The sequence below is a fragment of the Leptosomus discolor genome, chromosome 5, assembly GCF_034619465.1.
Source record: "Leptosomus discolor isolate bLepDis1 chromosome 5, bLepDis1.hap2, whole genome shotgun sequence".
Lineage (NCBI taxonomy): Eukaryota > Metazoa > Chordata > Aves > Leptosomiformes > Leptosomidae > Leptosomus > Leptosomus discolor.
In genome coordinates, this window is record NC_141395.1 from 50,146,693 (window position 1) to 50,218,781 (window position 72,089).

The following is a 72,089-nucleotide window of genomic DNA, read 5'->3' on the forward strand; positions in this document are numbered from 1 at the left end:
CAGTCCAGAGAAAACATGAGGCTCGTGTTATTCTTTCTGCCACTGAAAAATATTTGTATGAAAATTATTTGCACACCTGTAAATTTTTCACCTTTATACTCATGGTACAGCTGTTTTTGTCTGGGATGCTAAAATATCCTTCCCAAAGACAGAAGTCAATTAGTATCCAGGAAAGGCCTAACTGTGCTCCCACTCCAGTCTGTAATAAGGCTTGCAACTCAGCTTCACAACAGCAGAATCCATCCCTGCAAATGGAGCGATAGAAAATAGAGGGGTTAACAAGTTTATTTTAGAATTAACTTTTACTTTGGTGAAGATGAATATGTCAAGCTGAACACTAAATAGAGGTCAGTGCTAAAAGACCACCACACTAATCACAGGAATGTGTTGGTGCAAACACTGATGTGTTGCAGCAAATCTTTCTGGAGGAGCGCAGAGAGCAGTTTCTCCCCAGCTGTTGGCCTGGGGCAGCTCCTGAGCCCTGCAGCTGCACCACAGGCACTTCTTCTCCCAGGATTTCCCTCTCCACCACAGCTTACTCCCAGGCTGTCTTCCTCCCCGTGAAAGCACCCTGGATTTCACCAGCACCAAAATCCCAACATCATCCTCATGAGAGGGGAGGTTCCCACTCTCCATTAAAAAAAAGATGCAGCTTCCACATGTCTTTAGGAATCAGAAGATAATAGTGTCAAAAAAAGGAGATGATGTCTTTTCTGGAGCTCTAATCCTCAGCATTTTACTTAAGCAGGCAAGATCATACAATTTTTCATTCCATTAAGTCCTCGGCATCATCATTTTCAGAGACTGAGGAGCACTTACTGAGTGCAGGATATGTGACAGCAGGACCCAAATGAGCAACATCTTCAGAAGGAGAAAGAGGAGGATTCCCTAAGAAGACAGACAGCTCTGTTGCAAGGCAAACACTTCTACTTTTGCTTTAAAGAGACATTGCTATGTCACAGCCCTTAAAGCTACATTTGTAAGGGACACGCTGTACTTTTTGTTATAGGAATTCTTATTTTTCTGTTACTTACATAAGGCAGCAATCCTGAATTTTCCACAGCAGACCAGCACATTGCTGCTTCCACAGGGTTTAGCCAGCTGTAACACACAGTCCATTCACTGATCACTGGTTTCCCAACTAAAGCTGCATGTAAGGGGAAAAGCTTGGATGGGTGATGCTGCTGACTCCAAAAAGTTTGGAAGGTATGGCATTATTCACAGCCAAAGCAGACTCCTGCACCTCAGACCTCTTCAGCTCAGGTGACAGAAATCTATTCCACAGTTGAACAGCCCTGTTCAGTCATATCCCTTTGGCATTTGAAACTTTCTCTCAAGCAGAAAGAAAGTGAGGGGAGAAATATTTGAGTCAAAAAGGGCCAGAAGGATCTGCAGAGCTACAGGCCTGTCAGTCTGACCTCAGTGCTGGGGAAGGTCATGGAATGGAGAAGATCATTCTGAGTGCCATCACACAGCACATACATGGCAACCAGGTGATCAGGCCCAGTCAGCATGGGTTTGTGAAAGGCAGGTCCTGCTTGACTAACCTGATCTCCTTCTATGACAAGGTGACCCACTTAGTGGATGAGGGAAAGGCTGTGGATGGCTTTTACCTGGAATTTAGTAAAGTCCTTGACACTGTTTCCCACAGCATTCTCCTGGAGAAAATGGCTGCTCATGGCTTGGATGGAAATAGTCTTCATTGGCTAAAAAACTGGCTGGATGGCTGGGCCTAAAGAGTGATTGTGCATGGGGTTCAATCCAGTGGGCCGCCGGTCACAAGTTGTGTCCCCCAGGACTCAGTATTGGGGCCAGCTCTGTTTAATATCTTTATCAACGATCTGAATGAGGGGATAGAGTGCACCCTCAGTAAGTTTGTAGACAACACAAAGTTGGGCAGGAGTGTTGATTTGCTTGAGGGTAGGAAGGCTCTACAGAGGGACCTGGACAGGCTGGATTGATGGGCCAAGGCCTGTTGTATGAGGTTCAACAAGGCCAAGTGCTGGGTCCTGCACTTGGGTCACAACAACCCCAGGCAGTGCTACAGGCTGGGGGAAGAGTGGCTGGAAAGCTGCCCAGCAGAAAAGGACCTGGGGGTGCTGGTCGACAGCCAGCTGAACATGAGCCAGCAGTGTGCCCAGGTGGCCAAGGCGGCCAACAGTGTCCTGGCCTGTATCAGAAATAGCGTGGCCAGCAGGAGTAGGGGAGTGATCGTGCCCCTCTACTCGGCACTGGTGAGGCCACATCTCAAACGCTGTGTGCAGTTTTGGGCCCCTCACTGCAAGAAAAACGCTGAGGTGGTGGAGCAACCTCGAACCAACGAAGATGGTGAAGGGTCTGGAGAACAGGTCTTGTGAGGAGCAGCTGAGGGAACTGGGGCTGTTCAGTCTGGAGAAAAGGAGAATGAGGGGAGACCTTATCACTCTCTACAACTACCTGAGAGGAGGTTGTAGTGAGGTGGGAGTCGGTCTCTTCTCCCAAGTGACAAGTGATAGGCCAAGAGGAAATGGCCTCAAGTTGTGCCAGGAGAGGTTTAGATTGGACATTAGGAAAAATTTCTTTACCAAAATGGTTATCAAGCATTGGAACAGGCTGCCCAGGGCAGTGGTGGAGTCACCATCCCTGGAGGTACTTAAAAGAAGTGTAGATGTGGCACTTAGGGACAGGGTTTAGTGGTGGACTTGGCAGTGTTAGGTTAATGGTTGGACTCAATGATCTTAAAGGCCCTTTCCAACCTAAATGATTTTGATTCAATGATTCCAAGTGGAGCAATAAACTTGAAATACATACAAACCTGTAAATTACCCACACAGAGGTGTGATATCAAAAATACCTAATGTTTCCCCTGACACACAAACTGCCTGCTCTAAGTTGGCTGTGTCATTGTAAGGTATTTATTGTTGTAAAACCCTACAGAACATTTTCACCTTCATAAATATACACACTTATTCTGATGTGCCTTAAAACTGCAAAAGGGAAAAAAGATATATTCTTTTACTATCACACCAGTTCATTTTCATCTTAAAAAATCAGTAAGATTACAAGTCATCACTTTATCCCAGGATAACTTCTTGGTGTTATTTCCACCTCTGGATGGAATGCTGTATGCTACAAAACAGAAATGCATGATAAGGGTAAAAAAGCAGGACCACTGTAGGGTAGTCACTGTAATTGAGAACAGCAGCATATTCATTTAAAGAAATCTCTTTCCTCCACAATTTCCTAGTACACAGAGCAGACATTTGGAGGTTCTTTCGTGGGACCCTAAGCCTTAAATAGATTTACACAGTTTACACAGCTCACTAAGGCTTGGGGATCCTCCAAAGCTGCAGGTTTCTTTTGACTACTATAGACAGGTTTTAATGAAACCTGCTGAAAGACACAGATATGGAGGCTGACAACCACCAAGAGGCAAAAGGATAAAAAGCAGAACGTGCATCTGCAAACAAACAGTCACGCCTCCAGAAACACAGGCACATAACACAAGAGCAGCTATATTGATTATCAGATAGCATTTGACACTGTTAACAGATAAGCTTTTAGGCCAAAGTTGTCGGTTATCACGTATGTATCACTACACACTACTTTAGCTTAATAGTCACTCTGGCAGAGAGAGGGAGTGAGGCAGACAGATGATTTTTGAAGAGGGAGGGAAAGGCTCTAACCTCTAACACAATCAACAACTTTGTTCAAATCTTCCTTGACCAAAAAAAACCCCAAACAACTATGAAACCTAACAAGATGTCCTTCACAGAAAATTACTGAGCCCAAAAATAATACCCTTTTGAATGAGTAGTGGAGGTTACCACAGCATATACTAAGGGAAATAAGAAAGCAATTAAGATACCTTTGTTAAGGAATTTTTAACCTGTCAGCAATGCCTTTTGTTCTTCAATCTTTTAGGTTAATAAAATCAAGTTCCCTTAGAGATGCTGAAGCTATTAGATATCAGTAAAACTTAATGTACCACAGGGACCATATAAGAAAAAAATGCACTTAATTGAGTGTTCAGAGACAGAGTCACCCATTGTAAGTATATTCTGGCAATTGAGATGTTATTATTGCCAAGGCTCTGCCATATGATGATATAAATGCATCTTTTATGAATGAGAGCTCTGAATACATGGGTGAAAAGATGGCTGCATTTCTTAAAAAGAAGGGCTCTTCTTTTGCTTTTTGTCATCGCCATCCATAAGAAGCAGTAATGTCATTAATAGGATTACAAGTCTAACGAATTCATAAGTAAATCTGGTAAAAATTACTTTCCAAAATGAGAGATATTCAGTATTTCCTAGCCTGAATTTGCATTTCTAATAACATCTCTGTCTAAATGGTAACCTTATTATCAGTCTCTCAGTACTGTGTTCAGTCCTTGTGAACAAACAAAGACACTCCTTTCCTTCTTACTTCGTTTCTTCTCTCTGGATGAATGATGTATGAGCTTTTCCAAATGCTTTCAGCATATGAGGGCTCTATTTAGCTACGCAGTGGAAGTGTTAGGAGTGAATGAAGACAAAGAAACCCAAACAGCAGCACTAACGGTAATTCAGACTCTGATTACTGATCCAAATTACTGGACAAAACGAGAAAGGCAGGGGTTTGATACGGGTTCTTTCAAAAAAGAGTGAGCTACAGCAAAATCCATATTTATCTGATGTATCCAGTGCTCTCCCGTCAGATTCTTGAGTTTCAGTAGAAAGAACAAAACCTGATACAAAGCTGAACTGCTCAGTTTTAGTTTCAGGTTATTGATCTTCACTTGAAAACTTCTACCACTAAGTAGGGGTGCATGAACCGGAGGGAGTATTTCCCTCAGGGGACATTTGTCCAAAGCTGCAGTTCTCACATAACGGTTTTAATCAGGCGTATACACTTATTCCCTTAGGGACTGAAAGTACAGTCACAAATCTCTTCAGGCTGGAAGTCTCACCTTGCTAGAGCACAGGTTCTGGATAACTAGCAGGGCCCTGGAAGCCTGCCCCCACAAGCTGCATATAGACAAGAAAATATTCCCAAGCTTCCCAACGTGTATTTTCTTTGGGAAAAAACCAACCAACCAAACAAATAAACAAACAAAAAAAAAACCACCCAACTTTTTTAGAGCTTAGAGGCATTTTCAAAGAAAAAAATAAAGAAAGTTTTCTAGGCAGAAGATGTGAACAGGTTACTGTAATACTAGTCTTCTTCGAAGTCATGGAAATGCTGACGGAAAATGAAACTATCAAAGAATTAAGGGATGGCAGCACAATTAAAGTGAACACAGTTTCTTGGCAAACAGATCTTGTCAAACAGATCTTGTCAAATAAATGTTATTTTTTAACAGAATTTCCAGTGTTTCCTTTTTAATGAAGAAAAAATTACCTTTCGCCCTGCCATGCTACCTTAGCCTTGATTACAACATCTCCATTAACACTACACAGCATTTATAAGACTCCACAGGCTATTTCCATTCTTTCCAGTCATCCTATCCCTCGCAGTTGCATTTACATTTGTACAAAGTCCTTTCATCCAAAGTTCTCATCAGCTCTTCACTGTATTACTACTGGAAAGGCGGCTGTTCCAGCCTGAATACTTTACTACACCGTGTTGCCTAACTAATAACTTCCCCACCAGTCCCTAGGGGTAGACACACACACACACAAGCACATACACTGTCGCTATAGCCCAACCTTGTGCATATGAGCATAGGCTTCAGGGGCTTTTGAGCTTCCCTCTGAACAGCAAACATTATAACTCTATATAAAAAGTGTTGTACTAGGCCAGCTTCCAAACAGAAGAACTCCAGTTTTGGATATCGGAAAGCCTGATTTTGTTCCTAACATACAGTAAAAGCTTGGTCAAATCCTGTACCTTCTGTGTACCTCAAGATGCACCTATGAAGTGAGGACAATTGCAGATGCAAAAAGGCACCCAGTATTTTTTGAGGTACAGAAAAGCATGCAATAGGAAATAAAGCCTATAAACAAAAGCTATGAGAAAAGGCATATTAGGTTTTAAAATAAGGTATGTTGGAAGGGGTAGAGGTCAGGATGGAAATAAATTTGGCTGTAGGCATTTCAGTTTCAAGATAAGATACGTTGAGGTGGTTAAGGGAAACAGATTAGATTAGTCATTTATATTCATTAGTAGAGAACGTTAGCAAGAAGAAGGGATATCTAGAAAAGGGGATGCAGTTAGCTCATGTGTAACTATTAATGAAAAACATATCTGTCATTGGGAAGTCAAACTGGAGCCTGTATCAAGCTTCTTCTCTCTACCCTACCCAGTCTTTAAGAAGAAATCCCACCTCCCTGCGTTCATCACCTCCCCAGCCTGATTCCCACAGCCATGCACCTTAATTCCCACATGACAGAAAAAATCTTCAGATTTTGGGGAGCTGTGTATAAAAATAGAGGGCAAGATTTTACTCATTGAGACTGGTTGTATTTCAAAACAGAGCAGGATGACTGCATAAAGATTTCCTTGATGGTACCACAAAATGCCCATATGGCCTGAAAAATTCCTGTTTCAAGACATAACCAGTTGCTTAACCTAGACACCCTATGCAATTTTGTTAGCCACTGCAGAGAGAGGATCTGCAACTCCAGACATAGCAAAACCCTGTCTCGGTTCGGAGTGGAGTACAGTTGGGAGGGAACAGTGACTTTTTAAGTCTGGGAATATTACCGTCCTTGTGCTAGTTGGAAGTACCTGTGGTTTGCTGCAATGATAATCTAAGGTTTCTGCTCACGTGTGCTCAGGCCAAGAAGCAAGCTGCAAACTCACATGCCAGTGTCTGTGCACAGACCTTCCCCATCCCAGACTGCAGGCAGTGGCACAAGTGCCTCAGCAGCTGCTTGCCTGGCAGGTCCCAGAGGGTGAAATTAAAGACACTCTTTAAAGTTTCATTTTTTTTAAGCACAGGACTTAAAAGTCCTGCATTTTTGCAGAACATCTGACATCTGGGCTGTGGCACAGAGTGAGCTGAAGCCATGCATCCCTATGACTTAAGCCAGGCTTTTCAGATCAGGACAGACTCTGATGCCTATTTCTTCTATGGATCAAGCATGGATAATGACACATAAACCAAAAGCATTTGTAGACAGTTGTAAAACCGAGAAGTCGTATTATAGCAGTGTGCTTGCTGCTTGGTAAATTATGTACAGGGGCTCACATTGTTCACAGAAGGTCCAACAGCAGGGTTTAGCGGAAAGGAAGGAATATATATGGTTTTCACCTTTTCGGCCAAATGCAAGGAACCAAGGTACTGGCTTTGCTTAATTAGTAAAATCTTACCAGGCCAGAATAGAAAGGGATTTCCCACCCCCCTATTTTAATAGCTAGCTCCCAAATTCTGTCATTAATGTGTGTGCTGAAGCATCTTTGTAGTCAGAAGAGACATACAATAGAAGGAGCCTTCTGTTTTCTAGCAAGTAATTACTGAAACATAAAGATCTGCATTATTAAATTTCCACAGAATGAGTCTGTGGGTAATACAAAACTAAAGGAAGCTTAACGGGATCCAGGGACAGCATCCAAAGTTCCCTCCTGTGAGGCAGGCACATCTCTCAATAATTTTTTCCTCAACTTTCATCAAATGTACTTTTTGTTAATAACTGACTATTACCTGATGTCTAGGGTATTATTTTAAGCCTAGAATTTAGATATTTTCTCCGCTCTGCTGATGGTCACAGGCAGAACAGGCTAGTGCCATATAAGATCAGCAGAAAAAAAGGTGGAAAGTCCTCTGTATTCTTACCTACCTCTGAAGGCCTTGCTGTCTGTCTGTTTTATAACAAAGAGGGATAACTGGTCATAGCTATGTAGCTTGCTGAGGAGTGCCTTCATCAGGTCAAGTGGTGTGTCAAGCCTTTTTAGACCTGGAAATACAGTTCTGGTTTTTGGAGAAACACATGCTTTTCAGGGATATTACCTGCCTGCTGTTATATTGCCGCAGTCTCGAACAAAAAAACTGTGTATAGAATTTCAAAGACAGCAATGCTTTCCTAGGTCTTTATTGTATGGAGAGAGAATAAATATTTAAGTGAGTCAAACCTACCAGTTATTAATGAGAAATCCAGCAAGCATTCATTTGGCTGGCCACCTTGACAAGAGTTAATCACACATTTCCACAACCTGCTTACGTATCTCTTGCCTGTATACCACGGATGGCTCTGGAAGGTCAGGCTTACAGAATCCTCTATGTTCGGACTCTAAAGCCCTGCAAAACACATATGATTCACATCTAATTGTTAGCATTTATTATTTTTGTATTCTAAGCATATTCAATAAAATGGGATTTACTCTGTAGATGGGAGAATTGAAATATTTTTTGCGTAGATGTAAGCAAGACATTATGATTGCTCAGTTTGCTGATTGGTACAGGCATATTACAGCACCATGTTTCAAGTATAGAGATGTTACAAGGGAACAGATGATAGAAACCTTTTGAACAGTAACTTCATATGCATAATATACACAGTACTGTATACTCACACATGTGCCCTTTTGAATTCTGATATGAAAATGCAGTCACTTCCTACACAAATTTGCTCTAAAAATGAGGTGGAAAGACACTCGTCTAATGATGACTGTGTGAGAGAATCACAGGTTAAATTTGCTCACCAGTTTAACAAGACAAGAGACAGAAAGAGAGTGCAAACTAATGAGAGTTCCGTGGGCTAATTTTCTAACAAACCATCAGCTGATTATTTCTACTAATAGAGAATGAAAGCAAAAGAGATAGTGAATTATTACAATAAATATAAACTACCTTCAGCCAGGAGAAACTATATCAAAATTACTGGGGAAGTAGGAGAAAAGGGATATGATCTGTTGCATTAATTGCACTATAATGAGTTATATACCTCCTGCATCCCCTTCTCATAAATATATTCCACTTTTTATCAAGAAATGCTCAGCATTATATGCAGGAGCCATTGTCCAAACTCATATCCATTACATTCTGAGACGTGTTTCCCATACATTGCTGATATGCATTAGCTTTTAAAGATTAATTTGCATGAATTCTATAACAGTGTGGGCTGGAGTAGTTCACATTTTTTTTAAAAGACAGAAAAGGCACAGGTTTGTGTCTTGTGTGTCTTTACTCTGTCTTCTGTGGGTTGTTAAGACAGAGAATCACTGAATAAGCTTACACTCATTTGAAAGCTGTATGTCCAGGCTCTCAGAGCCCAGGGCCTTGAACTAGTTGCATCCGTAGTGGCTTTCAGCCAGAGCTCAAATCTCAGCCATTCCCACCAGGTATATCCAGTTTTTAACTCACAACAACAGCTGGACCCACTCCAAACAGCACAAGATCTAATGTGCAGAGACTACAGCCTAGCAGGACAGTACAGATATACAGCCTATGAATATGATCTTTCATTATATGCATATATATTTAAACTATGCAAACAAACTTATTTACAGAAGTTTTATTTGAGTAAGGCAAGGAATATTCCTCACCTCGGATTTGTCCTTCACAGCCAGCTCCTGCAGTACAGTATATAAAGACAAAGACTTTGCCATGACATCTGCCTGATCCCTGAATAAACATGGCTGGGAACACACGTGATACTTCTGCTTCTGTATTTGTATTAGGGCAATGTATTCAACTATGAAAGTTGTGTGACCACTAAAATACAGTCTGCTTTAAGATGACCCTTTCTGTTTAAGGAAGAAATTTAGTAGGATGAAGAAAAAGAATAATGTATTTATTGTACGTTCAGAAAACAGAAGGAGTGAGTAGTGTTTTCCCAAGAAAAGAAAAGAAAATGCTACTGTTTATTTTATGGGCAATGATTTCTCAAACAAAGTATAAAACTCTTGGACCTACAAAGACCAGTGTGGATATGGCAGTAAAAATGTTGTTTTTCTTTAGCTACTTCTAACAAAGGCCTTGTTCCTGTGAAGAAAACAGTACAGACAGGTACTCGCATTCACGTGCAGCTCCTGCTGAAATAAACATGACTTGGAGAATATTCCTTTTATCCTAGGGACTGAGCACTCCCTCCTTGTGGAAACTGCACAGCCACACAATTCTGCTATCTCCTCTTATGTTGCCTATACCATGCTAATAGAGAACAAAGATCTGGGGGAGCAGATACCCTCCCTTGTATGTAGTTTTACCACCACACATCCAATGATTCACACTGGACCCATTAGACTATGTGCTATGCCAAATCAAGCACTTTTTTTCCAGGGAAAATGTGCAAGTTCCAGGGCTGAGCACAAATCACTTTCCACAAGAACCCACCACTCTGTCCCCAATGCTTGGTTACAGTTGGTCAAAGAGATTATAGAAGTCTTTTGGTTCCCTGGTTGGATGAGCATACAGTTTAAAGATAAACACTTGTACATTTGAATTTTGATGTGAGAATACTTGCCAATATGACTGCAAATTCACTTTCTGGAAATATGCAGTCAAACCAGCTGGACTGTAAAATACTCCTGAAAAGGTATGTGTGTATCTGAAAACAAGTGCAATTAAATATGAAGGGGAACCCAATGCAGAATATTCACAATGTCTGTTCACCTCTGTTATTTTCTGCAGTGAAGTACTCTGTGTGTGTCTGTGATCCCACGAAAAAATATTAATTCTGCATTAATATTAGGTGAAATGAAGTAGAATAATAAGCTTCATTTGCGCAGAAGTGGAAGAGGCAACCTTATCTGATCAGTAGCAAAAAGTCTCTCAACCCCAAATTAAAAAGGCCAGTAGAGAAAGTTCTGTTTCAGCCTATTAGGTATTGCTCCTTCTTTTTTGTCCTTTTTCACTCAGATCAGCTTTCTCCTTTCCAGGTCCCAGCAATGGGTTAATTGCAGGCAACACATGTTCTTGTAATCAGTGAAGTTTGTTTTCATCTAGGTGCCCTTTTAGGGGGAACTTACTTGTCTTCTCTGGTGTTGGAGCAGGAGCAATTTAATTAGCAGCCAGAAACGTTGTTACTGATAGAGTCAAAACCTGAAGCAGATAATTCCTAAATGCAAGACTTGTAGCAGGCCAAATAAACTAACACAGTGAAGGCTCGGGTCCTTTGGGATGACACATTCCCTCCCAGAGCTTCAGGATGGAGAAAGTCACCAGCTCTGCTCCTCGTTATTAGTGTCTCAGCTTACCGAGAAAGGGTAGTGAGAGGATGAGAGAGGTGCTAACCCACACAGTAAAATACAAAAAGATTTACACCAGAGCTGAGTAAATGTGGGTAAAGGCATGAACCCAACGTCTTTTTGAACAAAATCCTCTGTAAGTAATTTGCTTGATAAAACACAGTTTGCATTTGGGCGGCGAGCTATGTTAGCAGACAGAGTGGAAAGAGCGTGAAACCTCCTTTAAGATGGTTTGCATAATGTCAAATAGGTTAAAGAAACCCTGCTTCCTAAATTAAAACCATATTACTTCAAGGAAAAATTTAGTTTGGGCAATGGTAGTGGAAAGAATGACTAAATAATAGAACTAATTAATTGTTCACACGTGAACAGTGTATAATGTTTGTGATTGCCCAGAGTGTGTAATGTACATAGGGAAGTAATTGATGTGTGCTTTTGTACTGTCTGGGCCATCGAACAGTGCCAGATCAGGGAGGAAAGGGGAAGCACGTGTTCAGAGTTTATGTATATAGGAAGGCCCATGGCAGCTTTAGAGGGGTCTCCAGGAGCATGTGTGTCAAGTCAAGAATTATTCAAGAATAACAGCTTGGTTGCCCCTTCCAAACCTGTCCTACAGCAGCTTCTCCTCCTCCCAGGAAAATAAAATAATAACAAATAAAAAAAAAAAAAAATCCGAAATGTGGTTATCTTCAGGGCACTTCACACAGAACAAAAACATCTAACTGAAACCAGGACCCGGACCTGCCTTTGTGGAGAAAGCAAAGATTTCCAAATGCCAGTCTTCCTCTCTTGATCTCATACACTTCTGTTGTTAGTGAAACTGTAAAACAGTATTTACAAGCCTCTGCGCAGCATGAGGCTGGCTGTATGCGACCTGGCAGAGGAGAGTTTGTTCTCTATACAACAGTGCAACCTAGTGGCTGGGAATAAAAGCTCTACCATTCAGCGGCAAAGCTCTTTGGCCTCTTTTGCAGATATTTCAGTGTTTGAAAAACACTACTTACATCAAATACTCTCGCTTTGCAAGTTATTCTGTTACCTTGTCAGGACGGGCACAGGAGAGAAGTCTCTTTGTTAGTATCACAGAATTTTTAAAAAATCTGCATAACATAAGCGATAGACTTTGGGAGGGTAAACAGTAGGTTGGCGTTGGGTTGCGCCTCGCAGGCTATCACTCAGGATGTGTAATTTATGCAACCGGTTTTCATGAAACTAATGTGATTATTCATGCATGTAAGAATTTCTCTCTTGCTTAAGGGTTACTGAGCCAGTCCCCGAGTCAGAAATTCTTCAGCAAGCTGTCATCAGCACCAAAGCAGGGCCACTGACAGGCTTGAAGTTATCTGCTCCAAGACGGCTGAGTATTTCTTGCAATCCAGCATTAAGCGTACCCACCTTGTTTGGTGGATTTCAGCTTCGAAGGATAGGGAATACTGCAAGGAGTGCAGTAATGGCAAATATCACAGTATGGTAAACTCCATTAAAAAGAAAACGTCTAAATAAAGGCTCAATCCAAAGCCCATTTAAAAGTCATTGCAGGGAGGGTGTTTTACATGTTCTGATCTGCCCATTAGAGAAAAGCGGGGGGGGGGAAGCCTCATTTAGTGCTGACACAATGTTTTCAACTCAGCCCATTTGTAATAAGATGCTCTTTAGCCAAATCATTTAAGTCATTTGGAAATCATTTAGAATTCTCTTTCAAAGCAATTAGTAAAAAGCTAAAAGCCTCAAATGGTTCTTTGTGGCAGTTTCGTAATTATTATTTTAAACCAGAAAATATCACCTTAAAGCAGAAAAAGAAAAACATCCGTTGCAACTGCAAGTATCTCTGCGCATTCTGGAGATCTGAGGGACAGAGAAAAGGTGACCTTTTCCAGATCTATGCATTCCATATAACAATCTTTTCCTGCCTCCCAAAGAACACACTGGGGAAGAAATCATTCACTATTCTTGTTTATATGAGATGTTATAGTAAGAATTAAATGTAATTTAGTGGGACAATAAAATCTTCTCAAGTACTGATATTCGACACAGTATTGTTGTGTTTGGGGTGGATTTGGGGATGATTAAATGAGTAAATCACACAGATCTGAACCATTTTTTTCACCTCCTCAGATGGCATCTTGATCGTGCATGCACTGTGAACACCAAAAGCCTATAGGTCAGACCTGAAATTATAGCTAAAACTCAGCTCCTGAGGTACATGGACTGTTTATATCGATGAAAATTTATGATCTCTATACCTTAAATCCCTGGCCTCTCTTTTACATTGACTTCTTTACTGTTTGCTGCTTTATTTTATGGTGATCCCTTGCCCTCTATAAATATATCACGGTTATTTAACCCTAGATCCCAACCATAGTTTTCAGTATTTCAGGAGGGATCTATTCGTTACACAGTCTGCTACTGGGGTTTTTATAATCCCATACATTAGCAGCCATTATTTCACTGAAGTTTAAAATTTTCCACTATTTTCATCTTGTCATTTAACTTGATGCTATTTGGTATTACAGCCAAGAACAGAAAACTGTCTGCTGTTTTTCTAAGATTATATTGAGGTAAAACTCTTCTTTAATCTCCTGCAGTGACTGAGTTATTTTCTATTAAATATTTATCCATGGAAAAATGAATAAATTTAACTGTAATAAATTATAGTTTGGCAGACTTAATTGCCTATTGTTATTTAAAAAAAATCAGCCTTATAAAAATCTGACCTAATCCTAGAAACATGCCATGGAGTAATTAAAGTTTTCTGTGGGGATAGACTGCAATAATTATCTTGTTTTGACTGAGCTTCTTATTATTTTAGGCTGAAAAATAAAACTGAAAAACAGAAAAGGAATATAGATTTGCAAAACCTATTGTCTGATGTTAAAATTGTTAAGAAAATATGAGTCAGTATTATGCAAATTCTGACCTAATCCCAGCAACATATTGGTAGGTAATTGTATTTTTCTTTAAAAGGGGACAGACCCTACAATAATTATGCCTTGTTAGTGTCCGCATTGCTATATTTTTGATTTATGTATTTTTGTGGGAGCTGACAGATAAGCAAGAAAAATTGACATATTATAAACTAATAAAAATAAATAATGTCTGAATCTGCCTAGCAGCAGTGCACATTGGGTAGCTAAATCAATGCATTAATCACACAAATTTTGAGTAAAGTATAGTTTGTGCTAAATGAAAAAGTGACCTGCACCAAAGAGAGCTAAATATCAAAATCTTAGCACTACTTCTATTTGCACCTGCCTTAATTCCCGAGGTCAAACAATACAACAATTTGACCCATACAGTTTTTCTGATTATCCTGCACAATATTCCAGGGCAAATATGTGCCCTGCTCACCTTTCTTATGAATTTAAGGTTTTAATAATCTTCCACCTGTTAGAGCTGCCTTGTTCTCCAAGGAAAGAAAGAACCGCCTCTGAAATAAAAATTTGATTAGCATCTCTCTCTCTCTCTTTCTGTTTTATCACAGCATTTATTTGAGGGCACTTATTTACTAAAATGCTCTTGCTTTTCCGTGTAAAAGTATTGCCTGTTAAGTGCTAGAATGAAAAAAAATATGCAATTTTGGTATCCAGTAACTGTTAGTTCTGGGAGTTCTGCTCTAGTGCACCAGCGTCGTGGACAAATTGACAATGTAAATATTACAGAAATGAGCTTAGGGTTGGGTGGAATCGTAACAATTGATATTGTCTAACGCAGCTGGCAGAAAGCTGGTGGACTCTGAACACTGTACCTTGCTTCGGGTTTCTGCTTCAGGTTTCTGCCCATATAATCACATCACACTGACGCACATGTGGACTGGCTGGGCTGAATCCAGCTGTGGTATAATTAGCACCAAAGTTAGCTGTGTGGGTCTGAATTTTTCTCAGTGATTGTAATTTGAATATAAAGAAAATACCAGGAACACAGGATATATAAATGTTATTGTCTTCTCTCATGCTGTCTGCAAATGCCACTATATGTCTTGGCATTTCCAGAGTAATCCCTCACTTTAAGGGCTTTAAAGCAAGTATTGCACAGGCTTGTTGGAGAAAAAGGAAACAAGGTCTGAAAAACATCTCAGCTGTAAGACAATTCCCTCTGCAGCTTCCCAACCCCTGGGTAAAACCCCGCTCCTGGCACGCTCACAGGCAGCATCTCTGCTCCACTTGCTAGGACGAGGAGCACTCTGCAGCACAGGGCAGTCAGCTGAGCTGAGCAGGAGCTGAGGCCGCCCACAGTCTCTCCGTAGGTGACACCCTCCAAGAACACCAAATTTAGCTTCAGCTGGCATGTAGTATACATGGTCATGGTGTATACCTATCTCAATAGCCTCCTGAGGGCAGCTTTGTGCCTGCTGTTGTCATGCAAATGATTTTATTTATTGTGTCATTTCAATAAAAGAATAAGGGAAATCAAACGACAGTGGCAAGTGATGGGTTCAAAATAAAAGATTAAAAAAATATATAAAATATAAAAATATAAAAGTAAATGCAAAGGAAGTAGTTTTTCATACAAAAACATTTGAGACCATCCATGAGGCTGTTTACAGAGGGGAGAGCCATCCATCTGGCTCTAGATGGCCAGCAAAGAGGGCTTAAAGTTATGTTAATTCAAAAGGTGACTGGAGAAATTCTTGCAGAAAAAGATATCAAATGCTGTTAAAAAAAGACTGCAGATCTAAGCTATATGAACATACATTGGATATATTCTATGTACCTGAATGCACATTTGGCGAAAGCAACTAACCTCGATTTAGTATGGAGTTAGAGACATGAGAAGGTATTCCAGATCCTTCCTTGACTTTGGTATTTCCCACCGGCTGATTTAGCTGCCCTGCCTCACCAACATGCTTGGTATGTGAATCCCAGACCTAAGTATTTAGCTGTCACAGCAACAACGCAGGCCTGAAGCTCAGCATTAATGACTACATGTCATTAAGGACTACATATCTCTTTTGGGGCTGTCCCTGAGATCATGGGGCAATTATCATTTCCACCATGTTACTAAATGGGCATCCTGCTTCAGGGTCTTTCATCACTCACGCTGCAATGTAAACCAGGGAGTATTAGGTCGTGTAAGACAAGAACTGTTCCTAAAAGGTCCAGTGAAAAACTGCTTTTCATCTGGATTTCTACAAAGGACAGCTAAAATAATATAATCTGTCTCATTAACTGGGTCTATGTAGCAATCTCATAAAAATATACTAACAAAAGTCATTTAGTACCTTCATCCAAATCATACAACCTGTACTTATAGAATCACAACTATCTGGCATTTTTCTGGCATTTCAACACATGACACTTCCAGTGCCAAGATAAATTTCTTCCAAGACAATGGGGACAACGGGGTCCATGTCAGCTAATCATGAGTCTCAGTGGGGAAGCTTGGAAGAGGCACCTACAAAGGAGCCAAATTTGGGAGCTAGTTGGCTTCTCCACTGTGGAACTGGGAACTAGTGGGTCTGGTAGAAAGTATGTGGGAAAGCAGAGCAGTGTCTTCATCCAATTTGGTACTACGAGTAGAGGAGTAGTAGGAGCTGTGATCTACCGAATGGACACAGGACTTGGAGCCTGAGACCAGTGGGAGAGGGGAGGAAGAGCAGGAACTGCTGATGGAGGGAGGAGGGAGTCCTGGTAGAGAGCTCAGTACCTGTGAGAAGAGGTGCTGGACAAATAACTATTAACCAGCTCTAACAGTTTTAACAGCTGGGTTTACGGAGTGGAATAAAGCACCTCCCATACAGCCCTCAGAGTAAAGATTAGAACAGATTGGTGCAATAAACTCTAATGTAAAGCTTATATAATTACAAGATGAGTAAGCCTATGTCAAATACAGCATGCAATTAGCTGCTGACTGCTTAACTCTGGCATGTCTCAAATAGCTTTCTGTCCCAAATACATTCAAGGTAGCAGCCGTTCTCCCTGGGTGATGGGACTATCATGCCAGTGTTTAGGAGCACGGGGTGAGGAAAAACGTGTACAGTGTGGCAGGCCATAGGAAGGATCCAGAACAACCAGACCCACATTTCTGACTCAAGATACCTGCAAATTCTATGTTACTTATCTAAATGCATAAACATATCTCCACCAAGTCATGGATCGTTATAACCCAATGTTTCTGAAAAGCAAAGACATTGCAAGCCAGTTATAATAAATATCTGTATTAACAAATAAAAAAGCAGCATTTTGACACAAGAATATCCTACATAATCTGAGACAATTTTGTCATGGAGCTCTTTATAGCAAAGCATTAAGTTTAGCTATAACAGCAGCTGACTTGTGCTCTGGAAACTATTCCCTGAAAGGCAGCATTACAATTAAAGAGTGAAGAGTATTTCAGCTGACATAGCATTCCTGCTATAGGCACAGTCAATCAAGGGAAAGGCCAAAGCAGCAGTCAGATAAAAGACTAATAAAGCTCTGAATGACAATAAAAGTCCACTGAAAGCTTTATTAGACTGGTGAAAACCTAGCTTAGGGCATAAAACAGCCCTTATGCAGAGTAGCCCCCAAACATCTTACCACCACTTGCAACAGACGTCACACTATGCTGGTGGGGGCCCTGAAAAGCACAACAGACACCAAAAAATCAAGGACCAATCAGAACTGCAAATAGACTGATACGCTGAGTAAGTTGCCTTGTAAAATTCTGTGATACGGGTTGGACACCCCTGACATCCCCAGGAACCGCAATCCCTTAGCTACTGCTTCTAATCTGTAGATCTGAAATTACTTTGAAAGAAATCAAATGTCACATTTTCCAGGAAGGGAAGTTGAGGCATAGAGGGATGTTGTAACATTCCTTTATAAATTTATCTTAATAGCCTAACTCTCAGATCATGGGAAAATGTTATATGGACTAACAAATTCATGTAGATGTATCTTTTTAATGCATTTCTTGATATCCCACAAGTTTAAGCTTCAAATTCATATGGTCAGGATATTCACATGTTGGTAGCTTTGTGTCAGCAAAACAGGTACCCCGCTTTTGTGTTAATAAAAAGCTCATTTCTTTACAGAAAAACATGATATGACATACTAAATTTCATACATTTCCATCTTTTGAGCAACTGGCACACAGTAGTGTGTCATTCTATCACTTAGATATGCATTTTTAGTAATTATTAAAAGTTTCTGCAAGATTAATACTGTACAAGTTGAATTTGTTTTGTTTTATGAGAAGCAATCCCAGTAAAATCAATGCTGCCAATATATGGACACAAGAGAACAAGTGAATGTGAAGAGCTCAATTAATGCTGACAATATCAGAGCTGGGTTTTTGCTCAGAGTAAACATTACATTTCTCTGGTGTTTTGCAACAAAATTACGTATTAAAGAAAAAATGACCACACGACCACACCAAAAAATACAGAGAAATGCAGAGAAAATATTTAGCAGTAAGCAACATAAGCGAACATTTGTATTAAAGCATATATTTCTCTTTCAGATAACTACTTTGTGACTTTAAAAATTATTATCACAAAATACCCCTTATTTTTAAGGTCTAGATATCCTTTCATTTATAATGGAAATGGCTGTATATTTGTACGATTGTTTCCTCTGGGCCAACTGATGATATATGAGCAACTCAGACACTTATCCTTCATCTTCAGAAACCATCCTCCCTATAAGAACTGTTCTGGATTTCAAAGATCAACATATTGCCTTCAAAATGTAAGTATTTCTAGGACAGACGGTTGCCTCTGGATTATCTTGATAACCTGGGATGAAGTCCCAAGAATGACAGTGAATGCTGTGTTTAAGTCTTGGTCCCTATTTTCAAGTATATTCTTTTTTGGGTATGAGATAAGTGAGACTTCAGTCTTGCTTAAAATAAAACTTTAAACTATTAAATACGTATAGCACTGAAGCTTTTGCACCATCATCAGAACTGAAACTAATCAATGAAAATAAGTAACGATTTGAAAATATGTGTGTAGACATAAAAAAATACCTCTATGTCTGTTTTAGAAGATGTAGATTTCTATTAGTTTGGTTCTCAGAACACAAAGAACACCTAATAAGTCTATAAGGCCAGGGCTTCATGTTCACCTCACCTAGAGGAGATTAAACATCGCTCTCCTGCCTCCCAAGATACTGTTCCTAGCCCCAGGATCTGGGATAGTCTTGGGAGAAAGGGGATAGAAGGAACAGAGAGGGACCTCCAGCTTGCTCTCATGGATGTGAAAAGACACGCTGCCTAAAGCTGGACCACGACACAGCAACGAGTACAACCTTCCTGTACCAAACAGATGAATGGCAAGAAGGTGGTGTAACCAAATAGTTCAGGGACTCTTGTAAAGGGATAAAGGACTGGGAGAGTGGCACTCATGCTAAAAGACCCTAGTAACAAGGGCTACTCCGTTTTGCACTGTACATATGCCTAACACATATGTGCTTAGTGCAAGAAAGCATTTAGCATTCTTGGAGCATATCTACCCAATCACAGCTGGTGAAAGCTTGCTTTCTTTGCAAGAATAATTCATACCAAGAACCGCTCCTAAAAGCCATCATGTGTGAGATTTCACCAGATTTCTTTCCCAGCCCATGATACCTCCTTCAGCAATATCGTAACAGGATTTGTACCCTGACGCAACCCCACTTTCCACATTGTGCAGCACGTACCCTTAGTTTCATCTGATCCTGATCTTAGCTGTCAATACAACTTCATACTCTTTCAGATATTCTGAAGTCAAATAGCCACCCTGCAAAAAAAAATCAGAAATCATCTCTCAGGGTGAAAGAAATACCATAATGGACCTAGACAGAACATAAGCCTCAGTAGGTGTTACAAATGTGGTTAATTTACTCTAGTGGGAGCTGACTCTGAGGAGCATGGCCATGGTCCAGCATGCACCACTTGATTTTGGGGCTACAGATTGCTCCTTCGTGCAATATCTGGCCTTCCTCACTTAGCAGTACGTGAGTACCCAGGGAACCCAGAGAATAAACATGTATATCAGGCAGTCTTTGGATCCATGCTCCACATGGCAAATTGACAATAAGTATTGATCCCTGGATCACTTTAGGGTCTTCTTAATCCTGTTGTACAATAGATTCAGTGGCTACAGGGGAGCTCCTAAGAAGGAGCTTACCTGCATTCAGGCAAATTCTGTATCTTAGGTCTTGGCACTTCAGCTTAATATTCGCACTAATTGCATTATTGTGCTAAAGAACTGAGATCATATGGCCCACTCTGCCGAGCACTACGCAAATACGCAGAAGAGAGAGTCCTTTCCCAAAATGTTTGCAATCTAAATAAACACAGTCCTCAAAAAGTAACAGAAGGAGCACAGAAAAATGGATGGACTTGGAGACGGTACACAGCAAACAAGAGGCTCGGCTAAGGTTGAAACCCAAGGCTATTGGCACTCATTTTTTTCTTACTTTCAGTTAATTGTATTTTACTAATGCTGCATCTGTGTGAGAAAAAATAATAATATGGCTAACATTGTTTGAAATGTTTTTTTCAAGGATATTCAAAAGCCATCTCGACATAGATCTGGGCAGTCAGTTATAGGTGGCCCTGCTTGGGAAGGGACATTGGACTAAGCAACCTTCAGAGGTCCCCTCCAACCTGAACCATGCTGTGCTTCTGTGAGCATTAATAACTCATTTTATCTTTGCAAGTTAGTACTTTTGTCCAGACTTAAGCTAGTAAACTTAGGTACAAATCGCCATATTTCTACTCTCTAGGTTGCATATGTATACATGCATACATATATATTATATATTTCATATATTTAGTAATTGCAATAAAATAACTCCTCTTAGCATGCTCTCCCTTTTTACATTTAATAATATTGCAAGCCAGGGAAACATCTGACTTTGGAATTATATCAACACAAAGCAGTTACTTTGGCTTCCAAATACAATAGGATCACATAAAACATCTGCAAGTCATTGGTCAGAGCACAGGTTAGAAGGAAAAAGTTCTAGGATATTATGCATATGTACAATTCATTAGGCCTTAACTCCAATTTAAGCAGCATGCAGTCCATGTACCATGGGTTATAACTAGTTACTTTAATGCACAAACAAGGTGAACACTGTTCAGACTAATACCTGCAGAACTTGCCTCAGCTGGCACCTGTTAAGCGCTACACATTCTGGAAACATTATTCTAAATGCTTTCAAAAACTTCTGAACACCTTTTTAAGATGCAGCTGTTTTCAAATTATGTATAAATTCCTCAAAAGTTCAGTTAAATTCCCCAGAGACTTTATGCAGCCTGGGGGAGAAAGAGGGCTGGAAGAGTGTTTAATAGCAAGAATCTGGAGATAGTCTATTAATTTATGACATGACCAATTAGTGCTTGTTCACTTTGTACAAGGAAACTGTTTCCAGAGTTGGTTTTTTTAAAAAAAGTTAGAATAGCATTAAATATTTCTTAAACATTAAAATATGAAACAGGGGCAGCTAAGGGGAGATGGCCATTACGTTCTCCTTTCTTTCTTCCTTCTGGTTGACACTGCGAAAGAAAATCTGAGCCATGAAATAAACCAACACAAAACTTTCCGTGGGGAAAGTCTTTTAAAAAAAACCTCTTCAAAAATGGGAGAAATAGAGACAGACATCAAACTCCTTTACAAAAATAAACAGCGCTTACAGTCAGATTTCACAAATCTCAGTGCAGTCATGAATCACCCCTGCCCAATGTGAGATGCAGTGTATGTCACGTTGGAGCATTCTCTACCCTGCACAGTCACCGCACGTTGCGGAAGAATATAGCCAGGGCATCACACACTTTCACTGGCCTACATAAAAAGGAGCTATAAAATAGCCAACCAGATAAGAGATTTCTTTTCTTTTGCATATTTTACACCAAATATTGGAAACAAGTACTTCTTTATAGACCAAGTTGTTTTTCTATTATAACTTATCAAGACAAATTTATTAGACCAAAAGACAGGATTTATTTATGCATATCTAATTTTAAGCAATCAGTTCACCTTAATAATAGTAAAAAAATACATTTTAAGATGGTGTGTATTTTGGCAAATGTAGAAAGATATATAAAGGTCCAAGAAGAAGTTACAGCAATTCAAAGACCACTCAGAAGCTGTTGTCACCGAAAGTCTGCTACATGTGAAAACAAAAAACATTTCTGGTGTAAGGGATAAAATTCAGGGCTCCCTTCATTCGGGTAGGTCTCTGAACTGGAAACCCTTCCTTAATTCTTCCTCTCACCCTCCACCACCCCTACTCTGCATTTCTCTCTAAATTTCACTTTCTCTTCTGCCAGTCAAGCATGCTTCAAAACAGCCCTGCAAAGCGGGATGGTGGCATTCCTCCTGGCCAGGAGCTTCAGTTTTCTTTCTGACGGCCAGAGATGAGGCTGTTCAAAAAAGACTAGCATCTTTTTTTTTTTTGCCTCTCATAAGAACAAAGCCTCACCCTTTTAAAGCCTGGGTATCAGTTCCTGCCCATGAAATCCATATATATGCATGCACACATGCGTGTATATATATATATTTAGATAGAATATATATATTTTTGTATGCACATGTATATATATATATATTATATATATATGTGTGTGTATATATATATATGTATATATGTAGCTCTCCTGGCATCTGACTCTTCTATGAGAGCTCCGGAAAGGTCTGGGAGTGGAGGTACAGCCCTTGCAACAGCAAGGAAAGCTCTTGGTGACTCCCTGCTTAACATCCACATCTCCCAACCCAACTCCCTGAGGAACACCAAGGTGTGAGATCACAGCTGTACTAATCCTTTCTCTTCTTTCTTTCCTCTCTAGTACTGAATGTTGCATTCCAGGTGGACCAGCTCTTTTCTGCCACTAGACCATAAGTTCTGGCAAAAGGCCATAGCAAGAACAAATGCTTAGTAATGGGATCAGCCTGTTTGGTCATACGGGACATGAAGAGAAACTGAGACGAGTATGGTCAAACTATGTGTACATAGAACACAAATCCACTTAATTATATCTATTATTCCTGGGAAATTTTGTTAAATTATGCTCATTAATTCTGGAAATAAATTTATTCAATCTTTTACTTCTGTTTAGGAAAGGGAACTTTAAAACAATGGAAAGAATTTTTATAGTTTTATTATGACATATCTACATATATCATTCCATGAGCAGACAAATTAAAGTCTATAGGAGTCAGAGAGGGGTATTATAGATTTCTTGATATAGTTAATGATGTCAAAGCCTGATCCACACCTTGAAAAGGGACAGTAATTAGGAAACTTCTAACAACTGGAAAGCTTGGATAATAACGCTGGGAATATTGGAATGAAAACTTTCCTGTGAGTCCTTCCAGCTCTGGCATTCATCTAACAGCTATGAAACCCGTGTTCCTCTGCCACTCCAACCCAGGGAGCAAAGATAGGCAAGTGCAAGTACAGAAAAGAAAAATGCACGAGTGCATTTTTAATAGCATACTAAAAAATGTCCACAAAGTTTCAGGTTTTCCTTTATTTGTGGAATCATTCGTAGTTCATTCTAAAAAGGTGGATGGCTACCTAAAAGCATGCTGTTCTTTGTGTGCCATCTGGTTTGGGGCAGAGTGAAGGGCAAGTAGCAAGTACAGGTTGGTTTTTTTTGCAGAGGGAGAGGAACTTCTGGTGTGAACTTAGAAGGAATTAAGAAGGATAAGGAGTCAGGAGCCACTGCCAAACAAAGCTGAGGAGGCTTCACTCCTGGGTGATGAGCCCAAGGATAGGAATCAGGTTATAGTAGGAAGTTCAGGGAACAGTTTAGCCAAACTTTTTCCAGGAGATAGCGGTGTTATTTCTAGAATGATTACTACTAAATATCAAAATTAATTTGCATTCTACCTGAATACAAGCCTAATACCTTGTGTTATTGGTGTACAAGAAGACTCAGACACACTAAGGTTCTTCCTTCTTATGTTGCCCAAACTATTCAAATTGTCTCAGACCCATCACTGTCTGTCACTAGTCTGACAACAACTTTGAAGAAACCTATATGAAAAGGACATCTTGCAGCAATTAAATGTAGCAAAGTAGAGAGCTCTGATCTAGACAATAAACACCCTTTTCAACACCGTGCCAGCTCTCCCAGCTGGGAGCAAGCCTAACTACGGCAACACTGAAATGATGTTGGCAGTCAGCAAGCTGCCTGAGACACTTGTCAGTGCTGCCAGCATTTGTTCAGTTGAATTTGTGTCATCAATAGAGAGATTTTTAATTTTCTTTTCCAAAACTTTCCCATGTGTAAACAAGACTTAAGATGCAGAGCAATCTGGGAAACATTAATTTCACACTGTAGCGACACTATAAGAGAAAATAAAAATGAAAACAATCTAACAGGAATGGTTTCATCTAATTGGACTGTGCAAAAACAATTACAGGAAAATAATTGCCTGATTGTTTAAAAGGATCACTAATGGGCAGAGTTAATGTTATCTGAGTGCATTAGCTGTGTCCTTCTGAGGCTTAGATTTCTATTAAGATTTGCCTTGAATCTAAATTTCCAGAATTTATCCTTCCTTTTTCTAGAGAAATTGTAGCATTCCTGTAATGCATTTCACTTTAGCTTACTGATACATCCTCTCAGCTCTGATTCCATTTTAATGTAGATTTAATCTAGGAATACAAACAAGAGATTATTTTTTTCCATTTACATTTGAAAGATTTATATACGTGGATTCTATTAAATACACATCCTGTTTTTCACACGCATCCTGCTGTGGACCAATGGATGAATAAGACTATGTTTTTACAGTTCAGAGATACCTTAACACCTATTTATTTAGCCTGAACTTCAAGTCTAGAGCGAGATCTCATACACAATCCTGGAAATCTGGAGGAATGATTCATCAAGGTTTCTTACTATAAGTAAGATCAGATCATGGCACAGATACTGTATTTTAGATACTTGTGTAACTGTAGTTGCTACAATTTTTTTTTTTTTTTTTAAAAAAAAGGAAGAGGTAGAAGGGAAGTCTCACTGCATGTTTAAATCTGATTTTATTTCTATCGTTTGTATTACACATCTATTTCTCAGTTTATTCTGGACACTTTGTATACAGAAATGCATTAAATAAAAACATTTGCAATAATAAACTGCATGCAGAGCTTTATAAACAAAAGTTACTTTTTTCTCATAGGTATCTGCCCCTCCAAAATGCAGACTTTCAGATGTCATTGTCTTATAGGGCAGGTGATATAAAAAAAAAAATGCTTCCACTTACAATTTATGGTCAGCTAGTTGTATTAGGTTACATCACATGTGGAAACATCATCAGCCTTCAGGAGCATGGTGAGAGAAGAGTGTCCTCTTGAAGCAAAACACATCTTTACAGACCAGATGCCAGGCATCAGTTTCAACAGTGTTTATGTTTCATCACCTGGCTTTTCATGACAGATATAGGAGAAGTTATCCAATAAAACAATACCATAAAATTATCCTTGATCAGAGTCTTCTTCTCTGCTTGTGTGACTAGCAATACATTTCTAAGAATAGATTTTAGTTCCAAAATACAATGCATTTCCCTGGTTCCACAACTTTATTTTCTAGATAGGAAAAATGATAATTATTCTCTATTCATCTAATTGATTTTAAATTACCCTTGACTGTTTTTCAAACATCTCCAAGAGATACTACATGACAAGATATATAGTAACAGCAATCAAATTAGTAATAAATAAACAAGCTTCAGTATTCAATTAACATACACAGCCACTTAAATGACACAATAATCTAAAACCACCAAATCTGTTTACCTCTTTTCAAAGTTTAATTTGCTTCCAATTTCATAATTATTTATTCAGATGTGTAATTTCCAGCTCAGTTGTACTGATTACTATGAATGTGAATATATACAGATTACGTATACACAACATATATACACTAAGCAGGCACAGTAACAAGCATTTATTGTTAATGCTTCACTTCAAAATAACGTATGTATCAATGGGTGCATATATATGTATACTGTGACAGCCCTAGTCATGTGTTTGATTGTTAATTTTAGCACACACAGCTGAAAAAAAGAAAGATGTTTTGCCTTGAATCTTTAGACCTGAGGGATTTTCTGAAACTGTAGTGACGAGTTTGGACCTTTTTTTTTTTAAACTTTATTTATTTAGATTTACAAAAGGCATATGTGGTTTAATAGGTGTCCAGCCTGTGCCCATACAGTTCTTTAAGTAGCAATTTCATCAACAGAATAGCAATATATTGTTCATCCTTTCAATGAATTCTCATTCCTCCGAAGATCCAGGGACCAAACAAAGTCCCAAAATGCAGTACGACTCAGCATGCACTAGCAACACAGTTTCTTATGTATCTGGGAGAAGGGAAGGGATGAAATAGGCTTTGCAGAATGTCCAGAAAATCACTGCATTTGGCGGTGCTGTATCAAGAAAGGAGAGGTAAATTGGAGACATAAGCAGCCCTCCAGAGATCTCCTTTTGTACCACTTCTTTGTCTACCCTTTCAAAAGAAAAGGACCTCAATTCAAGCATTACTGTTGATTCTAAATACATCTATATATATAAAGAGAAGTTGCCAGCCATGCTTTCTACCTTTTTAACTTGGGGGAAAAAAAAAAAAAGGAAAAAAACCCACAAAATTCACAAGTCTCAAAGATGGTTTATGTCTTGGGCATGCTAGGGTAGTGACAGTCTTCTGGTACAGGATTGTACAACCTGAGCAGTTACTGGGATTTCTGACTTTGGCAAAGAATCTAAGGACAGATGGAAGATTCTCTGAAGTCTTAGTATTCCTTCTTTTCATCTGTGTCTTATACATTGAGTTAGGACAAGCTAAACATAGACATGAACTGAGTCTGGGACTTTTTCTGAATGAACTTTCTTGAAGGGAAACACAATTCCATTTCTTGTGTGCACAGTAAGGCTCCTTTATAGCACACTGGTCGTGCTATAAATCACAGAATCACAGAATCACAGAATGTTAGCGGTTGGAAGGGACCTCGAAAGATCATCTAGTCCAACCCCCTGCCAGAGCAGGACCACCTAGAGCAGGTCACACAGGAACATGTCCAGGCAGGTTTTGAATATCTCCAGAGAAGGAGACTTCACAACCTCTCTGGGCAGCCTGTTTCCTGAAAGACCAGTTACAGAAACAGTCAAAAACATCCAAAAAAATACACTAGAAGAGGTTTTGCTCTGAAGCATACATATAAAAAAGCTCCTGACAAAATGTCCAATTGCTTCTGTTATTTGTTTGTGCAAAATTAACCTTGCCTCCCTGGATACAGTTACGGTTTGTAGGAGAGTGTCACTGCAGTTTGACTGAGGGCATGCATCCTGTTATTCACACAGCCTAAAGGTTGGCCACTGAGCAAGAATAGTTCACTACGAATTATTACATTTAGATTTTAAATATTGATGTAGTAAGAATCACAAAAGGCCTAAAAGTAATTAAATTAGCATTCGAGTTACATGAACTTGAATTTATGGAGTTCAGACACCAGAAAGAAGAGACATAGTTAATGCAGTAGAGTTACATGTTAATTATGTAGAGAATTATAATAGAAACACTAAAATTAGTATGAATGGACAGTGACTCAGAAAACATAGCTGTGGAAACCTCAGAAACATAAAGAGAAGAAAGGGCTATATGATGAGCATGTCGAGATGCATTAACAACAGCAGGTCATTGAGATCTTAACACATTTACATTGGGCTTCATAGGGCACGCAGATGGGGACACAAAGGACAGGGAGTAAATCCTGATGCTCACAGAGGTGGGACAGGGTGGAAAGAGTTATTGTGATCAGTTCCTAAAGGGACAAAAAAACCCATCTAATGAAAGTGTGTGGTTATCAACCTTAGAAGAACCTGAGCACATCAAGAGGAGAACCCAAAAACTCTCTTATCCCCTATGTTCTCCCAGACAGATAGTCTGGATACCAACACCTTGGTGTTTGTGAACCTGTGAGTATGAGAGGCTGAGGTGGGATGAGCACAAACATTTTTATTTTTGTTTTAAAATAAAATCATATTTCCATTTCTATAAGGTTTGTTACTGAGATTTCCTGCATTGTTACTGTGTTGTTGCCCCATTATCTTCTACAGTTACTTTTCCTTGGTTTAATTGCAGTTTGCACTTTAGTTTAACTGTTAGCTTCATTTACATCCCAGCAAACTACAGCAGAGTAAGTCTTGCTGTGTAACAGATCACAGCATCTTCATGGACACATATAAAATGATTTAGTGTATTTGTTCTATTAAGAGGCACTTAAAATGTGTCTAGATCAGGAATTTACTGTTAATTTTTAAAAATAAACTTTTTTGTTGATCATCCATAATGGAATAGTGTCTTTTATTTACTCTAATACAAACATGGGTTTTTTGGTATAGAAATGTTTTCTCTGGTAAAAACAGGAAAATTTTCAACATCAGCGGAGCTACTTGGATGTAAATTAGAGCTTGTATCAAAGGTGTATGTGTTCATTTTCAGAGTGTGGATAATTTTAGTGTAGAAATATCTGAGTCAGTAAAATGAAAAACACCATTTTTTGGTTTTTTAATGTTTCTCACCTATCAGTGTACTCGCACATTGTACAGTGACAATCTGGAAGGCTTGCTTTTCACTCTTCCAGAGTGTATCCCTGCCAGTAAATGTTACCAGCCAACGCACATAGCATTTATTACTCTCATACTGCAAAAGATGTCTGGGAAGATTTTGAGAGATCATATAAAAATGTCGAGGTTTGTCTCAGTCAAAACATTTGCAATCTAGATACATTTTAATCTGACAAAACTGTTGCTCCATACACAACTCTGCAGTCACATAAGGGAAAGAGATTTACAAATTAGACCCTATTTTCTCAGTTTCTTGACACCAGCATTGCCAGCTGGATCATTTCTACCAGATCACTTGTGATAGCTAAAGATTCATCAGTTGTCACATCATATCTGTTGAAATGTGCAGTTTCACACAAAAACTCTGCATTTGCCATCTCTTTCCGTATGAAGTGTACTGAAATCTGAAACCATACATATTGTTTTGGCCCTGCTATCATCAATTTCCTTGATGAGATATATCTGTTTTGAAGAAAAACACCATTACAGGGTGATCTTAACTCTCAACCTCTCCTAATTTTGCACTTTAAATTAGAGGAGAGACATACTATGTATGTATCAGTGTTGAAAAGATGTTAAATCTGTAAACAATTCTCTCTCATGCTTGTAAACTGTTCTTCTCTCATGCCTACTTTAGTTGAAACTGAAACAAGTATTTGCTTTCAAAGTAACAAAAAAATACTTTGTTATGGCCAGCATTCATTCTCCCAGTAAACCACTCGAATAATGAATAATGTAATACTAACATCTAACTATTAATTTTTTATATTACTCTGGATAACTTTTGCTGAATATCAGGCATAGATACAGCAGAAAATGGAAACTTATACTTACATGTAATATATGAAGAAAGAAAGGTCATCCAAGACATAGTAAGAGAGGATTTTTTTTTCCTTTTCTGTGATGAAAAGGTGGGGTAAAACAAAAATATGAAGAATTATCCTGGGATCATGGGCTGCCTTCCCAAATCAGACAACAAAATCTTCCATGCAAAGAGATTTCCTCTGTGCAAGTAAACAACAAACCAGAAATTCACTAACGCACTATTAATGCATTAGGAAGGAGGTCTATAAAAAAGCCATAGATATGTACTAAAAAAAGTGGAAGACATGCCAGGCAGAACCATTAAAATTGGTCATAAGTAATTCACCGCTGAATAAAAGTTCAAGAGATTTTGGTTTGTCCCTTTTAATTCACTCCCAAAATTATTCTCAAACTTTTTGTTCTCAAAGTGGTGTTTCAATACCATGTTCTCCAGCTGAGAAGGCAGAAAGCTCACTATATAAATAACACAAAAATAAACCACATCAGCCTCTGTTAGAGTGAGACTGAATTGTGGCACTGAGATATATTGTCTCTGTATATCAATTAAGGCCCTTCTGCACCATGTACTGTATTATTTCAACCTTTCAACAAACAAACAGCTAAATTGCCTCAGGAATAACTTGGCTCAATGTTCTTTCTGCACTTACCTCTCCACAGGTAGTCAAAAGGTTTTAGGATCTGAAGCTATTGTTCCTTCCAGCACAGTCCACGGGACAAAATGAAAAGCTATACTCTCCCTGTTTCCTCTCTGATTATTCAGTGACCAGACAAGTTTTAATCTGAAAGCAGGAAAAGCTAAAGTTCTACTTGACTGAAACAGAAGTGAAAACAGGATTTTTAGATTATGAAATAGATTAAATTAAAAATTTAATGAGCTTTTAGAGAGTGGCTAAAGTGGTTGCAAAAAGCCTTCCTTAGTGTCAGACAGGAGATCTGTCTCTCAGATGTGTAAGATTGAAGCTGTACCCAGAGAAGAAAATTGCAAAATTGTAGCAAAGCTAGGTGAGTTTTAACTGTTTTAGTTAATGAAATCCCAAAGATGAGGTGGACAAACCCCCATTTTAAGCTTTGTACTTCTCATTGCACAGCTTCTTTTTCCAAAATCATTCCACCCAGAATCCTGATTACCATTTGGGACATCAATGTCTAAAAATATTGATTACAACAGAAAAAGAAACACTGAAAATGCATTACAATGGTCAGTACAATTCTATCTTATATGGAAAAAATTAAAGAAACTTGACTTGTTTGACCCACCAGAATCAGGAATGAGGGGCAATACTGTTTCTGTCTATGACTATGCAGTGAGAGTAAACATCAAATAAAGCTGAAGACTGCTATTCTCGAGGAAAGAAATGAACACAAACTAACCACAAATAAATTTATGTTAGAAAGGAGACGCTTCCAAAACACTAGGGCAGTTAGCCTTCTCCTTGGAACGGTCGTAGAATATACATCTTTGAAAAGGGAATTTTGCATGTTTCTGGAGGATGATAAGGCCTACTGCCTGTAAAAATGGGTGACTACACTGGAGAGGCTTCTCTTGGTCTTTTGTCCCTCAGAGTGGAATTCACAGGGATGCATGCACCAAATAGGGAGAGATATAGTCCAGTCTTTAGGAAATGCTGAGGAACGACGGGCGCTTATCCCAGGGGATGCTGGAAGCTAGTGCTCAGGAACAAAGGAACATATGCAGAAAACAGGGCCCTCAGTGTTTTCCTGTGAACTGCTTTTAGGTGGCTCCTTATTTGGTTTGCTTGCATTTTGGTGCTTTTTTTCAATACGTTGCCTGCTACATAGAATCATAGGATGGTTTGGGTTGGAAGCGACCTTAGAGACCATCACCTAGTCTTTCGCACACTTTGTAAAGTGTGACAGGTAACAGAGCAAGGCCAACATAGAGGTGTTGGAATTCTCTATGCTGGAGCATCTGTATTCTTTAGGAATCTAACCATCAATTTTACAACTCAAGCCCTACCAGCAAATTCTTCTTATAGTGTATGGTGGTCACAAAAAAGCAATGTTGCACTTGTTTCAGACAATGGCAAACACACATGTTTCAGTACAGACAGGATTTCACATTTGTCTGGATGTAATAAAAAACCTGAAAACAGGAGGTTTAGGCCAACTTGCATAAAACTGCTCTTCTTGAGAAAGAAAGGGTTTTACCTCTTCCACCATTTAGAAAAGCTGTTTAGTATGTCTTCACTCCTCATTGATTCTTTATTGTATTCCAAGTGTCATCTAAAGTGTCTTCATTCACCTAATAAGCGAATTCATCTTCCTTTCTAGTACCTGTTGCCAAGGAAAGAGTTCACTAACATCATATCTGATCTTCATGGCAGTATAGTGACAATGTGAAAATACCATGAACTTCTTTTCCCCACAGATCACTTATCTGGTCTGGGGTGTAACTATTTCACACAATTCCTTTGCTATAGGGAGTACTGTTCTGTTCTTGCTAGTGATTTATGCAGGGTGAGAAAGGATGGCTTCTGATACCACTGTTTCTTCATCCTTATGCTGACCAATATAATCTGTTTTTCTTTTCTATCAGAAAACACAAAATCTGTAAATTTTGACACAGAAGGAAATTACAGAGTAATAGGGTCTCTCAAATCAGGTAGTACAAAAGGAAAAGTGGCTTCTTCTCAATGAGAGGCAGATTAAAAAATTTGTATTACGCACTATGAAGAGATCAAAATCTATCAATGTCATAATAACCTGTTCTTTAAAACACCATTTAAAATATCCTAGCTTTTTCTTAAGCAAAATTTTGAAAAAGGATCTGATAAATATACTGACTGCAGCAGGATTTTTCTGTATCTTGGAGTGCCCTAAAATGAGGCACATGACTTTTTATTTACTTTCAGCTCAAAGCTAAAGTCGAAAAGTTCGTTTTAATGGAGAAAGAAAATATGTTTTGTTCTGATGTTTTCAAAATGAGTCATTTAATCTGTGGCTGGTTGAAAACATTAAAATAAAACATCTTCTGTTTCTGGCACAAACTGTTTGCCCATTTGAGTTCCTAAATACTTGTGGTCCTTCTGAAATTCATTTGATTTAATATTCATGGAAAAATTCACTTAGCTCTAATTTTTACAAATAACAGATACAGTCAAGAGCAAACTCCCCATTAAACACATCATCTTTTCCTACTGCCCCAAAACAGGTTGTAATCTCCTTGAAAACAGTTGCTATTCAGATTTATTTGAATAGGTCTTGTTCAGGAATTCCATTCGCTAACTTACAACCTTGCTCTTGATGGGGACTACGTAATCAAAGTTGCTCATTTTGCAGCCACTACAGCATGAGCTTTTTCACAGCTTGGCTAGAGTAGAAAGCTTTTTTATAATAAGGATCTGGTAGACAGCAGTGTACAGGATATTAGACTTGTCCCAGAGGGTCCATTCCCCTATAGCTCTGCATGCATAATGGCGGAAGAAGGATATAGCCCCTTGATCTTTAGCACAGAAAAAAATAAGAAATCAATTATGTCTGACTTTCTAGCAATGTTCTGCTATTAATTACATTTAATGGTTACAAAACTCCCATGTAGGCATCCTTATGAAAAAACAAAGGGCCAAAGAGCCAACACATGACTAAACAGGGCACCAGCTTTTGAATTAATATGTGTACAGCTGCCAGAGCTGTCTCGCATGTACAAAAAGTTCAGTTCGACCCCACCCAAAACCTAAGGAAAGCGTCTCCTGTTCTCATTTTTCTCTTCTTATTGAGGCTGTGCACAACCAGTGAGGAATCTGAGAAGAGTCTTAGAAAGTAGATTTGATTAATCCGCTTACCACTTACAGTATATACTTTTTAAAGCACTGAATATTGGCTTAAGCAAGTACAAGTTTAACAATATCTCACTTCCAGAAATACTGACTTTTTCAATGCCACATTTTAGTCTAGGTTGGTAAGTAGTACATCTGCTCGTTTGTTCCATCTTCGTTCTCAGATAAATTGATAAATAAGTTTTTAAAAATGGAGGTTCCTAAAAGGTCTTTTCTTTTTAGCACAAAGCATTCGCCCATTTGAGCTTCCAAATACCTGTGGTCCTCCTGAAAACCTTTTATTTTAATATTCATGGAAAAAATGTGTATTCACATAATAGCATTCAAATTATTCATTTCAAACTTTTAGTGACTGTGATTGTTACTCTGTATTGTGATGGTTAGCAGTATCAGTGAGTAGGACTAAACCAGTAATTTTCAGATAATCATTTATTTGCTGAATTATATGAAGTTAGGCGCTCAAACACTGTCTGTGAAGTAAAGCCAAATATGCTTGAACAGGGGGAAAAATTGAAAACATTAATGATTTCTTTTACCATTTCCAAATATTTTGATTTTTCAGGACAGTTTCGCAAGGAGACACAGACATCATTTTCAACTGGAGGAGGAGGGTGATTGTCAACATAATTTTTCATTTCTTTTGCTTTGTTTATAAATCTCATTAAACAAAATATTCCTTGTTAAGCTGCACTTTTTAACAGACAAAAATCCTCAAAATATTTAGGATTGCTAGGAAATCAGAAAAAAAAAATGAACCCACAGTAAATGTAGTCCGTACTTCTTCCTTTTTTTTAAATATCTTTAAGCAAACAGCAACCAACCAGGCACAGCAGCCTATTTGATTCTTTGCTCACTTATGCATTTATTTTTATGATGGAGGTTCTCATGGATCAGATGGCAATATTGATATAGGAGCTGCTTTCTTTCAATCCAAAACCTCTGCTAAAATTCCGTTCCAAACAGTGACTCTGACTGAACTTGTGAAGGACATTTCTGGTGCGGGCAGTGAGTGGTGCTAATCTTATCCCTAAATTTCAATGATCTTAGAGGTCTTAGAGGTTTAATTACAGGGACTCAAAACTGGCAGGGACCTCCTGGCTCATTGAGAATAGTCTCCCAGCATCACAAGCTTCCACCTCATATAATATCCTTCATAAACGGATTGTACTGTTCTTACTTCATCGGTTTCACACACAATAGCACCAGGATACAAAGGGACCTAAAAAAGTGGCTGTTGAGCCAGGCTTATATCACATATCTCTGAATAATGTCTGATGGGTTTTGGTAGTTTAAAGGACAGGATTTCCTTTTAGTCAACCATTAGTGATGCCAATTCCCCACAAACCAGCATATAGCAAGTAAAAAATGTTTTGACTAGAATAAAAAAGGTATGTTTCTTATAAAACCAAAGGAAAACAAAATCATCCTGATTTTCTATGCTTCCCTTTCTTGGAATTTAGGACTATTGCCTCATGATGACTGTAGGGTCTCTCATACCGAATCACAGCATTTGGCTTTTCTTTTCCATGACCAGTGCCTCACATCTTCTGCAGATGCTGCTTACGAACCAGGAGAGCATGACTTTGAACAGCCTGCACTCTGTTGGGAAGTAATTGCAGATTTTTTCTCTGCCACTACAGGGCTCTTAGCTTAATGGTGTGTGTTGTCCATTCCAGGTGCATTTAAACTAAGCCAATCCTCGTTTAAGCCTTAGGTTACCACAGACAGTCCAGTCTAACAATTACAGATGAACTGCAAAATCCACTGTTGCAACCATACACGGCAGACAAACATTGTCCTTTGGCTTGGAGAGGTAGCCAGGGGAACCACAGCCTTTGCATCAGCTTACATGGCCGACCTTGAACACATTCCCTTCACACCTGGAAAGCTACAAATCTAAAAATTCAGCTGGACATCACTATTTCTGCCTGGACAGGCACAAGCACAAAGCACAAGAACTAGACCTTTAACAGAAGCAGAAATCCAGAGGTCTTTTTGCTGGCATATTTTAGTGCCATTCAGAATAATAGGCATTTATTTGGCCCACTTTTAGAATAAAATGAAATACGGTTAAAAATAAAATGAGCACACTTTCATTCCTGAATAAAATAAGATGTTTCATCATTTTTTTTATATTATTTGAGATGTCCTGCTGAGATGTTCTATGTTTTTGAAAATAAAAAGGAACAAGGACCCCATTTGGACCTCATCCCACAGCTTCTTGAGTGAGGACAGAACACCAGCTCTGCATTTTGACATTACTTTGGGACTCAATGCATGAAGGCAGTTTGGCAAGAAGCTGCTTACTTGGAGGGGAATACATAAAACTCCCTCTCTCTTTTGTTTTCACAACTGTACAGCCTGCACCTTCAGTAAACCTCTTTAAAAGCATTGTTTCCCGAAAACCTTCAGGAAACCTATACCTGTTTGATAAACCACAAAAAAATGTCATTCAGGAAACAGGGATAGTGTGAGGTCGGATTATGCAGCTCAGGAAGAAGCAAATTCTGAAATGAGAATGAGACTTGAAGGCAGTGGAGGGCGGGGAGTTATTGGGAATGAGAAAGGCTCTGGGTTAAAAGATCACTTATATTTACCCCTGGACACATATAATTTCTGTTGATCCTGAATGACATTTTTTATAACTAAGCTCTGATTATACACGGGAAAACATGGTGAACTTTTTATTATTATTATTATCATTTTTAATTTGGACACTCAGCCTGACAGTCCCAAGGAACACCAAAAATTCTCTGCATGTAAATTTCCACCCTCAGCTAAATACCATGGGATGTTCAGGGAAGAATTAATTGGAAGAAACCAAAAAAAAACGGAAAGAAAAAAAGAAGAGCGTTTCAGTGCCCCAGTGAATAATTTATAGCTGTTTCCCTTTCAACAAAGGGAATGTTGAATGTTTTTGACAATAGCAGGTACATAATTGTTTTATGCTGGGGGCATTTATTGTAACTCATTCATTATATCATTTGGCTAGTTTTCATGGCATGCATTTATTTGTTCTCTTAGTGGAACAATTTGAATGACAACTAGGAGAAATAGTGGGGGACAGAGACTGAGAAATGGCATGTTAAAAGACTTAGACCAGTTTGAGAGGCAGCTTGAAAGCACCATCAATACCACCAACACCATTAGCACAGGGAGAGCGAAAGGCCTAGAACCAGTGACCATCTTTTTTGACAAATGTCCTCTTTTTTTTTTTAACCCCAGAACTGTCTTTGTTCATCCATTTTGGCTGATTTGGGTCAGAAAGGAGAATACTGTGCAACAGGAAGCTTAAGACTGTGAAAGAGGAAAAAAAGACGACATAGAACCACATGTGAGAAAATTTTGAGGGAAAGTCAATGAGCTTCCTCCAAAAAAATAACTAACCCTAGAAGTTTGGCCCAGAGAGTGAGACCATATATCAGACAGAATTCTGAGGTTTTTGTGACCCTTGTCATTGGGAAAACATTTTAATTACATTGAGCCATTTCCTCTCTTTTTTTTCCCCGAACTGTTAAAAACTCAGAGTTCTCTGCGCTCATCCTCCATGATCTTTCCGTCAGAGAAAGTGTAACTGTAAGGGAAGGTGGAAAGACAATGAATATACATCAATACATACCAAAGGCTTCTAATGGTCAAGTTCTGCCAATAGGTCAATTTTTAGAGGTATAAACTGGTGTTGTTTCTGTGACCTTAATGACGTTACCATGACTTACAGTATCTGACCCAGAAAGCTTACTAAGGTCTTTGTATTATTATTTAATATTACTACTACTATTACAATTAATATTTCACTGTAAATTGTACATCTAGCTTTGCTCTCATTTTTATGGGCATAGATACAGATACAAATATAAAGATATTTATGCATTACCGACCTTACTACAGTCAAATATTCTTCATGGGTTTGATTAATTTCTAAATGGGGTTTTTAAAATTTGACTATCACAAAACAGTAGCATTAGTTCCTAATAAAGAAATATGAACACAGGTAACTGTTCAGCATGGCAGGCACACTGCTCTTCTTCCTGTGCTTCAGTGACCATCTTCTCTTGCTTCCACAGCCTTCTCCAGTCCCTTTTGCGAGAAGGGACTTTCATGTCTTATATAGCCTAACATATTAGTTCGGTAGGGTTATTGAGTTATTGCGTTTGACAACATACCTTGTGTTTAGTTAATAGTGAGAACTATGCCCTAATTTGAACATATATCAGGAGAGATTTCAATTCTCTTACATTTCCTTGATTCACAAGGTGCTGTGTTACACGTGAATGTACAGGGTGCACAAGCGCACTCCTTCTAGAGCAATTTCCCCATTTGAAGGACAAAGGACGTCTCTGAAATACTGTCAAAATCAGTGCAGATTTTCTACTCCATCAGAGCTCAAATCAGTAGAGAATTATTTCTTATAGCCATGTACATGTAACTATATGCATGTACAGGCACATTTCTCATTTTATCTCCAAAATATTTCTATGTGGCATCCACCAAAGAAAGAATAAAATGAAAGCACTTCAGCTCTCTGTGTCTCACCTATTTTAGTGAGCACAACTGCAATACTAATAGGTAAAAGGACCCTGGATGCATCTAAGAATCACAACCATCTGTGTTGTAGGAGAGTAACGTAAATCATCGGTCTTGTCCCCACAATATTGTCTCTCCCTGTTAGCTGCTGAGCTATTTGTGCCAATAGCATCTTAGGTTATATGAGCCTAATTCAGAATTACTAAAGTCAAAGTCTCACCAGTGACTTCAACGGGGTTTGTACACTTGAGGCAAAATCACAGTGAATTTGTTGAGTTAAAGGGCCCAAATTGCCTTTTTTCATCCACATAAAACTCTCACTGAATTAAAGGGTGTAGTTACGTGAGTGCCCTGGTTTGGCTGGGACAGAATCCCACCCCAGCCGTTCTGGGCAGGCTCCAGCCAGCCAGGGCAGCTGCCCTGAGTGAGCTCAAGGTGCAGCCCGTCCCATAACTCATGGTCATTATAAAGGGGGAGGTTTGCTGGGGAGGGGGAGCTTCTAGGGGGTTGCTGCTGGGATTTCTTCTGCCCCTACTCTGGCCTCTCCCTGCTCCTGAAGACTGGTCTGCTGTCAATTGTAAAAGCTGCATTTGGCTGAGTATAACCCTGTGTATCTCTGTCAGTGTTGGTGTTGTTTCATTAAATCTGTTTCACTTCTACCCATGGGTCTGCTCTCCTTTTCCTGATTCTCCTCCCTGGTTGGTGAGGGGTCATAGGGTGATAGAGTGACTGTTATAGTTTAGCCCCAGGTACAGCCTAAACACAGGCAGTGAGGAACATCAGGAAAAAGTAATAATAGTGAGGTAAAAAATTAAAGTATGAACCTTATTAAGGTGAGAACTAAGTGAACAATGGTTCTCAAAGAAGTGCTGAATTAATTCAAGAGGTAAGAAACTCTCATCACTGCAGAAGAGCTAAAATCCAGGCATCTGTTGCTGTCTCTAATGGAAAGTTTCCACCCTCCTGGCAAGTGCCTGCACCATCAAGGCCATATGAATGAGAGCCTAGGACATGGCAAGATGCTAAGGAAGGTCAAGCGCTTCCCCTCCTTAAAAACTGTAGACTGTGATTAAGTTTTTGCTTTCCTTGTGTGTGAATTCTGGCAATGTGAATGGTAAGCTTCATCTTGAGGAGCAAGATGGGACTATGCTCACCTGCTTATGTAGATACATATAGGAGACTGGGATCTTAACAGAAAATCCTCATTCCCTTAGAGTTAATTGGAGCCTTGCCACTGACTTCAGTGTGGCCAGAATTTCATTGATGGGCTTTAACAGGGCTGACTATGCAAATAAATAAGGCAAAGGGGATTTGGCTCTCAGTCACCTGTGCAAGATCTCACAGTCAGCGATAAAATCTGAATTGACTAATCCAGAACACTATTCTGAAATCACAAACTTCCTCCCCCAAACCTCAAAATACAGGCTGTTTTGATAACAGGAGAGCAGTAAGTAAAGGGACAACAAAGCAAATAGTGAGCAACCAAGTATATTTGGTTAGATATTGTCAGAGAGGTAATATTTAGAAATTCAGTATCTGTCATCTTTTAATCTCCTTTACATATTACTTTGCATTTAATTTTCTTGGAGTAGGGTTTCTATTTTTTTGGTTCACTTTAAAGGAAAAAGATGGCAAAGGAAAAAAATGTTTGGAGTCCTACCCAGTTTTAAAAAAGCTAGGACTCTGTTTAATATCAAAAGCAATTTTATCAAATCAGCGAAAGGCATTTAATGTTTACTGTTTCAGATGCTAATTCTTTTTGCTGAAACTGAGGTTTCTGCTTTTACTGTGATATATTTTTCTAGCTTGTCGAATTGTAGGATAGTTGAGTATTTGGTCAGAGTACCCAAAGGGGAAAAAAAAAAAAATCACCTTGAATCTAGTATTTTTAGCTCAGGAGGACATATTTTGGATGATTGAGTGAAGATAGAGGATAACTATGAACATGATTTTTACAAACTAAATTAGAGTGCTACCAGCTTTCTGGAATAAATGCATTATGTATACATACACATGCACATATCTATATGTGCATATATGCATGTGGATTTTTCAAAACAGAATCTGGTTCTGGGGGGAATCAAAGCATTCTTTTGTTAAAAGACTATATGATTTTCTTACCCTATAGGCCACAGTTACTACATTGAAATGTAGCTAGAAGCCCAGCATTCCTGCTTATGGATCTAATGCAGATTTTTTGGATTCCCATTCAAACCATCTGTTTATTTTATTCTAATGTATCATGCCATAACTCCATGTAATTATGGGCACCCAGTCTTCCAAGACAAACAGCTGACACCTGGAGACATGTAAGGAATAACTCATAAGTTAAGGTTAGCTGCCCAGCTCTCATTACATTGACATTTAAAGTGTATTCTATGAAGTTTGAGTTAAACCAAAAATATTATTCAGTGGTTCTTGGATTCAGAAATAAACATACAATAGGCTAGACAGAGATTGCCAGCCTGTCATTATAATACTGGCTGTTAACAACCACAATTAAGGAAGACTACGTATCAATTATTATTTGTCTGGAATATGAACTTCCTTAAGCATGAAAGGAAGTGATGCAGCCTGTATTACTGTCTCCACTCTTCAGCTAATTAGTACGGTTTTTAATGGCTTCATCTGCCCAGGATCAATTGTCTAATAGGGAACAGTTCTCTGTCAGTTAATAAGGTGAGGAACTGTATAATATGATTATGTCTGGCTCCAAAATAGTGCTTCAAACAACACTAAAACAATCATGTGGTGGAATAAATAGACTGATGCAGGACTGCCAGATGATTCTGGAGCAAGCAAACTGTTCCAGTAAGGGTACAAATGTCTGATACAAGAATGTGTGGCACGCAGTAAGGAAAGAGTAGGACATTATCTAGGAATGCTGGGAGTTTAATTAAAAGAAGGAACCAGTGGCAATACACATTTAAACCGGTGTTTAAAGAACATTAGTGTGAGGAATGTGAAAGGGAAGGGCTCTAGTTCCAAAAATACTTCAGAAATAAACTGCTTTGTGGTTGCCTTGCTTGGTAGAGTGTGCATTTTAAACTTTCCATTCAGAAAATGCCAGCTAGTACTGAAAAGGGTAGAAAACAGCTTGATGAACAGCTCTGTGTGTCTCCAGGCTGCAAAATGTGGGCTATATAGACACATGCATGTATCATGCCTCTGATTCTGCAGGATAATTGGGCCAGTTAGAGAGCTTGGTAGATTATTGCTCATCAGGATGGAGGCATTGGACAACTCAGCACAGATCTGTACAAGGCAAAGCAGGAGGCGCACGAACAGCTGTATGACTTCAGACTTGACTTCTTTCTGCTACAATTGATTGCTACTGCCCACAGGCTAATTGGCATTGTTCTTGGCATTTACAAAAAAGCATTATGCCAAGCCTTTGTAAAAACAAAAAGCAGGCTTTGTGGTATAGGAAATAATGAAGCTTTATAATTAAGCAAGCATAGACATCCCTGGCTTGCCTGAGTTCAGGAGGGAGGGGAGAGTAGTTGGTGAAAGTATTAGAATAATACCCAAAACATGCATATTTTTTTTATTCCAGACCTAATTACCTCATCTGCCTTCTTCAGTGTTGTCCAGTTTTTCTTTTGCTGTCCTTTGCACTGCTGTTTCCATAAGAGATAGTTTTCTCCTTGGGATAGAGAAGAATATCGAAAAGTAATGAAGGGGAAAAAGAGGGATGTATTTAATAGGACTTGCTTTAATGAAATGAAATTCTCAGAAATTTCTGAAGTTTACATTCAAATATACATTCAAATATATTAAAGGAAAATAGCTGTAAAGATCTACCTTTCCTTCCACAGCTGATTTAAGTTATTTGAAAATAAATCACATATCTCACTTAACACAGTTCTTATGCACACCAAGGGAAGAAACTAACACTACAAAGTGTTGGATCTCAACAAACCCAGACTTTCCTAGGCAAACTGTATTGCCATCCTGTTTGAACCTATTGCCTCTGGAAAGATCATCAGCCTTAACACTGGATGTCTAGACCTTGCTTCTCTTCCTAAAAAGCTGAAAGGTGTGTATCTCCCAGAAGACCATTTCTGTAATTTGGACAGTACAAATGCTACCAGCATTTCTGGGCTCCCTAGCTAAAAAGCCCTGCCTTTCACTACACTGTGTAAACAACAAAGCAGAGCCTTGGAGGAGTAGGCTGTTCATATTCACATGGAGAAGATGAAGACTTGTCCATCATTACAACATGGAGATCATTTATGTTACAGCACTGGGGGGGGGGGGGGCTTCTTTTTTGGGAGTGTTATGTGTACTGTATATTTATGCCAGGGAAAAGATAGGTCACTCTTTCTGAAATGCTTAGCTGTAATACATCGATGAAAAAATGAAGCTATTGCAGGGATACAGCTTAAGCTTTAACCTGTGCTAGTCAGAACACATCAAACATAAAAACATTGCATAAAGACTGTAATAACTTGACAAAAGAGATGATAATCTTTGCTATAGGGCAGCCCTGTGAAGCCCATATTTCAGGAAAAAGTAAGATATTTTAATTCCTTGAACAAAACAGAATGCAACTGAACAGAACAGAGTCAAAAGTTAAATGTGTGAGAGAAAAAGAAGAAATTAATTCCTCTGAGTTACATCACTCAAGAATGGATATAATTTTAGCAGATAGACTATCTCATTCCTATTTTTACTTTCTATTTCTGGTTCAACTTGCTTCCAACCATCACTTGACATTATTGTGGACATGTGGAATTTGCATCCAAGGAGAGCTTTTAGCTATTGCACGTGGAAGGAGTGTTGGTGACCTGTCTACTTCTCTTTTTGACTGCCATCGCTTAGAAAAGAGAAAGGTCTGGTTGGTACTGCCTTAGGTTCCTCTTTAAACTCACTGCTAAAGACAATTTTCTGTGATTTCCCATTAAAAGGTACATTACTGCAAATAGCTACAGCACAATGTAACATGGACAGTCCAGGACTTGGTCAAGGCAGAATTGTAGTTACTGAGACCTTTATGGTGTTATAATAATGTACTAATTCTCAGGGAGCCTCTCTGGGATCTAATGCTTCTGCATGAAAATATGCTTTATGTTCAGTGGATAGCGAGGTAGATTTGAGAGAGAAATACCCTTTTGGAGTGGAAAACAAAGATGCAGTTTTGAATGGGAAACAGGATGGGGAGAAATGCAAAAGGATGGAAAGAGAAAAACAAGTCTTAATTGTCTCCCTTCTCCAAATATGTCTTTCCATCATCATTGAATACATTTCCTTAAGTAACTGGCAAACTGAGACAGATCAGCAGCTCACCTGATTTGAAATTGACAATTGGAAAATTTATTGTCAAAAGAATAGTGTGCTTTTGGGGACAAATGATAGAAATTTAGATATCTTGAGATTCCATGTACTTTTAGAAATACGTTAACAAATATATTGAGAGGGACTAGGAAACCAGATATTTCTTTTTTAGCAGAAATTACTTTTAATTGTGGAATTACTGTTAACCTGATATCCTCTCTTCCACCATTTTAAAGAGCTGGTTAACAAAAAAAAAGATAAATTTAAGATTGACAAGCCATATGGCAATATCAATTAACAATTACATTTTCCTTGCTCAATGTTTTGGATTTGGCTTGGGTGGTTTGTACTTCAAATAGAACATGGAAAGATTTTTTTTGTAAGCCCAAAAGATTCATCAATTAAATGTGGCAGAAGTGCTTGTGCTTTCATTATAGAGTAAGGAAGAATATGCAGAATGGGTGAGCTTTTGTTGAAGGTATTCAAGGCCTAGACTTCTCTACTTTGGAAACAGATTTTGTGTTATATTAGAAAAAATTTTGGTTTTCAGTATCACAGGACTTCACAATTGCTCAGTGGAAAATGTTTCTGCTGGGCTAGCGAGTAGCACAAGGTGTTAACATGGGAAGATGTGTGAGAAGTTCTTGTAGGGGGCGTAATGAACAGTGGTCCAACTTTGAGAAAGGTAAAGTAGTGGTCATTTTAGTCTAATCTTTTCAGCAGCATTATTATTCAGGGTGTATTTAAGGGGGGTGGAGGGAATTGACTGAAATACAGGCTTTTTGTCTAATAGAAACACAAGAATAAGACCTTGCTTGTGTTCATGACACTTCAATGTATAACTGTAGCCACTATTTTGGAGAAGAAGCTGAAGGATTCCCTTATCTGATGTGGATTCACGCTCCCAAGACCTAGAAAGATGGCAGACTATAACTTAATGGTAATATAGAATCATACAACATCTCTATTGGTAGCTTTATCAAAAAAGCATTGCCCTCTGTGTAGCTGGGATCATGAGGAATTCAGTATGTAACAAAGGTCCCAGGTTTGAGAGGAGAAACACAAAACTAATCAGCAGTGAAGAAATACCTGGAAGTAGGCTATATCTCTGGCAGCACAACCGAGAGTGACTCAAAGTTGCACATCAAGGATTTTTTCTTTGAAGTATATTATAGGTTAGAAACACATAATGTAAGCTCACAACACTAAGAAACAAGGAAACGAAAGAGCAACAGCTAAGTTTGGAGGTGGTGCTCAAACAAATGGAGGGCAGCAGATTTTGCTCCTGTTGAGTGCTTTCACTATCCCTAGAGCTCCCTGTAGGTGTTTACAGAGTCCAAAAGTGGAAAATGTCAGCATAGAGCAACTGTTCTCACAATGACAAGTGGAGATTTCTGTTGAGGTGGTACCTTCAGGTCATTGGAGAAGGATTTATTGAATTAAAAGTGAGAGATGAGCTGTGAAATGTCTTGACACTAGGGCAATGTACCTTATCCTTGTCTCTCTCACTTTCATGTGACTATCTCTTCCTTGTTTATTTTGCCTCCTTATGATATTTGCTGGGTTTTGTATAATTTCCACTCTTTGCCCTCACTTTTAAGGTGTTTTCCTGTTGTGAATGCTAATGCCACCAAAGTGTCCTTCATTCCCTTCAGAATTCACTCCAGAAAGGAGGGCACTTATGGAGAGAACTGATGTTCTTAAACTTACAGGATTAAGCAAAGGCCCCAAAGTTTTTTGTTTATTGATTCACTCCAATTGAAAAAAAAAAAAACAACTTTGATTGACATTACCCTGCCACCTTTCCTCTTTCAATAGCTTAGTGAGAAGCTTTCTAGCAAGGACATTTCTAAGTCAGAACAGTTTTCTACAAATATTGTAGACTAGCTACTGGATGTGATTTTAAAATCATGACTAGTGGCAATCAGTTAATAATTATTGTCCAATTCAGAAAAGTATTTAGAGGCTGAAGCACTAAACTCCTGCTGAAGTCTGTGGTGTCTAAGTACCTATTTTCTTATTGAGTGATTAGATGCATTTATCTCTCTCTGTTTCTTTGATATAGTACCTGGCCAGAGCTCAGACTTCTGTTAAAGCATGTTTCTATGCTAGACAGCACTTAAACATAATGAATGACATAATAAAAAATAAATAATGGGGTAGTAAGACAACCTTTCTAAGGACTGGATAGTAAATAACTGAGAACAGATTGCCTGTAGAAGTTGAAGAGACACCACTGCTGGAAAACTTGGGAACAGATAGGCATCTCCTAGGACCGGAACTGTCACTGCGGCTCTCCTGAACCCAGAGGATGGATATAACTTTCACTTCCATGCCTACCAGCCTAATCCCCTGCCATCCTATTCTGTAACTATCCACTGGAAATATTCTATTGCCAGGAGTTTGCAGGTAACTCACACAAAAATGGAATTACACAAGCCAAGGTGTTAATTGCATATTGTTTATTTCTACTGATAACCTCGGCTTGGTTATCATCTCGGTCAGTTCGAGAAAACAAGTTTCTCATGTAAAAGTGAACTGTAGAGATGGGAAGGCTTCAAGATAATCTGGATATTCCTCATTATTTTACTACTGTTAACCCCTCTGGCTATATACTACTGATTGATTTGTTTGGCAAGATGGAAAAATGGTAGCCGCCTAAGGAATAAGTAAAAATATTAATTATTGTCCTGGTAGGGGAAGGAAAGAAGAATGTCTCTCAGTTGTTATGGTATGATTGTAGGTTAGCAATACTTGAGCCCTGATCCTTTTAATGGTGGTTGGCTACTCCCCATTTCTCATCTCAAGTGGGGAAGATGAAAGCCTGCCTCTCTGCCATCCCTCTCTCCTTTGTGTCTGAACGTGCCCGGGAATAAAGCGGAGGTGGGGAGGGCTTCCAGCTGCAGTGGTGTGCAGGAGGAATGGAACAGCCTGATGCCAGCAGGTCACAGTGTCCTCTGCAGCCCCTCAGCAAGGGGGACCTCTCAGGACATTCACACGATCCTTCTTGCTGCTGTCTCCTCTGCAAATCATGCTGCCCATTCCCTTTGGCCCTTTACCCCACCATGAGTCTGTTTCTAAATGTGACAAACTGAAAACTTTTTAATGCTGTTAAAGAAAACCAACAATGGGGAAGAAGCTAAGTTTAGGCCTGATTTAGACTCTGTTAATACAAAACAGTTATGCAGAACGGACCCTCAGCAACAACCAAGCTGTGAGGGATCCACACACAGGAAGAGCTTCACAAATCTCTCCCTGGGCCACTAGCAGCTTAACAACTGCTTGCAATTATTTAGATGTATAGTTTATTCCTGCATAATTTATGCAGATCCCTTTTCAGCTGTTTTGCCCAAATACAAAATAATAGTTTCATGATTACAGCATCATCTGGGGACATCAAAGCACTCCAGCGTTATGATTCACATCCCCATTAATGATAATGCACAAGACAAATGTGAAATTTTATTAGGTTAATTCTATTTTGCCCATTTTGCAGATGAGTAAGTGGGAGCATGGAGAGGTTAAGTGATTTGCTCCAGGTCACAGAGCAAGATCTGGAAGTAAAAACAATGTGTGAGTATGGTCTACAAGCCATATACATTACAATTAAATGATGAGATATTTAATAGCAAAAAAAATTTAAAAACTAGGGCTTCATACCCCACCTAAGTATGGATTTAACAGGTAATCTTGCATTCCCCATAAATTTTAAGTTCCCTGTGATCACTAAATAACTCTGAAGAATGGAGCAATAAAAAGCTTTTCTTTCCCTCTCTAAAAAGCGAAGACAGGAAAAAGTGCTGCTAAAGTTGCAGCAAAGAGAAATGATCTGTCCTGAAGTGACACTGATTTTTTTTTTTTGTGGTATTCTCCCCATCTCAAATGTCCTTGAGAAACAGAAAGCCACAGAAGGCAAAGCTCTGTGGTCTACAGCAGAGTAAAAGAAAATGAAAGATTTGTTCTTTAAATAACAAGGTTTTACTGAGCTCTCTTTATTTGACTTATTAATAAGGTGAATGTAATTAACTCAGTTTTAACTTCAGGGTCAGTAACATTGATTGTTAACTACTGCTTCTCCAATTAAGGGAGTTCCTAATAAATACCTGCATAACTGCAAAAAGCAGGGGTTTTTTTTTTTGGTTTAAAGTTATTTTCAATGCAAGCTTTAAAACTCACTGAAAAGTACAGTAAGCTAGCACCAATATGCAAAAATGCATAGCTTTGAAACAACTATAGTTTTCTATATTTGTATTTGTTTTTCTTTAAAGAATAAAAAGCTAAGCCAAGTTTCTATCTTCAGCCATTTAAATGAGCCCACAGTTTAAATGAGCCCACATGCTTCATATAACTGTAAAATAGTTAACTGTGCTCCGTTGTTTCTTTTGAGACTAAAATTGCAAAGTTTCAGTCACAAGAGGCTTTACAGTGCAGAAACTTCCACTGCTGACTGAAAGTTAATATTTATGATTCATTAGAAGCAGAAAAACATAGGGGAAACAGGCATTAACTCCTGCTATATTTAAAATATCTAAAATTTCCCACTAGCTCCATGAGACACTGTTGCTTTTTGTAGCAAATCTTTTGTCATGTAGTAGGGAAAAACTACTGTCATCAGGAAAGTCCCTTCTTTTCCTTTCCCAGAATCCCATCCAAACTTGGTGGTGTTACCATGCTGAGAACAGACACATACTTTTGCTGATTACACAGGTGACAGAAAACTTTGCATCACACCAGAAAAGGAAAATACATTACATGACATGGGTATGAGAAAACCTGCTTCCCCTGTTTTTTAATATTATCTTCACTTCCACTACTTTAATGTACAAAGAATTGGATTCTGAAATTTCAGTTTCCACATTATTTCCATATGCATTTTAGTGATTACCTGTTCAGCTGTATTAAGAACTCCTGACCATCTATGGCTGCAAAATTAACACATCTAGCATGTCAGCAACCCATTGCTGTGTTCACTAGTACTCGGGAGCTCAGTGCTGCATACTGAGGGGGTAGAGAGCAGGATCCCCTAGAGTGGCATGTTTAAAAGGCTTTGTCTAAGTGATTCTCAGTCTTCTGTTTGAATAAATATATTCTTTCCCAGAGGGACTGGGTGTCAGCCAGATCTTATCCACATGATGATCAAAAGTTATTCCCTACTGGCAAGCCAAGCATCAGCTGGCCAACTTTTTTTTTATATATCAGAATATGAATTTTCAACAAAAAGTCCCCTAGTCAACAAAGGAAGGGCTTTTTGTCATGAAGTCCCAGAATAATAGCCTCATTCATCAGGAACTGTTCAGCAATATAGGTCAGTACAGCCATGTTGTTTTTCTTGTATCTCATTTTCATCTCTCAGATGAGTTCAGCTTCCTCTGATTCACGAAGTAGAGAGATCTATCTACAAGGAGGGAATATCTTCCAATATTCCCAGTCCACTTTCTGCTTTAGCTAATCCACTCATTTCACAACTGCTCTCTTGCAACCAGTCCAATATTTTTGTTAGCTTTAGGTTTGCAGCTGAAACATTAAAGGTTAATAATGTTTTCTAGATACCTGGGAAGTCCATTCATGCAATATATAAAAGACTGTGAACTTTCCCATCCCAATATGTTTATGAATCTGCTGTAAAATTAGTGACAGTATTAAATTAGCTGGCTCAAACTTAAGACTAAAGTAAATAATTAAGCTCATTACCTTTAAAAATCAATAATAGCCCATTTCACCTCCAGTTTCCTTCACCAATAATTTCCTTGGAAAAAAGTTAGTTGCTACGTGTAGTGTCAACATCAGTTCTAGAAACACTTCTGTTTGAATTATGAAAGTTTTATTGAGTTAGAAAGGAACTAATCAAAACTGAAATATGAAGTGATTAAATTACATTAATGTGATATATCCAATAAAATAATTTTAGTTAAAGTTCAAAGGTAATTTTTAAAAGCAGAAAGCAATTATTCATTACACATGGAAAGATAGAGGCTTACAGACTAATGTGTATTCCTAGCTCTGGGGAGATACAGTCTCACTTCTAGCTACATGATGAACTGCAAAAGGGAATGAATTAGTTATTTTCATAGAGTTCTCACGGATCCCTCTGACTGAACATTTTTTTACAGGAGGTATATGACATCAAAAATACCGAACTAAAGGGCCAAGTTTTTGCAAAACACTTAGCCAGAAGTAATAAGATATATTAATTTCATTAATAAGTCAACTGCTGCCTTATGCATTGCAGTATGGAGCTGCAATTGATAAAACTATTGAGCCCACTACACAAAGCTATGAATAAATACAAATATACAAAATAACAAAACCAAAATGATACATAGTGGGGTCAACACCATCCAATCATTTGCAGTCAATGTCATTAATTTCATGATACAACTTAATAGAAGAGAATAAGGCAGCTGATACACCTTACTTGAATTAATATGCTTGGCTTTTTTCAACTTTACAAATAACTGGAGTTGCTGCTCATTCTGGAAAGAACTGTAATATTTTTGTTAATTTCTAACCATAAATTATGGTCTTTTTAAAAACCAAATAAGATTATTATTTTTCCAGAAATAACAACGTTAGCTTTTGCAAAACATTATTCACTCTGATTTGGATCTGCAGTAGTATATGACTGAGCTCAAAGCACTTATCATAGTTCAGATTCAGTTTGGAAGAGAATATATTTCTATAAATGACATGAAGTGTTGTTCAAAATTGCCTATCTTACTGCAAACCAAGTATATTTCCATACATTTCTGTCAAGCGATGCTGGGTTTATACTAATATAATGAATCCTACCATTTGAATGACAAAAAGCATGAGTCAGACATCTGAGAGGTTCTTGGAAAAATCTCTTTTCCTCACTGAAAGACATGCAAGCACTGGTTACTATCACAGGTGGAACCTGGGGATATCCAGATATCTTCTCTTGTGTTCTTTGCCTCTAGAGGTAGCTGGACAAGGAATTTGGGTGAGTCCTTACACTCTTTATTCATATTCTATTCTTTTTTACTTTGATGCACATCAAAGTGCTAAGATACAACCAGAAGAACCAGGTATGCACTTTCATTAGGCCATTTAGGTCAGATTTTATGGCAAACACAACACAGCTTACTGAAGTTGAAGTTGTTTTGGTCCACAGCAGCTGAGACTTTGGTCTGAAATGTCCAGCAAAAACACCGTTTACAACTTTATCCAGAATTTTATGTGGTTTTGGCAGCTCTTCATTTGAAATACCTTTGCTAGAGGGTTTACTGAGAAGTAGAAGACATAGCAAACAAATTAAACAGGGAAAATGGGTTATGAACGCAAACAAGGAAAGCCAAGCCATTTTCACTTTTCTCCAACAGCACAAACTGGTTAACAGGAGTTGTTAACAATTAATAGGCAGTTTGGTGGATCTTTGCAAGATCTCTAAGCCTTGGATTACATATGCATACAAAAGAAAGCAAGAGAAGGATTATGGCATTCTGGGTAAAACAGTTGCGTTTTTTTCTTTGTTATACATATGTTGGAAACAGCATCACATTTTGACATATTAAAACCCATTTAAAAGCCCCATATTTTCAAATGAAGGCACACAGATATTCAACTCAGGAAAAAAAAAAAAAAGATTAGTTATATAGGTATCACTGAATACAAATTTGTTGTAGTAATGTTAACACATATTTCATAGAAGCAATTTTGATTTAAACCTTAAAATGAACCTATGTTGGTGTATTCTTCTTACACTGAAAAAAATTAAAACAGTAGTCTACATTACAGCATTTTATATAATAACACTACAAGTAACATGCAAGTATCAAAGAACTTTTTGATAAGGTTTTTCTCACCACAGTTATTTATGCTTGCAACAAGTTAGGAGACTACATTGTTATACACCAGTAAAAGTATCCTATGGTCCCTGTTTAATTCCTAGAGAAACCTGTCAGAGGTAAAAGATGTGCTACAAAAAGGATAAAAAGTAAAGAACATGTCTGTTATCAATTTAATGATAGGATAGACGTTCCCTTCAAAGTTTTTCCTGTTATGAAGCCTCACCAGTGAATAAAAGTATCTAATGTATTATTCAGATAAAGGCCTCTGAACCTTAGACAGAAGGAAATCCATACCGCCTTACATTGCTTTATTAAGTCTATATTAAGAGCTCCATTACTTTAAAGAAACTGTTTAAGTAACATTAAGGCTATGACCCAAACTGACAAAAGTAAGGAAATACAGATAGCTGAATTTCCATCTTTAAAATATGCTGCTGTGGGGAAGAAAAAGGAACAATGGAGTATGAGACTTTGCTTCTCATCTTGGGCTGAGAGACACATTTGGGACAAAAAAAAAAAAAAAAAAAAAAAAAAAAAAAAAAAAAAGGCAGCCTGAATCTTCACCTGGCATTTAACTGAATCCAAATAAAAACTGTTTAAACTTTGGCTGTCTTCCCATTACCTCACACCATGGGTCACTTGCAGATCGAGGAGCAAGTTTTCAAGCTGCTATAGGAATGCCAGACAATTCCTTCATCTGCTGCAGCAGCAACTGTTAGAATAAAGGACCCAATTACTGCTGCTGTGTCTATATGTAAAACAGTGGTGCTCAGGAGTTTTCACGTGTTCTCTGCCTACGAGATGTACTGCAAAACCTCCAGAGAGTAAGAGACCTCTCTCTGCCTTGTTTTTGCTTTTATACAGGGAAACAGAGGAAAGAGGAGATAAGGGGACAATAAGGTCACCAGCAACCAGACCGATAGGTTGCAAAGTGGCCATCACTGCACAGGAAAGGAAAATACCATTAGACAACTATTTCTTACCTGTAGCTCTTAGCCCAGAGTTAAAATTAATTTGCCTTTGTACCTTGCCACGGTTACGTCAGATGAACTCTAACATAATTCTAACAAGTAGTAAGTAAACTAGAAACATCTATTGCCTAAATATTGTCTTTTAAGGTTGATACTAATTTTAAGTGAAATTGTATTACTTGGGTGAATGACCTACACACTTTTATCTCTGAAGGCCTGAAACAGTTACATGCTGTATCTCTGCTGTTGAAGGTATTGATATAGCCCTAATAGCAGTATTTTAGCACTTACTTAAAACCTTTGCTAATAGAGGAAGTACATGAGCACATACTTGTGGTTAGGAATGTCTTTAAGTCTCTCAAAAGTTGAATGCTTTTAGTTTTGGTCTTAAACTCTGGCTTTATTCTTGCAGCCTCACTTCTGCATTAACATAGCATGCTGCCTTCAATTTGCTTACCTCTCATATTGAGATTCCCCATCAGGTATATAAGAAAAGCAGAAAAGCTATATAGTATTACTGTAGCAAATAAGACAGTCTGAATTAGACAGGATTCTCCACAGGGCAATACACACTAATTCACTGCCCTTTCTATAACCAGATTACTCATGTCGCAACATTTTGTGTTACAGGAGACTTTTTTCCCTTGTTTCATGGCTTATCTAAAATATTCTGTGCCCTCAGCATACAAACATGACATAGCATTTTTTTTTCTCATAAGAAATCTGGAGACCAGTGTCATGAACACTGAAAAGAAAAACTCTTCTTGTTCAAATTCCTAGCTCTGCAAGCAGGTCTCAGAAAAGCTGAATCAAAACATCAGTATCATTAGGCACCAGTGTTTCACCACGGCAGTTATTAGCAGTTGGACCAAACTTGGAAATAAATATATTGATAACTTCTCCAGCTCCCCAGATCAAGATTCAATGGCTTTCCAAAACTTAAGATTGGCTAAATCGAAATTTAAACTGCAGACAGGAGTAAGTGGGTGAAAGTGAGCAAACTGCAGCGTTTATACAAGATCAGGTTCAATGATCTATGGCCTTTTCTGGCCTTACACACTATGACATTATGATAAAAGTATACAATATTCAGACTAGAGGAGCATGGATTTGTGCAATTTCCATGGGGGAAAAAAAAAAAATCATGAAAAATCATGAGATCCATTTTGACAAGACGTTCATTTAAAAGGACAAATGGCTGAATGGATAATAGGATATATTTAAAAGGTTCAAAATGAGCAAACAGTCTCAAACAAAATGAAAGTTAACCTCCCTTGATGGGGCAAGGAGCTATCTTTTCAGTTTTGTCATTTCCATTCTGATAGAAATAACACACACTACACTCTGGTCCTTGTGTTATTCATATGTATGTTACAATCCAAGCCTTGTACCAGAAAACAAAATCCCACAGTTATCTTGTACAGACCCTGTCTCCATAGTCCCATCACAGTGAGTGGAAACAGTCTTTCTTACCTCACCCTTGGGCCACTATCCTTTCGGTCCCACATCTGCAAACCCCTTAACAGTAAGCTTCTGCTGTGGTTCCTGCATGCCTCACCACTCACTAGGGTTGTGGATAGTGGGCCTGTCCCTTTCCTGGTTCAGAGATACTGCTTTCTGACAAGTATCTGCATCCATTACAGCCATGTACGAACGCTCCCTCGCTAGAGAGCCTTTTAACCACCTGTTTCCTGAGGAAACACATTGGCTTTAGTCTTGCTTCCATTCCCAGGGGATCTTATTTGGAGCCACAGGGTCTCAGATACATGCACTCTCTTGAAACTGCCAATGACAGTATGTCTACATTTAGCATGTACCCGGGGCTAAACTATAACAGTCACTCTATCACTCAACAAGCCCTCACCAGCCAGGGAGGGGAATCGGGGAAAAAAGGGAAGCAGACCCACAGACGGAAGTGAAACAGATTTAATGAAATAGCACCAATACCAATAGAGACACACAGATTTATATACTCAGCCAAATGAATATGTAGTAGTCAGAATGGACCAGAGAGCAGCTCTCAGGAGAAACCAGAGGAAGAACCTCAGCAAGAAGCCCACAGGAGCTCCCTCTCCTTAGCAAACCTCCCCCTTTATAACGACCATAACACTACGGGACGGGCTGCACCTGGAGCTCACTCAGGGCAGCTGCCCTGGCTGGCTCCAGCCTGCCCAGCACGGCTGGGATGGGATTCTGCTCCAGCCAAACCAGGACACAGTAATAAGTGACAAGGCAAAATCTTAAATTATACTCTACTACTTTCTCACAAGAAGGACTTTACTTCCTTCTTGCTACACAAAGCAAAAGGAAAAACAGGAACTACCTGTCTGCAAAGAAAGCAAATGACATGGCAAAGACCCAGAGAGCTCTGAAGAGCCTTTCTCCCTGACAACAATCACCTACCCTGAACAAACAGAAAATCGTGATTTCTGTAACAGGTCTGATATACTTATTTGCATTTTCTATAATTTTTCAAGAAATCAAAATATTAAGTGTAGTGTGAGGCCTTTCACAAAGGTTCTTGCTCCTGGCAAGCTACTGAAACATCTTCTGCATCACAGTACACCTCTTAACCGTGCAAGGCGTGTCAATTTCAAAATGCAATTGGAACACTCTCCAATATTTCACCATTCTACATCATTACCAACATAATTTAACTTTTCAAGGTAAGCAGAAATCACCTAGTAGGTACAGAAGAACATAAGATAATGAGTGACAAGATCCTAGCTCTCTGACAAAATGTGTTATTTAGCCTGTCTCAGTATTTTCTTTTGTAAAATGGTAAAAATAACTTTCTACACACCTAAGTGTAATGTTTAGTAAATGAACGATTAGTAAATTAAATTGTTCTGCAAAAATTAAGAACAACAGTAATTCTAATTATTCTTCTCCTGTACCTGAGAATGTAGGGATGGATCCATTGCTTCCCTTCTTCTTGAAGGATTCCTGCTCCTTTATCAAATCAATGTGTTTTTTAAGGAAAATATTCCTGCTTTCTCTATCTGCATAGCACATTTTATACCACAAAAGGTAAAATTTCATCTTAAAACTGGGACTTCTGTGCAAAACTTCTGCAGGCTTCTTGCTTGACCTGGCAAGAGAACAGCTGGATCTCCATCCTGTTAATAGAGCAGATGTAAAGACTTCATCCTGAAGGTGCTGCTCACTTGTGGAAAGATCAGATCAGGCCTATATTAACATTTAAGCATAAGGGTAGTCCTCTTGCATGTTGTACAACTATATATACTCACACACAAACATACTCTCATAGATTTCGATATATGAATACACACACAAATAAATGGCTGACTGCTGGAATCAAATGCAAAAATATTTCTGAGGCTGGGACACTTTGAATTATTTCTAACATGTACAAATGCAAAACACCTATTTGAAATGTCACAAAGGGAATTTTCTCCCAGGATGCGTTCTTGTATGCTAAAATTCAACAAACACTGGGCTTATTTTTGGAAAAATAAACGTTGAAAAGACTGGGTTTCAAGTGGAAGTGCTGACAGGTCTTTAACTATCGCAGCTTGAAGAGTATCACCACTGTATATTAACAACTGTAGTCATAAGATCTCAACATTTTTCCCCTCCCCATCTTTCCCTGGAGCTGCTCAAAAAGCTAAGCCCCTTTTCACATTCTTAATGACCAAAAGTTTTTTTTTAAAAAAAAAAAAAAAGGAAGAAAAAAAAGACTTAAAAGTTCGGCTGGATTTTCTTCTGGTTTCCTAATGAGCTTAACATCTCATAAGACGCCTTTAGTAAAGGAGAAAATCTTTTCAAAAAGACCCATTTTCCTGCTGACAGTACAATCTTTCTGAAGTAACATCAGAAGACCATAAGGGTGACATCCAAGCCACCTGAGCTGGTGATACAATCTCTGTAACCAATAGATTTCTATCCCCTCTTTACTCCACATTTTCTAGCAACAGAGTTCTATGGAATAGGGTCAAAAGAAAGATTTCTGTTTAGTTGTTTAAAGGAAACAAATAACTTTTATCAGATCTCTGCTAGAGCTTGACCAAAGTCAAAGTATACTGTAATTTAATTTGTCATATAAGACCCAAAGTAGCTGGCTCTCAGTAAAACAGGACATCGCAAATTTCTGTAGTTTCATGTCACCTTGAGTATTCATGAACAATGGTATCTGACCTATTTCTTCTTTTTCTTTTTTTTTCACTGTTATAGTCTCACAATATACTTGAATCCTGGACTGTGGCAAAAAAAGTAAGAAGCAGCAACTGTTACGTGTGTAACATGTGAAAAAGAATACGGTCCTGAATACAACGAGTGTCTATTACAACTGTACCTGGGATTTGAACAGTAAAAAAGTTAGTTAGAGAACTGTCATTGCTCATATGAGTTGTTTGATGGAAAACAGTGGGGCTACCTCAGTGTTTGGATTATTTATGTATCAGAGCAGCTACAAAACTGGGCCTTACTATGTGCTGTATCAGGTATATAGAAAACATACATGGTTTTGCCACTTACATTATGATTTGGTGGCACTACAATATAGTTTTGTCACTTACATTATGATTTGGTGACACTATAATACAGCAAGAGGTAGCATTCTCTAGTTACATAAGTATAATACCATGCTATTACACAAAGAGGCTGTGTTATTGGGTCAGAATTGTCAAATTCTGCAATTTATTTTTGTGACAGAAATCTGTAAGAGGTGTGTAGACTTTAAGGGGGTTAACTATAGATTACACCCGAATGAATAAGGCAAGAACTCAACAATGTTTAGTTTTGAAAGTTGGTGAAAGAACACTTCTCATTTTCTCTCTTCTTATAATTTCTGTAAATTTTGCTATGGTTGCTCCAATTCTGTAATTTTAGTAATTATGGAGCATCTATTGTGAAATAAGCCATTAACAATCGTTTCAGTGTACCTGAGGGCCTGTTTAGGATGGATGTTTTTTTTCAGAAACAGAACAGTAGACCAAACTGCATGAAAAAGGCCATTTTCCTAACACCCTGAGTTCCCACGTGTGCAAGTCCTCCTTCCTGCCACGATTCAACAAGTAGTGACGCCCAGTCAGAATAGGGGAGAGTCCAGCAGGATGCACTTCCAGAAGAAGGACTTTCCAAAGGCCTTAAACTTGATCTGGCACTTGATTGTCTCCAGAGGTGGGAATTAATTCTGCCCTCCAGGTCAGCTTAATCCCCTTATGAGAAGAAACCTTCAATTATGATAAACTCTGCTAAATTATTTATGATATCTCTGTGATCTAATGAAGCTTTACTCAGCAAGACCTTTGTCACAAGCTCACACAGGGAATGGAATGGGGCAACTGATCATGAAACTCCAGTAACTGTAGACTTGTGGAACAGAAGCACTAAACAGGCTGGTTCAAATTTATCCTTTAAAAAAATTCTGCTGATTTCGGAGGAGTTAACATACAAAGGAATCTAGCCCATAAAACCTGATTCTGCCCTGTTTTACACTGAATATGATCTCAGAGAGGCAACTGAATCTGCCAGGGCAGTGTTTCAGTTCCTGAGGCAGACTGCAGGAAGTCCTATAGTCCTGCAATTCTCATGTAACCTTTATTGTCTTATTTTCGACTGGCTGCTGTAAGCTGTAAAAACGAACTTGTAAAAAAAACCCCAAAACCCACAAGACTGGTGCTTTGCGATATCCAGTCTTAGAACCTGTCTCAATAAAAAAAAGATATGTACATTCAACTTCCACACCATTAAAGCCAGACATTTTCTTTAACAAAGCCCGGCCCTCAGTTGTAGTCAGTGCCATACAGGGGCATTTAGAGACTAACAAAATCTCACAGGAAATTCTTTATATAAAGAGATTCAGAAATGAAAATTCCATGCAGGTCACAGTCATTGGCACATAATGGTACAGTTACGCTGTTCATTTCTAATTAGGTCTGTGATCAGAAAATAGCCAATTTTACTTCCTGCTTCTTGGTGTGTTCAACAATTTTCTCAGCCAAAAACTGTTAGCTGCTGAATTTTTAATGGTCCCTTATTGGATAATAAGGTTTTGTTTTCTTTTCTCTCAAACTGCTGGAGCCTCCGTTAACAATTATATTGGGGAAAAGGTTTCCACAGTAGGTGGGCCCCACAGCATTATAGAAAAAAATAAAAAACAGAGGGAAAAAACAAAGAACACTTAAGAAAGGCAGGTTTGGGTTTGGGTATGTACAGAATCAGGTTACTTCATTACATAAATTAGGCAAAGGAAATTAGTATATCCAATATAGTGAAACTTGTATGAATCTGCTACTCTGGGTTGGCAAGATCCAGCCACCTAGTTGAAGCAGTCTTTAATTAATGGTCAATAAAACTCTACTTGTTACTTCAGGAATAATATGAGGTTTTGACAGGAGAGCTGGTGAAATCCCTGGCAGGTGCATGCCTGGCTCAAAAGCTCCCTCTGTCCTACCGTGATGTTTTAGTGACCCCTTGCAAGGACAAGGTCCTTTTGGTTTACAGCGGGAATTGTTCACATTTAACTCTAAAAACCTGCTCCTCTTACCACCTCAGGAGTATCTTCTCTTCAAACAAAACCAAGTTTTACCTCTTCCTTTTCATTTCTAAGGCAAAAGAAGGGTTTCTTATTGGCTCAGCAAGCTCCATTTCTTCATTTCTTATGTTCTTTGTTTCGGAAGACAGTTTTGGGGCTTGTGGATAACCTCTGCTTTGCTCTCTGGTCTCACATATCAGCCAGGATCACTTTTGCAATCTTTGAGATGGCACATCAAGAAACAGTGTCTGTTTTGGACATCTGTCTGAGTGATGAAATTTGAATATAAATGAGTGCCTGAATGATTCTCACGTTGGAGAGACAAAATCAGTGACTGCAGAAGGAAAGAGGACAAAAAGAAGAGAATTTGAAGGAAAAAATAAAGCAAGTTCGAATGCTCTGAACATAGGGACAGTGCAAGCTGTGGAACAAAGCAGATTTTTTTAAAGACTATCTAAATTTTTGAAAAACGAGTTTGCAGCAGAATTGTATTACAAAACCTCCAAACCTGCACAGGTAGGAATGTAGACATAACACACGTAGGGTTCATTGCACCACCTATTTCTTGACTCCCTGGCACTTTGTATTAAGAACTCTGTATTGCTTTTAGCTTTGTCAAACTTTAACAACTTCTCATATGGGTACGAAAATGAATGACAAAAAGAAAAAATCCAGCCAGACCAGATAAACTATTTTCGTGCGTAAGGTAAAGGAATCATCTGTTTCACCAATATAAAAAATAATCAGATGACCTATTCTTTCTTTCCAAGACTCTGAAGCAGAGACATAAAATCCAGCATCTTAGCTGACCACTTTGAGAAAGATACGGTTTCTGTTGCAATACCTGGACAAACATAGCCAAGATCCTGAAAAATCTCTGTTTACCTACATTCATTTCTCTCTTTCACCATCTAAAATTTCGACAGATTTCAACCTCGCAAAGTATCATATCACAGAATCTCAGAATCACAGAATCACAGAATCACAGAATGATAATCAGACTTTCACGCTTTCTAGAGATAAAGCACGTATACTGCCACTCCAAAGAGTTGATCTCCTATTTGATTTTGGGCAGCATGTTGCAAAGATAAATTAATTTTTATGAATCTTGCAAATATTATCACAGTCACAACAATATGAGAAAAGTATATGAGGAAAAATTCTGCCAAGGCGGTGAGGTTTGATTAAAGTATATTGAATAAGGCACTAAGTCACAGTCCGGATAATTAGAAGGTTACCCAGAAAGAAAAATCACTATATATAAATATATGCTTAAAGGATGGTATTACAAAGCACATGCACAAGAAAGGAGGATGGGATTATAGATGGCTTTAAATCTTCATTTCTTAATCTATAAATTTTTACCTTACTAAACATCTGTAAAATGCGGCTTGGTATGTCCAATGCACTTATACAAGAAAAGTAGATGTAGTTACGTATACAGAACCAATGCACATGTACAGGTACATAAGGGCACTCAGAGACATACAAATGGAATGAATGAGTAAGGGTGATGCAATATAAGCATGCAGGATTAATTGTGTCTAACTCATCCATACTTGCATGGTTCACCCTAACCATATAGTGAAGAGTTATATGACCCCTTCTCTTCGGTATATACTGACTAGGTCACATCTAGCTTAACTTCACAGCCTGCCCAAATGCATTTGCTTGGTTGGTGGAGCCCTCAAAACTGACTCCAAAATGACAGATACAAAGTTGTGCTGCCTTGATACAGTCAGTAGATCAGTTTCATTCAAATAGCTGCAGAACACGGTAACAGGAATGCTCGAAAGCTTTAAGCTACAAGAGGTGACTATAAGCATTTGCTGTTTGCTATGAAATATATGTGTTGTGGGTTTTGGTGCTCATATTTGAATCGACTCAATGTTAGAGTCAACAGAAAGTGTCCCTAAGGAATCAAATAACGTAGGGCTTGTCTGCTGAAGATCTGTATTTAACTTTCTATGCAGTCAGGAAATTGAGATCACCCAGGATCTCCTGCCCAGTGGCCAAAGTTTTTTTCGCTTTTTGATTGTACTGGTCCAGATTCTTTCAAGTCTCAGACTTCTTCAGTTTCTGCTTCACCTGCTTTACCCGGGTAAACTTTTCTATCTGCGCTTTGCACTCTCTGTGCTACTTTAATGGGCTGTTAAACCTAAAGCTCCAGACGCAATGAGCTCAGTGAAATCAATGGGAAATATCTGCGCACACCAAAGGCCAGATTTTGATCCATTGTGTTCAAGCAGAATGATCCTCATTAACCTGACAGATAAAGGCAGCAATGAACGACACTTCTGTAATATCCATGAAATCACTATTTCATGATACCAGTGAGAGCCCAGAGAGGAGGTTTCTTGGTTGCAATAATTAATAATTTACAAAAAGCTTTAACTAAGCAAGACATTGCCCACCTGGAAATTGGAATGAAAGGATATTAATGAAGCTGCAATGCAGATGGTCATGTTGAAGGTGATGAAGAATTTATTAGGGAGACAGCCATCAGAGGCTCTGTAGTATATGAAGCATAAAACTGCTATAACTAATGACAGCAAGTAGTTTAGGCAAGTAATGGACAGCACAGCTACAAAAGGGAACATGGAGATATATTATTTAGTAATAAAGTTCTCATAAAAATGTGAAATATGAAGTAGAAAGATTAATATGATTGCACAAGCCATCTTAAATATCCATACCCAACTTCTTCCTTTTAAAAGAAGTAGACTGAATTTATGCCCAAGCAGCAACACGTAAGTCACAGCACTTATTTACATAGTTTATGCAAACTACTGCAGATCTATGGACTTAATTTATTGAAATAATGTTTGAAAGTGGTTTAATTTATTGCATTAACAATAGAGTGGATACTATATTTCTACCTGCCAAGTGATCCAAGAAGCGTAGGTCAGGTTATCAATCATCATATCATACTCAAGAAGATCCAGGGACCTGCAGGTTAGCAGCTGCTCTGCTTTAATAATTTCAGTCTTCCCCGAGATTGAGTAATAATCCTTTCTTTACATCTCCACTGTTGGAATTAATCTTTGCACAAAACCTGGGTGAGAGAGTTGGTTGCAGAAGACAACACAAATGTAAACGTTGCTTAAGACATTTTTTCTCTACCATTTTGTATGCAACTGGAAAATATTTTTTTATTAAACCATCTCTTCCATGGTTTTCTTTTAGAAGTAGAAAGCTGATGGAGAATTTTAGATTATGCTAACACTGGCATGCAGAGTAGGTGAGTAGGGGGAAATTACTGAGGATTCTGGGCTATTTCTGAAAGCTGTTTAAGCCCGCTTTTCTCTCACCCATCTGAATTCATAATACATTAGGAAATGTGTCTTTAATGCATACATTGATCAAGCTACCTAATTAGAGGAAGACATTCTTTTTTCCAGTTCTTTTTAAAATGTATGAATGCTTATCCCAGACCAAAACCACTATACTGGAATGTGAATTTTCTGTTCAAAATAAAAAGCTGCTCTAGTGCAGACACCCTGTAATATAAAAAGCATTGCAAATTGCTACACTTCAGTCCACAATACAGGTTTACCCAGATTAAAAACAAAAAATTAATCTAAAATATTCTTGATGTTATCAAAAAAGGAGATTTTCATGCATTTGCCTGCATTTATCTATAACACTTGTCTTTAGTGGAATTACAGTAACATGAGATTGGCACAAAGTAAAACACGAAAGGATTTTCTTAGGAACATTGACCTGATCATTCATCTAGAAAGTCAGCTATTTTCTCAGCCACTCTTTTACATATTGAGGTTTTAATTATTTTTCATGTCGTAGCATTTTTCTCTAGCGCAGTACTTCTGGAAATGCCATCAGTACTGGGAAACATGGCTTGCATCTCTGGTTTGCTGAGATGACTTTGGAAAGAAGCAGGTGTTGAACTGATATATTTTTGACCAAAACAATAACTGACAAAAATCTAACATGTGATAAGATGCTTTCTTTCAGGGTTTTCTCAGTCCATTTCAATGTGGAGAGTTAAAATGGAGCTTTCTGCCAACAGTGAGGGTAAACCCTGTCTCCAGAACATATAGACTGACAATAAACCAGCACTTAAGTAGTGAATAATATATATATATACACACATACATATATGCAGATAAATAAAATCAGCTTCTCTGAGAATGTTCTTTTCCTGCAGGGCACGGACAGCTCTGCAGAGTAGGAACAGGCAGCTAAGAAACGTACCTGGCACTCGGGAATGTCAGCTTTGTCTACAAATACAGGTGACAGACTTTCGCAACAGTGGTTGTGGAATGAATACATCCTGAATCCCAGTCTAAAGACTACCCCATGTGTGTGGGTTTTTTTTTAAAGAAATGGAAAAACTTCATTGACAGTCATTTGCATAATCCAGAGACATACTGAATGAAACATAAAGGGTTATTTTGATATGTTAACAGTAATATTATATTCACAAATTTGGGGTTCATCACTATTGAGAGACTTATAAAATCTTCTAATGGGCAGTAGCATGAACAAATCTACAGCTTGTGTTGCTTTGGGACACTTGTTTACAAATCACATAACGTCTGCTATCAGGAACATTCCACTTTCCTTTTGAACTGTTTCTTTTCTTTCCATCTTTCTCTCTCTCTTTTTTTCTTAGAGGGGGAAAAAGCTTAGAAAAATTAACCCACAGGGTGGATAATTTTCTTCTTCCATAGTACACTGAATTATTCTGCTACCTGGATGTAGTTTGTCATATTTAGTAGAAGGTTTTTTTGAATCATAAATTAATAAAATAGTGCATTTAACTGTTACTGGAATTTTGCACTTTCCCCTTGTGAGTGGTTTTGTTGGCCTTCTAATACTGTTTTGGCCAGTTGAAATCTCATGAGTTATGAGTGTTATTTCCTTACAATTGCACATATTTTCCATATTTCACACAAACCCATTATTTATCACACACATATACATGTGTTTCAAATTATTTTTAAATTAGTTCCTTCCTATTTTACACAGTTTTTAAATTACTCTCAGTGTTTTGAATCTTAAAATAAATGATCTATTCAGCACTTATTAATGTTTTTCAAGATTTCATAGCATAGCTGCTGGTTTGTTTATGAAGAACACACTTTCTCACTTACGCATCACATCTTCTTGCACCAAGGGATACTTCACAGTGGGTTCTCCCTTTCCCTGCTATGAATGGTGAAGAGCCTGACCAGTATGGCAGAAAATGAGATTGCTTGAGGTTCAAGACATTCCTGAAACCACCCTCATCATCTATTTCTGTTGTGCCAGATGGTAAAGGCTGCATAGGTCCATATGTCAGTCCTGCAAACAATGGGCATAAAAGCAAGGTAATACACAAGTGCCCATGTGACACCATAAGGTGATGCTTAATACATAATATACTAAGTATACTTTCATATATTTTATATGTTTTATACAATATTTCTGTATTGTATGTTCAGGTGATATATATACATATATATATATAGTTTAAATACATAGATATATGTATCTAGCTGGTATTTGCAGAACTCTATCTATGCCCACAGCACCTTCTGCTGCTTTTTTCTAAACTCCCTGTAACTGGTCACCAGTAATGAGTTGTTCTCAGTATCTGAGAGGAAGCTGTACCAGCACTGTAAACAGAAGGGTTATTATCTTTTTTGGTTTTTGACGTGACACTTCTGCAGATTCTGCCTAGTGTTGCATTGAAGCTCACTGTTGTCACACTGCATGGCGAATCCGTGCCTATTTTTCTCTCCACTACCATTCATGATCTCCTTTGTAGTGTTACTTTCCAGGTTTCACTGTCTCTGCAAAAATTTGAGTCTTGAATTACTTTTTCCCTAGAGAGATAAATGTTCTTTTTTTTTCCCACATCAAATTTCATGTATTTCTTCTCTGTCCATATTTTAGCCCTCTAGCTCCACTTACATTATTTCTTTTTTTCAGTAGTGATTGCAACACTCCCAAATTCAGTACCACCAATGAATTTCATGAATAGGCCTATTATCCCACTTCAAAATCAAGATGAAGCATATTAAATGAGGTAGAACTTAAAACCAGTTCCTGTTGTCCTTCACTAAGCTCCTCCCTTTTCAGCCTATGGCAGTTTGTGGTTTTTCTTGCTTTATGGTTCTGCAGTCACATTTCAGGCCATGGATTGATTTGGAGAATGGCATTTCATGAGACGTTGTGTCAGAGGTTTAACTAGAATTCAGAATCCTACTGTTTTTCTTTCAGCCATTCATTTTACATGCAGTAAAATATTATCATCTTCATCTATCAAGACGTCGTCTTCAAAATATTTTTGCTGCTCTAGATAGATCTTCAGGCTCCCAAGGATCAGATTACATCTCTACTCCGTTTCCAGTGAAGAAAGTGCTGCTTCTGTAGCATGCCAAAAATAAACTATTCATAAAGTCAAAATATTTCTGATTCACTTTTCCTTGTGAGTGAAGTAAATGATTTTGTACCTCTCTCAGAGGCAGCTTTTCTAAGCAGTAGGTAATGAGACGATGCAGAAAAGGGTTTTTTGGGGTTTTTTTCACTTGTGTCTGCCTGCCTACACAACTTGAATGGAGTTGGCTTGAGGAGTAAGAGAGGATCTGCTCTCTGGGGTGTCTGAGTAACGTAATTCCCTGTAAGCTTTTATTCTTTCAATATTTTTCCAATACTGTTCTGGAATACAGGGAGAATCCTCAGAAAATGATGACCAGTATCACTGTACTTTTTTTCCTTTTGAATTTGTTTTGTTTTCTTCCCCTATAGTGTTTTGCTAATTACCCAGATCTCCATGTCTCATCAAAAATAATTGCCTGTGGCAGAGTAAATTAATTTCCTAATTATCTTCCTACCAATTGGCCTCAATAATTTGTAAATGTTCCACTTTTCCGAGTATTGTTTTGTCCGATCTTTATCAATGTATATTCGAAATTGTCATTATTTGCTATTTATATAAGAATTATTTTGTATGCCTCTTGCTTAACAAAGATCTTTCAAAGGATAAACGACTTTTGATAATTTTTAACCATTACTAAAGTCATCTTCTCCCTATTTTTCTAAATTATATATTTTCTTTCCAGGATTTTTTCTTCCTCCACAAAAATTTTTAAACCCTTTTCATTTCCTTAACTACTTTGGTATACAAGAGCTATCATAGATTAACCATTATCGCCTCTATTTTCCTTTCACAGACTTCATTTTTTCCTATTTATTCCTCATCTCATATATTTGGCTTCATTCCTCTCTTCCAATTTTTCATTCTGGAAAAAAAAGGTTTCATACTATTGACAGATCCTTCAAAAAATGGCAAGTATGGCTATTTCTTCTTCCTTGCATTCTTCTTTCATAAATATAAATATAAATATAAATATAAATATAAATACAAATTACATCGATCGTTAATTAAAGTATACTTTAAATGAGGCACCCTGAAAGAGGGCAGGGCATTCTAATGTACATCAAGTCCCAGCATATAGTCCTGCAGGTTGTGGCTGAACAATCCTTTCCTTTTTCCTTCACTAGAGGAAAACAGCCACAGGCCTGTTCACGTACTCATGTTTTAGCCATGTAAATTCTTACTGAGGGACAAGGAATTAGGTGGAAGTAAATTATGATTAAACATGTGGACATAGATTTCTTAATTTCTTCCATTAAGTGATTCCTGAACTGTGTTACCCTTAATGTCTTAAGAATCCATCATCTTAATACTAATTGAAATTGAGAAGACAATTACTCAAAATTGGTAGTTTTCTTATACTATTTTTTTTTACTTTTATGAAGACATAACGAAAGATCTAAGATTAATTCTCCTTTATTTAATCTATTTTTATTACTAAAGTGATTGCTATTGTCATTCCTTCCAAATATGTTTAAAACCAAATCATCAGAGTTTTTCCTTCTTTCTCTTTAATTCAGAGAAACCTGTATCCAGTGTCTGTGCTTTTCCTACTTTTTTCCAAACTCCGATAAATTTCACAACAATGTTCTCCATTATGAAATTGTAATTCACTGACGTTATACCAATGCTAACTTCAAATTTCTGATGTCCTTCTTGACTTTTAGTTACAAACCACCCTTCTAGGCATCAGTTAGTCCTATTAGTACCAATAGATAACATTATAGACAACACCTAATTGTCTATACTAATACCTATAGATAATTCTGCCATTTCTGTATTCCCAGCTCTTGGGTTTTCTGCTACTCTTATACTCCTGATGATATTTAAATATAACAATTCTCCTCTCTCTCATAATTTTCTGTTTCATAAACACTTCATCTTCTATTTTATTTTAAAACTGCATGCCAGGACATACATGAAGTTGTAAGGTAGATTTACTCTAAAGCAGTGGATGCATTATAGAAACTGAAGAACACAGTGATTGCATGAACAAGATTCGTCTCAGAATGGCTGAAGATAAGAAACAAGATAAAGGCAGTTTATACTGCTTGTTATGTCTGAAAGGGACCCAAGACCAAGAAGGTGAACCACGTTAACAATAGGGAACTTACCTAGTCTTGCCCTCAAGGTGGCAAACCACCTTATCTCTAAAGAGAGGGAAACAATCCTAAGAAAAAAAGAATAAGAAGGATAAAATATGAGTAGAATAGCGAAGATATAATCTTGCTTTTGGTATCAGGTGTGGAGTCTATGTGAGTGTCTAAGCCACTGAATTCTCTTTAATTACCATTGAAAGACAGGCTAACATTGAGCAGGTGGTGAAGGTTATCAGTGTTACATTGACAATGTTGGGAGCAAAGAATCTCAAAAAATTCCCAGGTTACCATGAAATTCTAAGAGCACTTTAGCTAAAATATAATCTAACAGAAAAACCCCCACCACCCTTACCTCTCTAGAAATACTCAGCACATAATTACAGTCTGTAGCTTTCTGCCTAAACTGCACAAGTGAGAGAGAAAGCAAATGTTTAATATAAAGCCCTTGAAAGTTGTGGATTATTTTAAAAGCTACATTGTCAAAAGGCCAGAAGGGTTTTTTCTGTTATGACTAGTCAAAAAAACCACACACACACACAAAAAAAAAAAAAACAAAAAAAAAAACCACCAAAAAAAAACAACCCACAAAATCAGGAACAGGAATTTGTATAGCAGCCTTAAGAAATCAAAACTCAAGGTAAACAGCACAAATCCTTTCTTTCAATAAACTATATAGACATTATTCACAGAATTGGGTCTGCTAAGATAAATCAGTACTGAAATATTGCACTTTTAGAAAACACAGGCAACCAATGTAAAGATACACAGAATTTTCTTTTTAAAATGAAATATATATAGTTGAAAAAACTAAGCATCAGAAAATCCAGAAATAATTTCAATAATTAAAAAGCAGCCTATCATAAGACATGCCACATTGGAAGGAAACTGACTGTCCATCAGAAGTGTATATAGATATAAAATATCTCAGGATGCATGACATATGTATGACTATGATGTGTCCATCAGAGTGCTCACATGATCTTAGCCAGCTTTACAAGGGATGTTAAGATGAGAAAGGATCTTCAGTCATCTATTCTGATTTCCTGCATGATAAAGGACTAGCGTTTTCAAAGTGCATACATAATTTAGAAACATATAGACTGTGGGGTTCTCGTTAGATGCCCGACTCCTACTGATTCCACATTTGATAAATGACATTGAGTATCTTAAATCTCTAAGGTCCAGATCCTCAAAGGCACTTTGGAAGCTAATTCCCCCTACAATCAAAGAAAATCAAACGCCTAAATGCCTTTGAGGACCTGGGCCTAACCCATTTTTGAAAAATTTGCCCTTTATGTCTCTCTTGATAAAGATAGGTGCAGTTAGATTAGGGGCCACTTTCATTTTCCTTCATAAGGAGGTGATAATGCAAGCACTTGTCTTTAAGCATTCGTCCAAGAAGTGGATGACTTGGAATCAGCCCTCTCCTCTGTCTGAGGATATTCTAATTACATCTTCTGCATCCCAAGAGGATGCCCTAAGCAGTGCTCTATGCTAAGCTATATTCTACACTATTCAGGAGAGGGTGCATTATCCACTGTCTTTTGCACAGCTGCCCTATCATGGAAAAAAAAATAAAAAGAGAGAATTCAAGATTCACTGGGCCAGAGAGAGAAAATAAGCAGAAACATGGCACATATTTGGAGAGAGAGACAACATGGATCTTGGTCCTTGCTTGAGCTCATTCTTCATCTATGTTATTGACATATTATGGCAAATATAACTGTGGATGTGGGATCAGGAGTCCTACCTCCTCTCAGCTACCAGGGTAGCGCCTTAGCCATTGTGCTGCTCTATAAAAAAGCACTAGCACCAGCACTAGCACCAGCATAGTCACAGGGACCCTCTCTGCTCCTTTTTTCACATGTGCAAATCCTGCTCTTTCTCTGAAAGACAGAGCTTGAACACCTGTTTTCAGGAGAGGATAACAGTCCATGAATTCCAAGCAGGAGATCTGAGCAAGGCTTCCAACCCTTGAGGACAGGTAAAAATATCCTCTTTCCACGGGATATTTTTCATTGTCCACTGTCAGCTGTTGCTAACTTCAGATGTTTCCTTGCTAAAATCGTTGACTTTTTGATTCCCGTTCTGAGGGAATAGGAATGTTAAAAAGAGCCTACACAAGGTGTGCAACTGCCAAACACAGAAACCTGGGCCCCATTCTACGAGATGGCATGCGGGCATGGCTGGCATTGCACTTAGGTTTCAAAATACCTAAATCCATTGTTGGATTCATTTGTAAGACACTAAGTAACATAGCCGCCCTTTTCAAAAGTGACCAGACTCAGAGAAAGAGAGGTGGGGATTAAGAATTCTCAGGATAATCCTGAAATGAAGCTAAATGGCTACCACTGTGGGTGTGCAGACAACTACTTTTCAAAAGTAAAGGAGTACCAGTACCATTTAAAAGCCTCTCTTACAACTGTAGCAAAATGTAAATACACCTTGTCTCATATATAATGCATTCCCCTCTGTGATCAAGAGAAACAACAGAAAAAGCGAACAAGCTACAGAATGTTCTGATTAATAAAAGTCTAGATGGGAAGCTCCTGTACTGCTTTCCTTCAGCCAGAATAGCACTAACATACTCTGTTTCAAAAAATCAACAGTAGGCTTTAGGCAAGACATATAAGAGGGCCACAGTAGGCCTGACCCTACAGTTATCCTATGATTTATAGTCTTTTTACAGCAATGTACTGTATTTGACACTGGCTAAGGGGTTAATCAGTTCTGAGCATTGGCTTGGTAATAGGGTCCTGCCCTCAGGGTCTATTCAATCAATCAGAGTTGTCCAATGCTGTAATGCCTCAGTTCTATGTGTAGGCAGATGAGTGTGTTGTCGTTCAGCATCCTGGAGGTATATGGGCTTTGAGAAGCTTAGTGGAAATTCCACCTAGACCAGGGCCATCAGGCATGCTCCACGGAAAGCACTGAGGACAAGAAGTGAGGTGACCATGTTGAAACAGGGGTCACCATCTTCTCTGAGGGCAGCCTGAAGCCTTGGACCTGCTGAGAATAGGAAGATACAGCCATTTTGAAGAAGGAAAATGCTTGGCCACATCCTCTCTAGAAGGAACTATTTTTTGGGCCTTGTTGGATAAGAAATTTCTCATTTTGAAGAATACAAATGAAAATGACCATTAAGTTGAATACATCACTTCCTAAAAAGAGCCAAAACAATCCAGAAGGCATAAGCTCAGGAGGAAAAGGAATCTGGGATATTTCTGCAAAGCGTAGGAGGGGACTAGAGAAAATACTCACATGCATAAAGGGAGATTAGGTCAGAAACTGGAAGAAGCTAGCTTGGGTGTTTCTGTTTTCTGCTGTACAATATGGCATCCAGCTTGTAAAAAATAATTTTCAACCTAACAGATCAGTGCTTATGTACAACATTTTAAACAGTTTCTGAAACAACTAGGGCTGGGCAGTTCAACACAACTAGAACGTGTTGCTAGCTGCATTACTCTCTTGTGTGCCATTGCTGCAGAGACTGGTATGCATCAGCCTCGCAAGACCAGTGGTCTGCCTGGGCTTATGGATGCCTTTTACCCTGAATATAAGAGGAATTTCCAGCAATATCAGATATTTCCAGTGCTGGAGGTCCTTCCATCAACTACCTCCTCCAATCCAGGTCACCTCCTGGAATAGCTGGTACTCATAAGATGAGCAGCCCCAAAAGATGCACATGCTTATAAAACTGACTGCACTCACAATACAATGCATTCTGACTGTGGTTACATTGTCCAAAACAGCCTGGCTACTGTGGAGAAGCAAGATGTTTCAAATATAACAGTGAAGGTCAGAGCTCCCACAAAGCATTGAGGGAGGGCACTTTACTTACCTTTTCTTAATAATCATTCCTAAGAATATCCGAAGAAAAATAATAGCTCTCTAAAGACAGCATTCTTTATTTGTCCTAATTATAGTTCTGGATGAGATTACCCAGAAGTAGGTATCAGAGGAAAACTAAAGGAGCTTTCTGTGGTAATAGTACATATGTGTGAGGTCAAGAGTTTTTCAAAAGGCTTCTGAAACACTCTCTGAGCAGGCGAGGAGCGGAAATGTGATCCTTCTCTCTGGGTGGTAAATAGGAGGTGTAGGAAATTGTGTGTGTGTATATGGGAGAAGGGGGCATAAACATTTCTGTTTAGACCTCAGCAGAGCTTTCAGCAGCCAGTATTTCAAAACATAAATGGGAACACATTCGACCCAACTGCGTATGCTCTTTCTTTTCAATGACAAAAGATGACATCATTTACTTTGGTCGAAGTAGTGTCAATGATAGAAAAGCTAGCCTCAATAGAGTCAGTATTGTTTTCACCATTGGCTTCAATGGAGCTCAGTAGAAAATCCATTTTCATGGAAATCGGTATTTAACAAAATTTATACGTATAAGAATCATGCATATTTCAGAGAGAGATCAATATAACTTTAAAAATATAGACTACATGAACTGCATTTACTTTTCTCCTGAATAAACTTAAAACAATGCAGTTATTACTTATGATCTAAATTATCTCTTCATATGAATGACTGGACAGGATGCCTTTCTTATCTCTCTCTTTTTTCTTTATTTGCATGTGTATAGCTCTTTCTTCTTTATTTTTTTCAGCTCAAACAAGTTGTTTGTATCAGTAACATTAATTGACACTTATGGCAATGGAGCTGTGGGTGTCTATGGACAGAAATGACTGTTTTCCATGCACTGCTTCACAACTTTGCCTCGCCTCCAAATAAGAAAAATAATTTGTAATATGGGGAGAGTAAAAATTTACCTGTGTTTTCCCACAATTGGTCATTTCTGATGAAACTGCCAAATAAAATTTAAAACAGTATTAAATGCGTTGCTGAGGCTCGTAACTGTTTGGGTTTTTTCTTTTTGTTTGTTTGTTGGCATGAAAATGATTGAAAGCATCACCACGAATAAAATATCAGCCATTAATTACTTATCACGTGGCATTCAGCATACCTAAGTGAAGCATTACTTTTCTTTAAGCAGCTAATTATGAAATAATTTACACAGCACAGATCATTAGACAAAACAAGGCAGGATACGGGTTTTAGCTCTGCTGCCGCACCACGTGCAAATGATTTGTCTTGTCTCCTCTAAGTGTCTGTTCGTTCTCAGACCTGCACCCGTATACCTTCCTTAAATATTTTAAACTCTTGCATCTGCAGACTGGCCACCTCCAAGGATTTCTACATGAAAGCTAAAGCACCTCCAAAGGATGTATGGCCATAGTTAGAACTATTCTTTTTTAAAGCATAGCTTC